Here is a 72,089-nt window from a genome sequence, read left to right on the forward strand (position 1 = left end):
GCCCAGGGACTGAGGGAACAGAGTGACGGCCGGGGAGTTTAGAAATTGGATGGCAAACGCAAGATTAAAAGGCTATGGAGTCAGAAGGGTTGGTACAGCCTAGCTGGTAAGAGCATGAACTCTGGGCCCAGGCAACCCTTGGTTTAAATGTCTGCTCTGACACCTGCTTGCTGAGCCTCTGTTTCTTCATCTGCAAAATGGGGACCATAATCCTACCTACCTCGTGGGGCATTTGTGAGGATTAAATGAACCCCTGGCTGTAAAGTGCTTGGCACAGCGGCTAGGACATAAGAAGTGCTTCATTTTGTGCCTTCCTATTATTTGTCTTAGGGATCAAGCATGGCTTCAAAAAGCAGGTGAGATCTGAGCTGACTTCGGAAGAGGAGGAGCCAGACCTATCTTCATAAGAGCGTGACCTGTGCTGTCACACCAGGCCCTGTGCTCAGAAGACCCCTGTACTTCGTTTAATGTTCTCCTTTGCCATCTTGGAGTTCTGAATTTTTGAACAAAGGACCCCATATTTCCATCGTCCACTGGGCCCGACAAATTATGCAACAGTGCTGTGAATAGGAGACCATCAGGCAGAGAAGAGGGGGTATCTTTGAAGCAAAAGGGCTCTGAGTGTGCAAAGGTATGCTGAAACTTGAGGCTTAGCTCATCCTGGAAACACTGCCAGGCACGCTGTTTCTAGTCGGAGAGCTGTGCATCCCGGGAAAGAGGGAGAAGCTCAAAGTGGAAAACAGTGAAAGGCTTCAAACGCAAAGTTAGGAGGTTTGGATGTTGTATGAGGTGTCCGTGGGGAGCCTTCCAAACTGTGAATTGGGAACGTGATAGCTCACGGATGGCACTGTGGCACTGTGGAGGCGAACGGTGCAGACGGTGTTATGATGTGTAATTTATAGATGGGGAAACTGAGACCCCAAGAGGTGATGTGAGCAGGGCTGCAAGAGAACTTTTGTGGGCTCTAGGCACTTTTTCTTCAGAAATGTGCATATATGTGTACATATACATGTATGTACACATACACATGCACATATGCATGTACATATGTGTATGTATAATTATATTTTACACCTGCATTGGTATAAAGGCAAATACATTAATATTATATACTAAAACACTTTCTTTGACTTAAAGTACGGTGGGCCCGAGGTTCTGTGCCTGCTGCACTTAACAGAATATCACCCCGGACACCGGCTGCTCGGCCCTTCTGTCTCTTCAGGAGCTGCCCTCAGGACTCCTGGATCTTCCTGGAATGGGTGGGCGGCCCTCTTCTCCCCAGGGGTAGCACTTGCCAGTCCCTAAGCCCCTTTCAGATGGAACCTGCTTTGCCTCCAAGGACTTTCCATCCCAGTTTCCTAAGGAGGGTGCCGATGACTGTTTGGATTTGTATCCGGATGGTGGGGCTGAGTGACAGGTAAAGAAGAGAGAGTTGCATGTACCAAAATGTTCATTGCAGCTCTATTTACAATAGCCCAGAGATGGAAACAACCTAAGTGTCCATCATCGGATGAATGGATAAAGAAGATGTGGCACATATATACAATGGAATATTACTCAGCCATAAAAAGAAACGAAATTGAGCTATTTGTAGTGAGGTGGATGGACCTAGAGTCTGTCATACAGAGTGAAGTAAGTCAGAAAGAGAAAGACAAATACCGTATGCTAACACATATATATGGAATTTAAGAAAAAAAAATGTCATGAAGAACCTAGGGGTAAGACAGGAATAAAGACACAGACCTACTAGAGAATGGACTTGAGGATATGGGGAGGGGGAAGGGTAAGCTGTGACAAAGCGAGAGAGTGGCATGGACATATATACACTACCAAACGTAAGGTAGATAGCTAGTGGGAAGCAGCCGCATAGCACAGGGAGATCAGCTCGGTGCTTTGTGACCACCTAGAGGGGTGGGATGGGGAGGGTGGGAGGGAGGGAGACGCAAGAGGGAAGAGACATGGGAACATATGTATATGTATAACTGATTCACTTTGTTATAAAGCAGAAACTAACACACCATTGTAAAGCAATTATACTCCAATAAAGATGTTAAAAAAAAAAAAAAAAAGAGAAGAGAGAGTTTCAAATGTCCCTGGGTCTGGGAGAAAATCAAAGGTCTCTGTGTCTGCAGATGTCTGTGACTTTACTCCTGGTGCCACCTACAGCATCACCCCTGGGGACTGGACTGCCCACTTACCCCACCCATATGGAGGGTGGGGAGGCTGTGTCAGCGGTAGCTGCTGAGGTTGCTGTCTGGAGAGGAGAAACATCACTGTCTGTCTGTCTGGGGTTCCAGGAAAACCTGCCTGGAGGTGGGGGAAGCATGAAGGCCTTTGTGGGTCAACTGCTCGGGTAGCCATCATGGAAGGCAGATGGGGGCTCCAGAAGTGTCTTTCCCACTTCATCTTCTTCCTCCAGCTTTCCTCACAGATTCCTCACTGAGCTTCTCGTTCTTTCCTCCATATGCCCAGGATGGTGGCAGGATGGCCTGATTCATGAGCTTCAGTCCAGTCTCCCGCTTCCCACCTTTGGCCACTGGATGTACCTGGGTAGGCGAGGCAGGCAAGAGACGGCACCGAGAGTGCCAATTTGGGAAAGAAAAATAGGTCGGTCCTGGCTGTCCCTTTAGGTCTCAATCTTCCCTCATCTTCAAGTCATGTCTCTCCAAGCCCCAGATCCCTTCTCACTAGTTATTTATAATGGATGGGTGAATAAATGAATGAGTGAACATCCAACCTTTCCCAGTCTTAGAAGTCACCTCTACTTCTGCCCTCCAATTCCTGCAGTCAGGACATAGAACCCAACTGTCTCTTCAATTTCAATGAAATTGAAACTTGCAGATCTGGAGAAAAGTCATTGAGAAAGTACCCACCTGATCACTTCTATTTTCTCTATGAAGGCTGTGGGTCTGGTGAGAAGATAAAGGATGAAGCTTGGAATTGCTGTTGAACAGAAGGGAGACGGACTTGATTGGGGATCTGCAGACACACTGCAAGGTAGTGCCATGGACTCTATGATTTGGGGAGGGGGGTGGATAGGAGTAATAGCTAATATTCCTGGAACAATTATTACAGGCCAGGAACTGGGCCTGGTGCCCTACTTACATGCCTTCCTTTCATCTTCACATTCACCCGGGAGGCAGGTGCCTAAGTAAGGATGACCCAGGTCATGCTGCAGAAATTTAAAAGAAACACAACAACACACAAGAACCATTCTAAGAGGCTGACAGACACAAAACATTTATTTCTTGCTCATGCTACATGTCCATCCATCAATGTTATCAGAAGAATAGACACAGTGAGACTAAGATCTGAAAGTCTGGGAAGGGAAGGAGGGAGGCGTCCAGAGCCTGGAATTCAGGAGGAGGTCAAGAGGCCAGTGTTGGTGAGAGAGCTCTGGAAAGATAAGAGGGAGGGGTCAGAGAGTGGGACCCTGCTGTTTGAGATTTCAGGGGTGGAGCAATAGCCAGCCAAGATAAAAGCCAGGTGTGGCTTTGTGTGTGGGTAGCTGGAGTGGCATAAAGGTGAAGGTCCCCAGAGCGGAGGAGGTCAAGTTTCTGACAGATGGAGCAGTGCTTCCATTCCCTGGGGAGGATGGGAGTCCAGGGAAGGTTATAACAAGCCACTGATTAAGTATATTGCAGCTCCCTGGGCTGTACATTTCACCAGGAGATGAGGTTTGGAAATAATGACTTCTTAATAATCAAACATAGATATATAAATAGAAGACCTCAAAAAAGGTCTGTGTGGAAGCCCACTCCCCTCTCCAGTAGAAAGCTGGAGAAGCACTAGATGTAGAAGAATCACTGAAAAGTTGTAGATGGTGACAACTGGGAGGATTTGAGATGCAAACATCCAACAACCAGGAGTCTATTAAGAGTTCCATTCAATGGCAACGATAATAAAAGTTAACAGTTCACGAGAGCTTATTATATGCCACACACTGTCCTAACCACTTTATATGGATAGCTGCTTCAATTCTCTCATGACACCCTACACAGAGGTATCATTTTTATTCCCAGCACAGGTGGAGCTACATAACTTGGCCAAGGTTATGTACTAATGTGTCAGAAGTGGGATTTGAACTCAGGCAAACTGGCTTTAGAGCCCCTACACTTAACTGCTACATGAGTGGGTCTCCAATATGGGTGAACATCAGAATCTCCCAGGGCTCATTAAACAGAGTGTTGGGACCCTCCCCTAGGGGTCTGGGGTGGGGCCCGAGATTTTTCATTTCTAAGAAGATCCCAGGTGATCCTCAGGCTACGGGTCCCAAGACCGCACTTGCTACTGCCTCACAGACACAGCAACTATTCAGGGCACAGCAAGTACGACATCTCTTTCCAAAGATGGCTACCGAATGCCTGGGAGCAGGTGTAGGTGTGTACGTGTGTGTGTGTGTGTGTGTGTGTGTGACAGAAGGCAGAGGATTATGACTTAAGTAGCACTGGGAGACAAGAAACTTGATCCTGCCTCTTGGCCCCGAGGTATGTGGGATACGGAAAAACAAAGCATCCCCAGAGAGAGAGTGAGTGGCACAGGTTCCACTTAAAGTCCGGAGATGAGGCATACAGAGCGGCCAGGTTTTGAATGGCATGCATTTGGTACATATAGGGCCTCTAGAGGGCAGAGTGGGAAGAGGGGCAGAGAAGGCGACAGCCATAGGCTAGAATGGGAGAGACTGGGGTGTGGGTGTTGGGTTGGTAAGGAAGATAGCAGTTGTCTGAAGATGGCCATGCAGGAGAGAAGCACAGACAGGTCATCAGTGGAGGCCTTCCTGAAGCTGATTGTCTCTCTCCCCCTTCTGGAAATTTCCCAGGGGTCTGTGATGACAAATAAGACAGGAGCTGATGCCTAAATAGGAGTCGAAGGCTCTGAGGCTTCTCCTGGAAAGGAGTGAGCCAAAATCAGGTGTCAGCCTCTGCAGAGCCAGCCATAAATCTTAAATTCAGGGGTCACTGAAATGACCAACTCTTTGCCTCCTGAAGAAAATCGTCTGCCTTCCCCAGTCACTGCCTTTGCGTGAGCATGCGGGACCACCTCCGTTTCCCAGCCGCCATCCCTCCCGCAGATTGGGGTCCAGCTTAATTAAGAGTCCGCCGGTCGACTGGTCTCGATCACCTCTCTAATTGGGCACCAGCTGTGTTTTCTCTCGACAAGCACTCCTTTACGGGAATTCTAAAATGCCTTACATGAAAAAACACAACAGTTTAGGGTTATAGGATCATAAAACCAGCAACACTTGTTTTCTACAGAAATGGAGAGCACATCTCTCTCTATGTTCCAGAAAATACTTTTTGGAAAGTTGGGAGGGAGTGTACTGAACATCAAACTCTCTGTTTGTTTATGTTCTGGGTATGAATGCTGATTGTGGTTTTAAACGGAGTTTTGCATAATCACAGGTGTTGGCGCATAAAGAATTCGGGAAGTTCCCTGGCAGAAATGTGAGACTTGAGAAATCGAACCATGAATGGCTCCATTTATGAACAGCCACCAGTGATTGACAGAATGACTATTAATAGCTAACATTAGCCGAGCCATTCATATGGGCTCAACCTAATGCCAAGCGCTTGGAATGGACTGTCTCGTGTAAACCTGGCAACATCCTTCTGAGATGGCTCTAAATGTTCTCCCCATTTTCACAGGTCAGGAAAGCGAGACCCAGAGAGGTGAAATAATTCATGTTCAAGGTCACATGGCTCACCACTCTGTGGCTGAAATGGAACTGAAACCCACATGTCTCATGCCAAAATTCCTTTCTGCCTCTCTCAAAGTAAACAATACAATTAACTTGCAGAACTCAAGTGCTCCGTTTGCAACAATTACAGTATCAACAACAATGACCCCTAACTTTTGTACAGAGTTTCATAGTTACTAAATTCACTTATGGTTGCTCTCTCATGTGATAGGATAGCCCTGTGAGAGAAACAAAGCAATTTCTGAAAGCTCTTTATCCCAAATTGGGAACCTAGGTATAAGGGGCTAGGTTATTCATTCAGACATGCACCACCAGCAAAGAACCGAGTCAGACGGTTCTAATTTCTACTCCAAACCCAGTGCCCATTCCACTATTTCCCACCCCTCTCCCAATGTGGCACTTACCCTAGAGGAAGCCAGATATATTTATGTTTTTTCCCAGTCATTCATTCATTTATTCATTCATCCGTCCCTTCATTTATTCATTCAGTCATATTACATTTTCGATTCCCCTAGCCTGATTATTTACATTTACCTTGTTGCTGTCTGCCTCCCCTCCTTGGAATATAAGCACCATGAGAGCAGACCCCTGCCCTTCTTGTGGATTATAATGTTTCCAGCCCCCCAAATAGTGCCTAGAACTTAAGTATTTATTGTTCAATGCATTCAAACAAATATTCATTCATTCACTCAGAAAATACTTATTGAGCATGTACTATGTGCCAGGCACAGGTAGGTCCTAGGGATACTGCACAGAATAAGACAGGCATGATTTCCCACGTCCATGGAGCTTATATTCTAATTTTGGGTGTGGGGGGTTACTTACACACAAGTAAATAAAAAAGATAATTGCTGACTGGGATTTGTGCAATGTGGGGACTTCACAGAGTGATGCGATAGAAAATGACAGTTACTCAGTTCTTGTCCCAGAGCTGTTCCCATGCTGGGGTGGGGGGGGGGGGCAGACCATGCAGCCAACAGGCAGTCTCCATCTCGTGGGAATAGTGGGGTTTTTGCAAACTCAGAGGCAGTGCGCTTAGCTCAGAGGGCTTGGACAGGGATGGAGGCAGGGAAGACTTCCTGAGAAGGCAGCACCTGAGTGGTTTTAAAGACAAATAAGAGTCATCTAGGAAAGGGGTGGGTAAGATTCCAGGCCTGTGCAGGGACAGGTGGCAGGAGGCCAGCTGGCACAGGGCATGGGGTGACCGAGCCTGGAGTGTGAGGTAGGGACAGAGGGAAGAAAAGAGGTGAGGACAAAGATGGAGCAGGTCCAAGAGTATCATGTAGTGATGTTTCATTTTCTGTGTTGACTTGGCCAGGCTGTAGTTCCCAGTTATTCAATCAAACACTAATCTGGGTGTCACTGTGAGCGTATTTTGTAGATATGGGTAACATCTACCATCAGTTGACTTTAAGTAAAGATTATCCTTAATAATCTGGGTGGCCCTCATCTAATCCATTGACAGGCCTTAAGAACAAAACTGAGGTTTCCCTGAGAAGGAAGCAATTCTACCTGTGGACTGCAGTATCAGCTCCTACCTGAGAGTTTCCAGCCTTCAGCCTGACCTACACCTCTGGGACTTGCTTAGCCAGGCTCCACAACCGCAGAAGCCAATTCCTTGAAATAAATCTCGAGATGATAGTTAGAGATAGGGAGATAGGTAGATAGACTCCTAGTCTCCCCCTGGCTCTCTTTCTCTGGCAGACCCCTAACTGACTGATACATATCTAGCCAGCTAAGTGGACTTCATCCTTAAGGTGGTGGAAAGGGACCATGGGAGGCTTTCAGCAAAAAGAGGACCGTAACCCGATTTGTGTTTCTAAAACACACTGGCTGCAATGTCAAGTGGATTAGAAGGGCAAGACTCGAGGCTGGTAGACCATGTCAGAAGCAGTTTCCTGAGCTAAGTCATGGCAGTAAGAATGGCTGGAAAGAAGGGGACCAATCCAAGTGATATTACGAAAGCAGAACGGATGAGTCTTGGTATCCAGTTACATATGGATGGTGAAGACGGTTGCAACGAGTCCCAGGTCACTGGACATCTTGGTAGACGGAACATCAATGCCATGAGAGCAGGGTCTTTGTTCTGTTCCCTGCTGTCCTGTTTGCACCCGCAGCAGTGTCTGGCACCCCGAAGCTGCTCCTTGCACGTTTAATGAATGGATGGTGGTGCATTTCCCTGAGATTCGGATCACAGGGTGGATGGCTGGGAGGTGAAGATGAGGAATCTACAAGTGGAGTGTGGGGCAGGTTGAGTTTGAGGTGGCTGTCAGACAGCTGGGAGGCCCAGAAGGAAGCTGGAGAGATGGTCTGGGGGCAGGAGAGGCCTCCAGGATAGAGGCTGAGTGCTGTGTCCTAAATACCAGGATTGGACCTGAAACCAGGGGTGAGGGCACACTGAGGGTGTGTGGAGTGCAGAGAAAAGAGGTTGGGGACTGAATCTTGGAGAAATTGCAACATGTAAGGACTGGAGCAGGGGAAGGACTCTTAGAGGAGAATCAGAAGGAGTGGCCAGAGAGGGAAGAGGCAAATCAAGAGAACAGGGTGAGGGCTTCCCTGGTGGTGCAGTGGTTGGGAGTCCGCCTGCTGATGCGGGGGGCGCGGGTTCGTGCCCCGGTCTGGGAAGATCCCACATGCCGCGGGGCGGCTGGGCCCGTGAGCCATGGCTGCTGAGCCTGTGCGTCCGGAGCCTGTGCTCCGCAACGGGAGAGGCCACAGCGAGAGGCCCGCGTACCGCAAAAAAAAAAAAAAAAAAAAAAAGTCAAGAGAACAGGGTGACAAGGAGCCGGCAAGGACAGAGTGCTCCCCCTGCTGCTGAGAGGTCAAGAGTCATTTGGACTTCCAATAGTGACCTTGACCAATGAGGTAGGGGTGGAGGGGACAGAGGTCAGAGGTCAGATGCAGACATTTGAGAAAGGCATGGACAGTGAGGTAAGGGAGCCCGTGTCTCCAGAGGTCTCTCCCAGATTCCCTTCCCAATAGTTGACCAGACATTACCAGCCCATATTCAAGGGTGTGAAACTGAGGCCCAGAGAGATGAAGGTGGTGAAATGTCATCACAGGCCAAAGGGGACCGTGCTCTAAGACAACAGCTGCTCAGAGCGTACACTGCCTTTTATGACTCGTCAGGATGCGGACTTGGAAAAGAATGGTGGTTGTGCAGGGTGGGGTCCAGGCCCTGTCCCGGCTGATCGCTGGCTGGGACGACGTGCAGGGCAAGAGCCTCCAGGGCATGCAAGAACATTTTCTCAGGGGGAACCACCTTCTCTTGAAACAGCCTGTTCTGCTGAGTTGACAGGAGAGAGGAATGGGGACTTCTCAGTCCTGGGCCGCGTGCCAAAACCTGCTCGAAGGAGGAAGGCGCCGGCAGGCCTGTCGGGCTGTAGCCTCTCTGGGCCCTGCGTGGGCCATACCAGCTCCTCTGCCTTCTCCGGGGACTACAGAGAAGCTGCACGTGCTGGATTTTTTTGTTTTGAACTAACATTGAAGAAGCACTTACAAGGAGCCACGCTCTGTATTCGCTTTTACGTCCTTGAGTTTCTTTAATCCTCACAACGTTCTTTGAGGAATGTATGCTGATTGTTCTCAGTTAAGAATGAAAAAACTAAGGCCCAGACAAGTTATGTCCCCTGCCCAAGGCTTCACAGCTGGTTCTGCAGGTGGGAGGGCAGGGATGCTTAAGTCCTGAATCTGTGGGTTGGAAGACTATTTAGCCCTGGAGTATGGGTTCAAATCCTCAGCGGGGGTGGGGAGGAGGATACAGGCTTCTCTCTCCAGCTCTGGAGTCTTAGGTGAATTTCATCATGGTGCTGAGACTCTGTTTCCTCATCTGTAAAATGGGAGTAATGCTACCCACCTCATAAGGCTATAAGGAGGATCAAGGGAAGTGTCTTTTGTTTGTAAAGTGTCTCACAGAGAGCGCCCAGCCCAGGGAAGATGCTCCATAGATGTCCCCTTTCCCTTTTCTTTTTCTCTTCTTTTCTTTTTTTTGGGGGGGTGGGGGGTGGGGGAGGGGGAGAAGCTTTGTCTTGAGGCTGCAAAAAGGTCCAAGAAAAGGTCAGAAAATTAGGGCAAGAGCACTGGACTCTGAATCAGACCAACAAGGAATCGAATGCTGCTTCTGATACCTATTAGCTATTTGATTTTAAACAAGTCAGTTTTCCTTGCCGGGGCCTCAGTTTCCCCAGCTGTAAAATATAGGAAGATCAGTTTAGCCCAAGATGGCAATCGAGCCTCCACAACCCCTTGCACCGCTATGCAGCTATCACTAGTTGATCACATCTTTGTTTCCACTGAGCCAAGGTAATACAGTTTTATTCTCCAGTGGTATGAACTGCCTATAGTTTGGCTATAATTCTACTAGTAGGCAATTATGCGTGGATTAAGTTACCATGTTTCCAGAGGGCACCTGCTGAAGTGCAAAACCCTCTGATGAAGATAACACAGTAATCTTGGCATATATTTGCATCACTAAGGACAATGTCCTATGGGGCTCTAGAAAGCACAGGTCCCTTTGTTGTTGTAGTTGTATGTTTTGGATTTTGTTCTGTTTTGAGTAGTGTAGAGTACAAACAAGTAAGCCTGGGACAGAGGGTTCATAAAGCTGGAGGAAGGTAGATAATGGAGCAGTTATTGGGAGGGAATCACCATTGCCCGCAATATACAGACGAGAAAACTGTGGAAACACGATCCAGCTCAGCAACTTGCCTGCGGTCACAGCTAGTAAATGGCAGAGCTGGCAACCCTGCCATGAATGCAAAATCCATTTATTTAGTCTGAGAATGATTACTGATTGCCTCCTCTGCACAAGGCACCGCTTTCAGTGTGAGAACTCAGTAGTGAATAAAATTGTCCAAATGCCTTGCCCTCAGGGAGCTCATAGTCCAGGGTCACATTTACTGCACCCGTTATATGCCTTGTATTTCACCAGCACTGGAGGCAAAGAAGCCCAGGTTTGATGGCTCATCTGTACAGGAACATTTGTTTGAATCTTAGCTCCGTGGCTTCTTATTAGGTGAGGGAAGCCATTCCATCACTTTTCTTCTCAGTTTCTGCATCTGAAACATGAAGATAATAAAAGCCATTTCCAAGGGGTTCTATGAGGTTTAAAAGAAAGAATATTTATAAAGCATGCAACACTAAAAATTTTATTTACTCAGTGAATTGTAGTTAATATTATTAATTCTGAATCCTCTAACAACTCTGTGAAGTTGGTACTGTTTTCACCATTTTACGCAGGAGGAAATAAAATCTCGGAGAGTTCAAATCTCAGAGAGATTAGGTTACTTACCCAAGATCACACAGCTAACGAGTGGTAGAACTGAGGTTCAAATCCAGGGCTACTTGACTTCATTACTCAAATATGATGCTGTGGCCACATGTTTCCGAAACTCACAATTGGACTAGCTGCAGTGCAACAGAAAACTGTGTTCCTCTTTGGCATCTTATGCAACAAACCATATGGACCCTCAAGCTCTTACATAACAGGCCCAGTGCTAACGAGAGGAAGTTTAACAACAACACAAAAAACAGATCGCATTCACAACAGACCACCATATGTTCTCCCGTTCCCTGACAGCAGCCGTCCCAACGCCTACGCGGGCGCCCACAGAAATCTTCTCGAGGAAAACAGTTTTATTCTCAAGTGACTCAAATGATGGATGCCTTTACAAAAAGAAGGGAGGGAAAAAAGAATCTGAGCTCCTTCAAAAGAAAGAGACCTTGTTCGCTCCTCGGGAAAGCCCGGAAACCTCAACCTCCTCTCCTTGGCCTGGGAACCTGCCGGCTTCTCCAGGGACAGTCTGACCTCTGTGACCCGGCAGCTGCTTCACTCAGAGTGAGGGCCGCTGTGATGATGTCTGGTTTCTGAGACTCCAAGTTAAATTGTCCGGGTGCTTTGAGTCATCCCCTTCACTTGGTCTTGAACTCCTTCACTATCTTGTTATGCTCTGGTTCATTTCTAAAGTCTCAAGTTTGCTGCAGGTTTCTGGAAGTGGCCCCCCTAGAAATGAACCCAATTCTAGAAAGGTGCTTTCACCCGTGGACACTGAGGAGCCGCAGCTGGCTCCAGGCCAGATGCCATCTTCCTACTCTTTACCTTTTGCCTGGTCTCCTGCCTCTTTGCCTCCCTCCCATCCATTTCCCTATCCTACAGCCAAAGCGATCCTGACAATATGTAAATCTGATCCTGCCACTGTAAATTCCTTACAGCCCCAGTGGCGTCACATGCTTCTCACCCCACTTTGCGGTGCTCAGCCCGTTCATCCCCCTTTCACTCCTTCCTCATCTTCCAAATCTCAGCTGCACGTGGCTATTGGACCCTTGAAATGTGGTTATTGAAACTGAGGAATTCAACTTTTAATTTTATTAGTTTTAATGAATTTAAAGTAATGTTAGATTAATTCTCCGGTTGCAAAGAAATTCTCTTTCCCATATTTTCTTCCTATATTTATGGAGTCACTTATATTAGAATACATTTGGTATTTATCTTAATATGAGCTACAGATACACAGAAGTTGCCTATCCAAACGTCTACCTGTGACACTTTATATTTTCCAAAGAATGCCATATGGATATAGATCCCACTTCACATTCTCTTCTTACAATGTGACGTTGACAGTCCTTCATAGCAAAGTGGAACTGGGTGGATTTTTGTAACTGACCAAGAGAATATGATGCTCACGACAGCATGTGCCTTCTGAGACTAGGTCATAAGAGTTAGCATTGCATCTTGCACCCTGGAATCCTCTAATTCCTCACTCTGAGGGAAATAAGCCACCGTGCTATGAGGACCCTTACGTGAAGAGGAACTAAAGGTATCAGAAAATATCCAACACCAATTTGCCAGTCATGTGAGCCAGCCACCTCAGAAGCGGATTCTCCAGCCCTGGTCAAGCCTTCAGATAACGACAGCCCCAGCTAATATCTGATTACAATTTCATAAGATATCCCACGTCAGACCTCCCCAGCTGAGCCTTTTCAGACATCCTGACCCTCAGAATCTGTGAACACTATAAACGTCATAGTTTTAGGTCACTAAGTTTTGGGGCAGTTTGTTATGCAGTCATAATAACTCTAGTCATTTTTTTCCAACATCATTTATTGAATAGTTTATCTTTTCCCTACAGATACGAGACATCACTTTCATCGTGAATTAAATCCTCATAGAGTACAGGCCTACTGTTAGTCTTATTTTGTTCTATTGGACCATATCAATTAAAAAAAGGATACCAAGTTGTTTAAGTCATTGATGTTTTATTATATGTGTTACTATATAGTAAAGGTAGCCACCCTCCAATACTGATATTCTGTTTCCTAGTTTGCCTGGATATTATCTTTTTTTTTTTTTTTTTTTTTTGGTGGTACGTGGGCCTCTCACTGCTGTGGCCTCTCCTGCTGCGGAGCACAGGCTCCGGACGTGCAAGCTCAGCAGCCATGGCTCACGGGCCTAGTCGCTTCGCGGCATGTGGGATCTTCCCAGACCGGGACACGAACCCGTGTCCCCTGCGTCGGGGACCACTGCGCCACCAGGGAAGCCCTGGATATTATCATTTATTTGTTCACAGGAGTTTTAGAATCGGCTTGTCTAGTTTATTAAAAAAAAAAGGACATGCTGCATTTTTATTGAGCTTGTGATGAACTTACAAGGAAAATTGATATATTTATGATAGTGCAGCTTCTTGTATAAAAATACAATGTACTTTCTCATTTAAGTTTTGTTTTGTGATGTTCAGGAATGTTTTAAAGTTGTCTTCATATTTAGTTGCATATTTCTTATAAAGTCTACACTTTTATATTTTGGTTAATGATATAAATGGATTTTTTTCTGTTATGCTTACTATTCTAATTGTGATTTGCATATGTGAAGACTATTGATTTCTGTACATTAATTTTGTATGCCACTTCCTTACTGAATGATCTATTTATTTATGGTGGCTTTTAGTTGATTCTCTGTATTACCAGGTATACGACTATATTGTATGCAAACTGAGACAGTTTAATCTTCTCTTCTAATATTTATGCCTCCAGTTATGTATTAATATTTCTGCCTCTAGTATAATGTAGTGGTAATAGTGGGCATTCTTAGGAGACCACTTCTAGAGAGTATATCTAGCCATGTGGGGCTCTAGGACTCTTGACATGTGCTTATTGAGACTGAGGAATTTTATTAGTCTTAATTAATTTAAATTTAAATAGCTACCTGTGGGTAGTAATTACCATATTGGACAACACAGGATGAGAATTTCTTCATTTAGTATAATGCTAGCTTTTGGATTGAGACACACATGTGGAATATTCAAAAGTCCTTATTTCACTGGTTTTTTAAAAATTAAAAAAACAGCTGTTGAATGTTGTGAAATGCTTCTTCAGTATCTATGGAGATGATTATGTTGTTTTTCTTCTTATATCTACTAATGTCATGAATCATATTGAACCGTCCTTGCATTGGATTAAGCCCAACTTCGTTATGATGTATTATTCTTTTAATTGATTGCTTCATCCTCTTTGTTAATATTTCATTTAGGATTTTTGAATCGATGCTAGCCATCTCTTGTGTAATCTTTGTTAGATTTTGATAGTAGTGAATTCTCACTTCTTTAAAAAAAAAAAGAAAGAAAACTTGAAAGTTTTTATTTTATGACCTGACATAGTTTAAATACAACTGTCATTATTTGCTTTAAGGGTTTTGTAGGGTTTTCTGGTGACATTCTTTAGGCGTGAGATTTGGGAAAGGGAGCGCATCATTGGCTAGTTTCTCTGTTTCTTCCCTACAGATCAATCTGTTTAGATTTTCTGTATCTTTTAGGCTCAGTTTTGTTATATTGCATTTTCCTCAAAAATTGTTTCATCCAGATTTTTAGAAAAAGATGTTTGCAAAGGAGAATCATATATTTAATTTATTGTTTCTTGATGGTACTCTCATGTTTCTATAATTTTTAGTAATTGCCCTTTCTCCACACCCCTCTTCCCCACAGCTTTTTCAGTGATTAGGTGACCTAGTATTTCATCTATTGTGTTGTATTAGCTTTTTGAAAGGAATCAGTCTATTTATTTAGTTATTCATTCATTCATTCACTCATTCTGATCTGTTTTCTAACATTAAATTTTTTTATTTATTAATTTATTCCTTCTGCTTTCCAACAATTGGGCTGTTCTTTTTTCTAACTTTTTGACATACATTTGGTCCATCGGTTCCTGTACTTTTTTTAAAACAAAAGATTTATTTATTATTTATTTCTTTTATTTATTTTTGGCTGCATCGTGTCTTAGTTGAGGCACGTAGGATTTTTGTTGAGGCAAGCAAGATCTTTCTTTGAGGCGCACGGGCTTCTCTCTAGTTGTGGCGTGCGGGTTTTCTCTTCTCTAGTTGTGGCGTGCAGGCTCCAGAGCACATGGGCTCTATAGTTTGTGGCACATGGGCTCTCTCTTTGAGGCATGCAGGCTCAGTAGTTGTGGCACACTGGCTTAGTTGGCCCGCAGCATATAGGATCTTAGTTCCCCGACCAGGGATCAAACCCACTTCCCCTGCATTGTAAGGTGGATTCTTTACCACTGGACCGCCAGGAAAGTCCCTCCTGTACTTTCTTTTTCTTTTATTATTATTTTTGGCTGTGTTGGGTCTTCGCTGCTGCGTGCCAGCTTTCTCTAGTTGTGGCGAGCAGGGGCTACTCTTGGTTGCAGTGCACGGGCTTCTCACTGTGGTGGCTTCTCTTGTTGCAGAGCACGGACTCTAGGCGCACAGGCTTCAGTAGTTGTGGCACGCGGGCTCCATGGCTATGGCTCACAGGCTCTAGAGCACAGGCTCAGTAGTTGTGGCGCATGGGCTTAGTTGCTCCACGGCATGTGGGATCTTCCCAGACCAGGGCTTGAACCCGTGTCCCCTGCATTGGCAGGCAGATTTTTTTTTTTGAATTTTATTTTATTTATTTTTTTATATAGCAGGTTCTTATTAGTCATCCATTTTATACACATCAGTGTATACATGTCAATCCCAATCTCCCAATTCATCACACCACCACCCCCACCCCCTCCACTTTCCCCCCTTGGTGTCCATATGTTTGTTCTCTACATCTGTGTCTCTATTTCTGTCGGCAGGCAGATTCTTAACCACTGCACCACCAGGGAAGCCCACCTCCTGTACTTTTCAATTGATACAAATATTGAGGTATAAATTTACCTCTGAAACTGCCTTTGCAGTATCCCATGGTTTTTTAACTGAAATACATAAATCTCTAAATTTATTTTTAAATTTTATTTTAATTTCGATTTTTCTTGCTTTGTAAGAAGAGAATATTGCCATAAGCGTTTCTGCATTTTACAATTTTTTAGTTTGGGCACCTATTATATGACAAATTCTGTGAGTATAAAATGGGATTTGTAAAACCATAAGATGTAGTCTCCATTCTCAGATTACACAGTTTGAAATACATTGGCCCTCCATATCCACAGGTGCCACATCCACAGATACAACCAACCGGAGATCAAAAATACGCAGGGGAAAGAAAAAGAAACAAGAAAGTTCCTAAAAGCAAAATTTGAATTTTCTGCACTCCAACAACTATTTAACACAACATTTACCTTGTATTAGGTATTGTAAGTAACCTAGAGATAATTTAAAGTGTAAGGGAAAATGTGCATATATTATATGCACGCACTACACCATTTTATATAAGGAACTTGAGCATCTGCAGATTTTGGTGTCCGCAAGGGTCCTGGAATCAATTCCCTGTAGATACTAAGTGACAACTATATATCAATTAGATTTGCTTTATATTTGTTGTTTAGATATTTATTATATTTATTTATTTATTTATCCATCTGCTTGATCTATCAGAGTCTAAGAGGATAAATTACCTCTTTTTTTTTTTAAATATTTTTCCCCTACTGCCACAGATTATGTGGTCAAGTTTCCCACATTTGGGGAAATCACGGGGGTCAGCACACCGTTGTGCAATGGATAAGCCATGCCCTGGGAAAACCACCTTCGTGATCGTGATATCTCCCCTGCCAGGTAAGTATGTAAATTACCTTTTAATACCATGATTTTATTGTTGTTAATGTCTTCTTGCATCTCTTATAATTTCTGTTGCATGAATATTGCTGCTGTGTAATTTGGTTCACTGATTTTCAAAATTCTTATAGCCTCATTGTGAATTGCACCCTTTACCATTATACAATATCTTCCTTGTTTGGCTTAGCATTTTTTTAAACCTGAATTCAATGTTTTCTCATATGAATGGGCAACCTCTGCTTTCTTTCAATTTGCATTTGCCTGTTACACATTTCCACCTTTTGAACCTTTCTGGGTTAATTTGAATTTTGCTTTGTGATTCAGTCTGATAGTGTTTTCGTGAGTAATACCCATTTATGCTTATTGATATAAGAGATATGTTTGGCTCTTATTTCTGTCATCTAGTTGTATGCTATATTCTCAACTTTACATACATTTTACTTTTAAAGTAAGTAATGGGTTTTTTGTACCAACTTTATTGAAGTATAATTTTCATATGATAAAGTGAATATCTTCAAAATGTACACTTTGATAACTTTTGACATATATATGGGTATATATGAATACGTATATATGTATACAACCATCACCACAATCTAGATAGTGTACATGTTCATCATGCCCCAAAGTTTTCGCAAGCTTTTTGCAGTCTCTCCCTCCCATCCTAGTCCACTTCCCACTCACACCCCCAGCAAACACAGATCTGCATTCTACCACTATGGATTTGTTTGCATTTTTTAAGATTCTTCTATCAATGGAATCATACAATATATATTCTTTTTTTGTCTGACTTGTATTCACACAGCATAATTTTAAGATTCATCCTTATTGCTGGATGTATAATACTTCATTCCTTTTTATTGCTGAGTAGTATTGTATTGCATAAATATACCACAATTTGTTGACCCATTCTCCTGTTGATGAACATTTGTGTTATTCCCAGTTCTTAGCTATTACGTATAAACCTGTGATAAACATTCATATACATACTCATATTAATATTGTTTTAAAAATTCTCTGTCTAAATTAAAAGTTATTCTCTTAGATAATACCTAGAAGTGGAATGACAAGATAGGTGCATGTTTAACATCATAAGAAACTTCCAAACTATTTTTCAAAGTAGTTGTACCATTTTATAGTCCTACTATCAGTGCATGAGCATTCTGGTTGTTTCACACCCTAGCCTACACTAGAAATGGTCAGTCTTTCTAACTGTACTTATTCTAATACACATGTAGTGGTATTTAATTATGGTCTGAATTTGCACTTCCCTAATGATATTGAGCTTTTTTGCATGCTAATTTGTCATCCATATTTCCTTTGGTGAAATGTCTGTTTAAGTCTTTTGGGTTGCTTTCTCATTACTGAGTTTTGAGAGTTATTTATATACAGTTAATCTTTGATCAACATCAGTTTGAACTGTGTGGGTCCACTTATATGTGGATTTTTTTCCCAATAAACATGTACTAAATGATCTGTGGTTGGTTGAATCCACAAATGTGGAACTGGATGTGGAGGGTCGCTGAAAGTTATACCTGGATTTTCAACCATGTGGAGGGTTGAAAATCCACAAGGTTGTTCAAGGGTCAACTATGTGTACAAGCACTTTACAGATATAAGCTTTACACACATTATCTCCCAGTCGATGGCTTGTCTTTTCATTCTCTTAATAGTATCTTTCAAGAAAAATTAGGTTCTTAATTTTTGATGAAGTCCAATTTATCAATTTGCTCTTTTATGGATCATGGTTTTGATGTTGTATCTAAGAAAACTTTCTAACTCAAGGTCAAAAATTTTCTTCTATGCTTTTTTTTAAGAAGTTTTATAGTTTGGGGTTTCACATTTATGTCTATGATCCATTCTGAGTTAATGTTTGCATGATGCAAGGTATAAATCAAAGTTCAATATTTTTGCAATTGGATATAGATTATCCAGTTGTCCTAGTACCATTTGTTGAAAAGACTATCCTTTCCCACTAAATTGCCTTTACACCTCTGTCAAAAATCAATTGTTCGTATATGTATGGCTCTACTTACTGATTCTCTATTCTGTTCCATTGAATTATTTGTTTGCCTTTTCACCAATACCACACTGTTCTGATACCTGCAGCTTTATAATATATTTTGAAATCAGGTAGCATTAAGTCTCTAATTTTATTATTTTTCAAAGTTGTTTTGATTATTCAAGGTTCTTTATATTTCCATATTGATTTTAGAAATAGCTTGTCAATTGATACAAAAATGTCCACTGAGGCTGTGATTGAGATTGTGTTGAATCTATAGATTAACTTGGGTAGAACTAACATCTTAACAATATTAGGTCTCTTGTCTCATGAAGGAGATGCATCTCTCCATTTACTTAAGTCTTCTGTTACTTCTCTCAGCAATGTTTTATAGTTTTTAATATACAGATCTTGCACATCTTTTGTCAGATTTATCCCTAAGTATTTCACATTTTTAATGCTATTGTAAATATTATTTTCCACAACTTAAATTTCCAATTTTTCATTACTACTAAATAGAAATACAATTGATTTTTAATATTAATCTTGTATCTTGTGACCTTGCTGAACTCATTAGTTCTAGTTGCTTTGTTCTGGATTCCATCAGATTTTCTGTAGACTATAATGTTGTCTAAGAATAAAGAGAATTTTATTTCTTCTTTTCTAATCTGGATTCCTTTATTTCTTCTTGCCTTATTGCACTGGATAGAAACTCCATTGCAATGTTGATAAAATGTGATGAGAGTTGATATCATTGTTTTGTTCCAGCGTTAGGGGGAAGCATTCATTCTTTTACTATTAAGTAGGATGTTAGCTGTAGGTTTTTCATAGATACCATTTAACAGGTTGAAAAAGTTCCTTTCTATTCCTAGCTTGCTAAGAGTTTTTATCAGAAATGGATATTTCATCTATTGAGATAAACATAATGTGTGTTTTTTACTTTGCTAATATGATAAATGTCACTGGCTAATTTTTTAATATTAAACCAACTTTTCATTCCTTGGATAAACTCCATTTGCTCATAAGTATTACTATTTTTATATATGTTCAATTCAATTTGCTAAAATTTTGTTTAAATTTTTGCCTCTATGTTCATGAGGAATATTGGCTGGTTTTTTGTTTTTGTTTTTTTTTTTTTTCTTTGTCCAGTTTTGGTATCAGTGTAATTCTGATACCACAGAATTAGTTCTTTTTAATTTTCTGGGAGAGTTTGTGTAGATTGTGTAAAATCTTCCTTAAATGTTTGGTAAGATTCATCCAATGAAGCCAGTTGGGCCTAGAATTAGTTTCCAACTACAAATTCACTTTCTCTGACAGAGGGCAATTCAGGTTTTCTATTTCTTAAGTGAGCTTTAGTAGTTTGTATTCTTCAAGGAATTTGTCCATTTCATTTAAGTTTTCAAATTTATTGGCATAGCAATGTTCATAATATTCCCTAGTAATCCTATTAATATCTGAAGTGATGTTGCCTTTCTTATTCTTGATATTGAAAATGTCTCTTATTTTTTTTCCTGATTAGCCCAACTAAAGTTTTATTGATTTATTGACTTCCTTAAAGAACAAGCTTCCATTGTCATTGATTTTCTCCATTGCTTTTCTGTTTTCTAGTCCATATTTTCTACTCTGACCTTTACCATTTCCTTTCTGCTGCTCATTTTGGGTTTGATTTGCTCTTTTGTTTCTAGTTTCTTAAGGTAGAAGCTGAAGTCATTGATTTGAGATCTTTCTTTTTTACTAATATAAACATTTAGTGCTATAAATTTTCCTATAGGTACTGCTTTAGCAGCATTCTACAAGTTTTAATATGAAGTATTTTTATTTTCATTAAGTTCCAAATACTTTATAATTTCCCTTGATTTCGTCTTTGACCCACGAGTTACTGACAAATGCAAGAGTGCTAATCCTTTTGGAGGGCTCTTTCCCTGGTCTTGGATAACTTCCTCATGTGTGTGCTGACCAAAACCCTGAGCAGCTCTTCAAAGTCCTCTGTCTATGAGTCTTTCCTCTCAGTACTCTGTCCTGTGAATTCTATCTGCCTTTGTCTCTCTGAACTCTTAGCTTCATCTCAACTCAGGGAGTCTTCTAGGCTTTGCCTGGATTCCTTCCTTATGCCAAAAACTGAAAACTCTCTCAAGATAGTAAACTGGGGCAGTTGTAGGGCTCACCTTATTTGTTTCCTGTCTTTCAGAGATAACTGTTCATTTCCAGATATCAAGAGTCTTGAAAAACATTGTTTAATATATTTTGTCTGGTCTTTTTGGTTGTTTCTGGGTGGGAGAGTAAATTCAGTCCGTCTTATCCATCTTGGCTGGAATCAGAAGGTAGTTAGCCTTTATTTACAATTATTTATGACATTCACTATATAAATGGTTTTGATTTGTTATTTTTACGTATAGTTTTTCTGCTATTTAGGATGGTTTGTATTTCTGTTCTAGTGGTTACCATGTTAATTATATCTTTATGTAACACCTTTAGTTCTCTCTATTTTTTGGACAGTATCTATTAGTTCGTTACTCTAAGCAATGACACAATTAGTGTGCTTGTCTTCCTCTTCTTCTTAACAAACCAATTTCAGTCAACAACATTATCTTTCTTAGTGTGCATGTTTGCATAGATATTTATGTAATTAAGCTTATATTTCAATTACTTGAATCTTCAGCTTTTTTCCCCTGTTCTTATTGTGTCTTTAGTATAATTTCTTAGTAGGATAGTGGGGAAAATGTTGACTTAAGACATATTTACCATGGAAGTCCCAAATGCCTCAGTTTAGGATAGAGAGACATGCATCTGAGCCCTGGCTCTCTTAATTACCAGCTCTATTGTGACCTGGGAGTAGATGCTTAACCTATTAAAGCCTCAATTTCCTAGTCTTTAGGATGGGATAATAAGATCTCTCTTTTAAAACTGTGATGAGACTTAAAAAAATATAATACATGTGAAATGCTTAGAAAGCACCTAGAAAACTTTAGACACTGTTATTATTAATACAAGTAAAAATCAACAAGCAAACATCAATATAGTACATACCACACACCAGGTTCTGGGATCGCTGCCTTACATTCCTTATTTCACTTAATCTTTACAATGAATCTGTGGCAAATTTATCACCTTCATATTAGAGATGAGGGAGGGAGGCTACAGGAGGTTAAGAATATAACCAAAGTCATCCAGTACAGAAGTGACAATGGTGGGAATTAAAACCCAAATATTCTGATGCCAAGTTCAGAGCTCTCACCGCTACCCCACAGTTGCCTTTATTATCCTGAACTCCACCCTGCTAATGAAAGCGCGCACACATGCACGCACACACACACACACATACACACACACACGTGCATGTACTCACTTTATTCTGAGAACAAACTTGGCCTTACAGCTCAGTATGTAGACAGGATACACCTGGGAGAATATAATTTGCCTGTTTTTCCAAACACTAGGTTCCGAGTCTGGCTTGCGAACAAGGTACAGATGGAAATCTTCCTGGACTCAGACCAAGAAGAGGAGAAAGGGTGGGAAAGGCTTGCCCCATGGCCTGCAGTAGCACTGAGTAAACCCAACTTAGACTGATACTTGGAGATTAGCTGGAGGAATCATGCCTTTGACTCCCACTGGCTGATCCAGCACTTCACAGAGTTCTTCAGCATCTACGCCCTCTTGCACTTTTCACTGCAGTATCATAGCTGGGGAAATGGAGGCTCAGAAATGTTAATGGCTTGCCCAAGGCCACAGAGCTAACTGGCGATGGGGCCCAGATGTCCTAACCACCTGTCCAGTGCTTTTCTCATGATATATTTCTGGCTTTGTGGAAGGCATTTAACCTCTCATACCCCACAGATGTGTAAGTCAATATTTAACTGGACATGTCCATGTCCTCAGCACTATACTATGAGCTGCAAGAGATAAAAAGACATAAAAGTTGTCCTTGTTCTCAATACTCATTCATTCGTTTATTCACTCATTCATTCATTCTAAGAATTCATTAGATGTCAGGCCCTGTGAGGAGAGCCCAATACTCCTCAAAGGGCCCATTGTGTAATGGAGGAGACAGATTCAGAAGCCGACGGCTCCGATTCAGGGGGAGAAGCTAAAATAAGAACATCTGGGGTGTGATGAGCATGCTGTTGACAGTACTCTACTTTGCCTGTGGGATCCAGGAAGGCGTCCTTGAAAGGAGCTGAGCCCTGAAGGGTCCATAGGGATCTGACACCTGACACCCACAGAGGCAGAAGTGAGCCCGTGCACTCAGAGGACCACAAGTGCTTTGGCGTGGCTCAGGCGGGGGGAGGTGGGAGCAAAGCTGAGAGCGAGGCAGAGGTCGTGTGGAGTAGTCTCGACTCTCCCCTATAGATGAGGGAAAGACATTCTAAAATGAAAGCAGAAAAGCGGTGAGATGGTCAGATTTTTTTTAAATTGAGGTATAGTTGATTTACAATACATCTGTTTCAGGTGTACAACATAGTGATTCACAATTTCTAAAGATTATACTCCATTTATAGTTATTATCAAATATTGGTTATATTCCCCCTGCTGTACAATATATCCTTGTATTTTATTTATTTTGTACATAGCAGTTGGTACCTCTTAATCCCCTACTCCTAACTTGCCCCTCCCCTCTCCCCACTGATAAACACTAGTTTATTCTCTATATCTCTGAGTCTGATTGGATTTGATTAGAAAACTCACTGGCGCAGGTCAGAAGAACAGACTGATGGAGTGGGAACAATGAAGAGATTGGTCAAGGACAGGGCCCACGCTAGGCGGTGGCAGTGCGAATGGGGAGGATTTCTCTGGCTAAGTAACCCCTACTCAGATCTTAAGGCTCAGCACAGACAGCAGCTCAATGGACCTTCAGTCTCATTGGAAGCTCCTCCTCTGGTGCCCTGAAACCCTTCTCCCGGGTCCATAAGCAGAGGCAGAGTCCGGTGGTGGTTAACAGCAGTGGCTTTGTAGCTGGCTTTGAAGCTTTTTAAACCACTGCATCCTGCCTCAGTGGCTGCCTAGCTGTGTGACCTCGGGCAAGTTGCTTATTTACTCTGTTATCTAGGTTTCCTTATCTATAAAATAAAGATAATAATAGTAACTATTTCTTTGGGTTATTGTGACGATTAAATGATTAAATACATTTAAAGCACTTAGGACAGCGTCTTGCAGTGCTAAGGGTGCAATAAAAGTGGGCTTTTATGACCATCACACACATTCACTGTAGGGGAATTGTGTGTCTATGGGTGTATCTGACCAGTCTGGAAGCTCCTTGGGGAAAGGTATCCTCATGCCCAGCAGAGAGCCTGGGACAGAGCAGGCTGTCAGGGAATATCTGTTGAATGGAATGGTGATGATGGTGAAGGCACATTCAAGAGCTAGTTAGGAGTTAAATCCCGCTTCCCTGAGGGACTGATTAGACATGAGGAAGAGGGTTAGCAAGGAGAATAAAATCATTCCCAGGTTCTAAACAGGGACCAGTGGAGGATGATGGTGCCATGACTGAGACAGGGAGTTTGAGAGAAGGAGTTGGTTCAGAGGGTCAGTGGCTAATCTGTCCAAGATCAAATCTATAGTAACTAGTAAAGCTGAGGTTGGAACCCAGGTCTGTTCATATTCCATAGACAGTTTATGTAACCTGCATGTCTACACCTGGCATAGGACCTAATGCAGCGGGTATTTAGCAATACATAGCAGATGAGCTGGTTAGTGCTTGAATGAATGGATTTGTTTGGTAGATGCCAGGGTATCAGGGTTACTTTTATTTTCATGGTAAACATATGTCTGTAGAGGTAGGGGGAAAGAAAGAAAAAAAGAAAGAGGGAGAGAGAGAGAGAGAGAGGGAGGGAGGGAGGAAGAAAGGAGGGAGGGAGGAAGGAAAGAAAGAAAGGAAAGAAAAGAAAAGAAAAAAGAGAAAGAAAAGAAAGTCACCATGAAAGATTAAAGAAGAAAGAACTAGTCAGCAATATTTCAAGTGAATAAACATGAGGCGCCGTCTTCCTTCTTTTTCCCTTTTTCTGACATATCAGGACATTTTTTATGATCTCCAGCTTCTTAACCTACTCTTGCAAACTGCTAGGAAGGATGACTAAATCTACCCACCAGGAAGTTTTGCAAAGCCCAAGCCAAAAATCAAAAAAACAGACAAACAAACAAAAAGTGCTATCAAGGACTCTAGGAACATAGGAAAACACCTGATGGCAAAGGAACCAGTCACACAGGCTTCTCTACGTACAATTCCTATGTCAGTCACCACCTCCTCAGAAACAGGTTTCTCAGGTTAAGCTGTTTTTGGGACTGGCATATAGGTGTTAGGAAAGAATTGTAGGCTGTGTCCCTATTTGCAATTGATAAGCTCTCCTTCAGGGCAAGTTTGGTGAGTAGGGTAGTAATAATTACAATAACTCTGATATAAAATTATATAATAGTTAACTTATAATATTAATATATTAATATTATATAATTATATTAATGCCTATAATTTTTGAATGTTTACTACTTTCAGAAACTGGTGAGTGCTTTCCATACGCTATTTCATTTAAACCTCACCAAATCCTACAAGACACTTACTGTTCTCCCCATTTGAGAGGGGGAAACTAAGCCTCAGAGAGATTAAGTAACCTAAGGCTCAGAGAGGTTAAGTAACTTGACCAAAGTCACTCAGCAAGTAAGTGGGGAATCAGGATCTGAACCCCAGCTTGCCTGATTCCAAAGCTCATGATGCAAACCCTAAACCATGCACCGTTTTTCTCCTCGACTCTGAATTAGGGGCTGTGCATGGTTTAACTGTATCCATGTAACAAACCTCGTTGAGGCAGGGAGCTCACATCTAACTCCAGGTATGACAAGATAAGAGTGTCCCTGCTCAAAGGCTCTTTGTCAGTCCAAAAGAATTAGAGGGGTGTTGTGCAGGGATCAAGAGACATGGATTCAGAGAACTAGGTCCAGATATTGACTTTGCCACTTACTGGCCGTGAGCTTCTGTTGCATCGGTTAAATACTCTGGGCCTCTGTCAGTGTCTTAGTTTTCATGCGCCTTCTCCCCTCCCCCCAACACACAGACTCTTTGGAATAAAAGGGTTTATCTAAATGATCTTTCAAAGCTTTTAGAAAACTGATTTTGTTTTATTTCAACATTTGTACCTTTGCTAATAAAAACTTTTCTAGCTAAAATGTAATACATACTTACTAAAGAAAAAACATACCTGCTCAAGGAAAAGTACAAGAAAAAGTGATACACACTTGTTTAAGAAGGATATAGAAAAGTAGAAAGAAGTCTGATTCTTTTTAGTGCAAATGCGGTCACTATTGAAATTATGAATTTAAAGGACTCACAAAGAGGCTTGATACGTTTTAACATTTAACAACAACAATGAAAAATCATGTGCGGTACTTCTTGTCATTTTCCTAAATATTTCTTGACTTTCCTTTTGAAGACTTCTGCATTTCATATCTACCTTTCAGTGTTTAGGTATAAAGGCAAGTTCTTATGAAATCTTTTTTATTCCTTTGATGACTGCAAATAAAGTAAACCCAAACAAAAACTTCTTGGGGAATATTTTTTTTTTCCAAAATAATTCACTCCACAACCTCTTGCTAAGAGCCCACTGTGTCTGGGACTTACACAAGGAGACACACAGAATACAGCCTGGTGCTTGGTGAGGAGGCCCAAAGCCTAGTGGGAGAAAGAGTGAGTGAAGGTAAGTGCCCTGAGAGTGTGTAGGCAGAGCTAGTAATCTGTCACAGAGGAAGGGACAAAGGCTGCGTCTGGAAGAGTGGACTGACATCCAACAGATGGCAGAGCCTTAGAAAAGCAACCACCTAGACAAGCTCTTGTTTGGTTATCTAGTGCTAGCGGGACATACAATTTTTCTTCCACACTAGGGTACTTGATAATAAAAGGAGAACTACTGATAATTATTTCAGGACCTTGGGTGAAAACCAGAACTTCCTGGGCAAACAGGATCAGATGACCACCTGACTTCATGCTAACATCTTGTTATTGTGAAGAACAGGGCTCTGAATCTCCTTCTTTACACATTGGAACCTGTGATGAAAATGACACGTTCAAAATGCTCCAGGGAAGCCTTCCCCACCCTGGCTAACTTCCTGAACAAGTTACAGAGGTTCCCCTAACAATGCTTTTCAGTCCTGTTGTTGGACTTGAGCATAACACAGTGAATTGTTCCAATTTAGGAGCACATTCTTGAAACATCCTTAAATTAGCTTCGTAGTACTGTAACGCAAGATTTTCCAAACCACATTGATATGCAGCCTTATGAGTTTGGGTTTTACTACAATGCTTTTGGTTAGGGCACTCAACGCCCTAACTCTAAATGTTTCCATTTGATGTTCCTTGATTTGTTTATTTATGTGTTTAGTTGCAATTCTAAAAAGGCAGCCAAGATTCTCTCTTTGCAGGGACTATTTGGAAAAGTCTTGGGAATTGAAGAGGAAATACAACATGTTTTAAAATGGGATTGGTGTCAGCTAGATGTGACATCTGTTGGCATGGCATGGGCAAAAAGAATAGCATATACAAAGGCATGGAGGAGGGAACAAACATGGAGTATTTAGGGAACCATATGAGATTCTCTGGCTGGAAATAGGATTGGGTATACGATGGGGGAAGAGGTGAAAAGGGTGAGTTGGGACTAGATAGTGAAGGGCCTTGAGTGCCACCCCATGGACTTTGGACTTCATCTTGTTGGCAATGATGAGTCTCTATAGCTATTCAAGCAGGATATTTATTTTTGGTAAAAGGACAAACCGAACAAAGCCAGGCAAAGTCGGTAATCCTGGAGCCAATTTCTCCTTTAAGGGCTTCCCTGGTGGCACAGTGGATAAGAATCTGCCTGCCAAGGCAGGGGACACGGGTTAGATCCCTGGTCTGGGAAGATCCCACATGCCGCAGAGCAACAAAGCCCGTGCGCCACAACTACTGAGCCTGAGCTCTAGAGCTGCGAGCCACAACTACTGAGCCCACGTGCCTAGAGCCCGTGCTCCGCAACAAGAGAAGCCACCGAAATGAGAAGCCCGTGCACCACAATGAAGGGTAGCAACCGCTCACCACAACTAGAGAAAGTTCACATGCAGCGCAGCAATGAAGACCTAACGCAGCCCAAAAAATTAAAAATAAAAAAATAAAATAAAATAAAATAGCCCTGCCTCCCCAGGGAACCATAAAAAAAAAAAATTTTCTCCTTTCAGTTTTGCAGTCCTCACTTGCTCCAAACTTTCCGTTTACATGTTCCCTGAAATACCACCCCCAAGGGAATGTATATCAACTGACTGGTGATTACAGACACAAATTTCTTATTCTTTGCATTCAGCCAATCCCAGTCTAGGCTGTACTGAAATACATCCCTCAGCTCTATCCCCAGGTCAGACTCTGTGGATGAGAGGACTGGGCCAGGCCCAGAAAGGTGAGAACAGGGGCTTCTGTCTTCTGACCACTCTGTAGTAAACTGCTCCTGAAGACTTCCGGTGGGGGGGGATTTATAATCTCCCTTCCCTTAGCCCTGTACCTAAGCCATGACTGCCTTGAGTCTAAGTCCAAAGTCATGAAGCAAATGTAAAAATGGCAGCTTTACCCTTCTCAGCTATTCAGGATGCCTAATAATGGACTGGCTTGAAAGATAATAGTTTCCTTGTCCTCACAGGTATTTGAACAGGCTCTAGGGAGGATTCTTGCAGGCAGTAGGGAATTGGAATCTGGCAAACAGGACTCTACTCCCTGTCCAACTACTTCCAACCTCTGAGCCTCTGTTTTCTCAGCTGTAACACAGGATCACAGTAATACCTCTTTATAGGGTTATTGAGAAAAATAAACAGGATAATGATGGCACACAGCCCAAGGCCCAGCGCTAATATGTGCTCAGTAAAAGCTGGCCATAACCATGGTTAACACAATCACCTACCAGTGGTTGAGGTTTGTGCTTCCAATGGTGAGCCAGTCATTTATTTCTGGGTATGACCTCTAACGTGGAACATTACCCCAGTAAAAGCCCTACAGGCAAAGAATTAATACCACTGAATATTACTTTGCAAAGACCATCCAGCTGTGGGAGCCAAACTTCTCTTTCAGTTGGAGAGAGTGAGGAAGACACAGGCAGGCCCAAGTCCACACATTAAGTTACAGACAGATTCAGGACCAGGTCTTAGGTCCCTCGACACTCACCCCATGCTCAGTGACATTCATTTTATGGTTCACTTTCTGTTAACAAGCAAAATTCAGGACCTCAGTAATCCCGTCTTCATTCAATAGACATCTGTCACTCAAGAGATTCGCAGTGGTATATTTAGATCTACACAGATCTAGATGTTCATTCAATCCTACAGCAAGGCCATGAGGCTGATCTTATCGTTAATTTCCATTTTATGATAAGGGAAGTGAGGCAGAGAGAACTGAAGTTACTTATTCAAGCCCTACAGCCAGCAAGTGGTAAAGCCAAGATTTGAGCCAGGGTTTGAGCCTGGGCAGTTGGGCTTCTAAGCCTGTACTTAATTACAACACCATACTGACCCTCCCAACGTGAAAAAAGTGTACTGTGTCTGCCTCAGAGAAGCACACTCCCTGGAGAAGAGACACAGTCCACAAGGGTGTGCAGTCACATGCTACAGGCACCAGGAGAACAAAAGAGGGAGGGTTTGTTCTACAAGGGGAAGAGGGAGAGAATCAGGAAAGCTGCCTGGAGGAAGTGACCTTTATCCACTTTCCAGAGCTCACTCCTTTTCCTCCAAATTGGTGAGCCTGGGGGAAGAGAAGGCATTCCCTGTAGATGGAGGTACCTCTGCTGAGGCTGGCAGGTGTGGACTAGCTGGGGTTTAAGGGCACCCAGAAGGAGGGAGGCCAGGACACCAGGTACTAATTCAGTGTGTGACGTGGGCAAGTTACTTAACCTCCAGGAGCCTCAACTCTCCCACCTGTCTAACACTTGCTTTGTGAAGCTGTTTGAATATTACGTGAGGTCATGTGTATATACTTTCCAGCCCAGAGTTATTCCTCTTTCTTTATTTACATCTCATAAAACTATTTCCCTCAGTAAAAAACTTTTAATTGAGCCTATGTTTTTACACCTATGCTCACAGTAGCATTAGTGATAATCCTGAGTGTCATTGGTAATAACAATATAATAATAATGTTAATTGACGTTGATTGAGGGCACTAAATACTTAATATGTGTAATCTCTATCTGATCTACTCCTCAGAACATATCTTAGAGATAGCTATAACTATCCCCATTTTATAGATGAGGACAGCAACGCTCAGAGAGATGAAGAAATTTACACAAATGTCACTGGCTAGGAAGTGGCAGAAGTGGTACTCAGACCCAGGTCTGTCTGTCCAGAAGAATGTCTGACAGAGAATGCCCTGGGTTTGAGTTCATGTTGGTCTTGGCAATGTCCCTCAGCCTCTTTCTCAGAAAGAAAACAAACATTCTAAGCATTTTGCTAACACTGTGTAACACCAACGCCCTAGAGAGGGAGGGACAAGCCAGGCTGAAGCAGGAAGATGGTTCCATATTTGGAGGGTGGGCCTGGGGCAGCCACCTAGTCTCCCAGCCTGGCTGTCCTGGCCAGAGCCTGACTGGACCTGGAACCTTGAGCCACCTTCAGGTGGCTCTGGGCAGCCGGGGGTGCCCAGCCTGCCCGCAGGGACTGTCACCCACCAGGGAGGCCGCGCGCGCTGGTAACCCAGCTCGTTCCCACGCAGGTGGCTCCCAGGCAGCAGGGAGTTAATCTGCTATCTGTTGGGAAGGCTTCCAGAACCCTCCTCCCAGCCTCCCAGTTTGCTCAGGGCCGGGCCCTTCAGAAACTGAAACCAGCAGGACGCCAGGCCCCGCCAGCGCGCTCGTGGGATCCTGCCCAGGATTACCTTCTATGGGGAGGCCCGGGAGGGCTGTGGGCGGAGCGGAGTGTGCAGCCTGCGCAGGGCCGGCGACGTGGCGGCCCGGCTCCCTCCCTCCTCCCAAGACTCACCCCCGCCCCTGCTCGGGGGACCTGCTGCGCCCCGGGAAGCACGTGGGTCCACCGGCCCCTCCCTCGGGGTGGCTGGAATCCCGGCCCCTCTCTCACCACCTCTGAGACGCTGAGTACGCCACTAAACCTGTGAGTTTCGGTTTCTTTCGCTGTAAAAGGGGGATAAATAATGCTTAGCCTCTGGAATCAGTTACATCTAGCCAGTGCCTCTGATCCAAAAGAAAAGCTCCATATATGGTGACTGTATTGGCATCTTTGTCGTTAGTATTGCCGTTCTCACGGTGGGTTGGGCAGCCTGCCTTGTGAGGTGGTAAGCTCCCGTCACTCAAAGTGTCAAGCACAAGCTAAATGAGATGGAAAAAGAGAAAAAAATTAGAACAGGAAGGGAGCCATATTGCCATGCCCAGGTGCTGACCTGCTCATCTCAGGATCACCTGGGAAGTGCACACCATCTCAGATGCCCTGAATCAAAACCCCGGATGGCAAGCTTTTTCTGAGTATAGCTTTGCTGCTTCCTTTTGCAAGCCACTGATCCAGGCCAATAATCCCTACATTGTTCCTCTTCAAAAGACCCTTAGGTTATTCCCTCCTACCCCATTGATTGTACAGGGTGCAAGATTTTATTGACCAAACTAGATTTGTTAACTCATAAGTAATTTTACTCTCTACATAAATTATTAACCAAATACCCAGAGTTCATTCAACAAATAGTTGTTCATTCAAATATTTATTGAGTAACTACTGTGTGTCAGACACTGTGCAGGGTACTGGGGGATGGTACAGGAGCTCGGTCCTCAGGGGCTCTCTAATCTGGTGAGGGATGCAGAAGAGAAACAAGGATTTGAATACTGACCCTGAAGCCAAGGGAATGTGGCTGGGTGTAAGATGCCCAGTATTCCTACAGCAAGCAGATAGAGTTCCAGTCAAAAGCAAATAAAGTTGATGTACGATATCTCTCTACAGCCTCATTATATAGAAAGGTGGATGCCCCTCTCCAACACACACACACACACACACACACACACACACACACGACACCATGGCATTATTACTTTTATGGATTACATGAGGCCCAACAACATCTAAGGCCTTGTGAAGAAAGGGAGACCCTTTGGATCTAATTCCTGCTTGTGTGGCCAGTCTGCTTGACTGCCAGGCACCCCTGAAACACTGAGAGCAGAGTGGCTGAGAGTGTGGGCTCTGAAGCTATGCTGCCTTGGGTAGGGTTAATTCCAACTCGATTCCTTACTAGCTGTGAGATCATGGGCAAGTTACTGTGTGATCCTAGGCACATAGGCAAGACCACTGTGTGCCTGGGTTTCCTCTTCTATAAAGTGGTCTGAATAGAACCTGCTTCACAGAGTTGCTGTGGGTTAGGGTTAGGGTTAGGGTTAGGGTTAGGGTTACGGCACTGAAAGCTGGTGTTAGGCACTCACTCTCTGAGCTATTCTGACACTGCATCATGTGTGGCCTTTGATGCTCTCTCTGCCTGGACTACCCCTCCTTTTCTCCACCTGGGGAGCATATAGTTATTGGTGCAATGTCCTTTCCTTTCTAGAACCTTCCTTGCTTTTACTTCACCAAGCAATTCGCTGCTTTTTCCTCTAAGTTCCTGTAGCTCTTTTTAGATACCTCTTACAGCACCTCTCATCCCACGATCCTTTTTCTTATTGTGGTTTGGGTGTTTTCTTTCCTCACTGGAATTTTGAGTTCTTGAAGAGCAGGGGCCATATTTTATACATCTTTTCATCTCCAGGGACCAGGCAGTCCCTGGGACACAATAAGCACTTGCCATTAATTCTGTTGAATTAATGAACAGATGGGTGATGGATGGATGGACAGGTGAAGTGACTTACTTGCCCAGGACCACAGAATTCAAATGGATCTGCATTTAGTTTATGTTGGGAAAATTACCTTTCTGAGCTTCTAGTTTCTCATCTGGAAAACAGGTCTGATAATAATGGTCGATAATAATGTCCTGGGGTTGGGAGGGTTAAACAAGGAATGTATAGGACAGTGGTCAATAGTATAAGCTCTAGAATCAAATTGTTTGCGTTCTAGTCCCAGCTCCACCGTTCATGAGCTGTATGAACACACTAATGGGCCGTTCAGAGAATTAAAAGAGCTATGCTTTATAGGTGCCTGGCACAGGGTAGGTATTCAGTAAATAAATACTTGTTCCCTTACCTGACCTTCTCCAAACCTGTAGGCCCTGGACTCTGAATGCTCAAAACAGCTGTTCAGATGCCACATTTTGCTCCCGGTGACTAATGTCCCTTAAGCCAAGGTTAGAAAGCTGACTCCAGAACCAAGCTTACATTTGAGAGCTGAATTAGAAGCAGGGGATATGGCTGACTCGTTTAATTAATAAGGAAACTTTTGAAAAGGATCAGTTTAAAATCAGCAGACATGCCAAGGAAATTGAAAAGCAAGCACTGACCCACAATTTTGTATGTGGGTTTCACATGTCACTGGAAGAGTCCCTTATGAATGAATAATGGATCGTACAAAACGAAGTTAATGTTTTACAAACTGTAAGAGCAGTGATTATTTTTGGAGCAAATTAGCCAACTAGTCAGTGCATGACATTGTAACAATTCTTGAATTTCCTGCTGCTTTTTGACAATATATTCTAATACACTCATTATTCAAAATTCTCCAGCATGTCTATTACTAAGCCAAAGGGTATTGAAGAGAAGAAAAGGTATTTCATTTTGGACCTAGAATCCCATCACACGCCCACATGAATCCCCCAAACCTCCTCCTTTTTGTGGGATTTGGAAAGGGCTGAAATGAGGGTGCCCAGGGCCCTGGGCACTGGGGTTGGCAGTGGTTCACCCAGCAAGCATTTGGCAGTTCAGCTGAGAGAGGAAATTGGAGAGGGCAGGGGCCCAGCCAGACCTAAAGGGATGAGCTGCACAGAGGAGGAGGGAGAAAGGCAGGAATCTTATTAGCAAAACCAGCTGCCTGCCAAGTAGGGCGTGTGTCTCAATTTCTGAAGGAAAGAGAAAATTGCAGCTGTTAGTTTTAACCTCAGGCCTTCAAAGATCGGGAAGAAAGTGGGCAGTGGGGAGGGAAGAGTCCGCTACTCTCTATTCCCCAAACAAACTCCCTGTATCTTCTACCTTCATCTTCCTTAACCTCACACCTCCCCATCCATACCTAGAGCCGCATCAGACACCTGTTCCAAGAACTCTTTCCTGATCTCTCCAACTCGGGAAAGATTCTCTCTCTTCTCCCCCATGTGCCCAGGGAACTCTCTGTCCCCATTTAAGACTTCTCACAGAGTTCTGTAATTATATGCCTGCCGACCTCCTTCTTTCTTTTTCCCCTTATCTTTCTCTTTTTTTAATAGCTTTATTGGAGGTATCACTGAGTGCAATAAGCTGCTTGAATTTAAGAGCACAATTCGCTGTGTACAGACCTGGGAAACGATCACCACCACCGAGGCAGTGTACATACCCATCACTTCAAAATGTCCTCGTGTCCCCTTGCATTCTTTCCTTCTGTCTCCCTTCTCCAAACAACTACTCATCTGCTTTCTATCCCTGTAGATCAGCCTGCATTTTCTAGAGTTCTATATACATGGAATGATACAGCATGACTGTTTTTTAACTGGCTTTATTCACTGAATTATGTTGAGATTCACCCATTCAAACCTTCACTCCTCCCTGGAATGTGGGTTCTGGTATGGGGTGGGGGGAATGGGGTACAGATCCTGGGCACAAAGGAAGACCCTTAATCAAGGACACTGGTGTGATGGGCAGACCTCTGGATTTGGCACCAGAATGGACGTGGATCTCAGCCCAGACTCGACCACCACCAGCTGTGTAGCCAGGAGGGAGTCATTCGCGATCCAAGCCTCAGTTTCCTCATTTATAAATTGGGGTGGATGATAAACTCCCTTCTCTCCGGAGAGCTCTGTGAGACTCCCCTGAGCCAGGAGATAAAGTGCTCTGTAAACTGTGAAAGGTCAGTCCTGGGCAAGGGATTAGGCCTGGATCAAGGCAGCAGCACACTGGGAATGCCCCAGCTCCCAGGGCTATTTAAAGGCTGCCTTGAATCCAGGGGAGCTGCCTGGATTGGCGATTCTTCCCAGAAACGGCCAATAAGAGCTATGCCTGGTGGCCTTTAATCCTGATCCAGTTACGAAAATGTCAAGGATTCTTTTCCATCGACCCTCCCCCCTTCCTCCGCTGGGGCTGTGTTTACTTACAAGGTCTCCCTCCCTCCAGGGAGCCGCGTGTGACCTGAGGATTCCTCCTCTGGCTTGGAGCCGGTGATAAGGGCAGCCCATCTGCTGGGGGCTCCAAGAACCACAGGTACAGGAACCGGGAGCAGAAGGGGAGGGATGGGGAGGCCGCCAGGCCTGGCTGCCGCTTCCTTTGGCCGGGATTGGCACAGAGGGGACAAGGCAGGAGGGACAGAAAGAAATAGTTGTCTCCCGTTTAAAACTGACTTGACCTATAAAATCATACCAGGTTTGAGGAAACTTCCTATCTCTTTTCATGAACTGGGTTTCTTATTTGCTGTTGATCGGTAAAGAGAGGTGAGGTGAACCAGAAGGACCCAGAGAAGGAGGTTCAAGTTCTGGCAGTGTCATTTCTTCTGTGAACTTGGCAAAGCCACTTCCCTTTCCGGGCTTCAGTTAATTAGTTACCATTTGCTGAACACCTACTATGCATCAGGCGTGACACTGCATTTTCTATGTTTTTTCAGTGTAATCCGCAAAGCTATACTGAGAGGTGAATATTCTTCCCCTCATTTTACAATTGATGAAGGTGAAATAACATATCCAAGGTCACTTAGGATTTGAGCCAGAATTTGTACTCAGTGCTATCTGACAACAGAATCCATGTTCTTTGGCGAACTGGAGGACAGCAATGCTCAAGGAATGAACTTAACATAAAGTTCACTTAATAAGGGGAATGCTGCCTACAGTGTCCACGGTGTACATTTAATCTAGAAGGTTCTGAGAAGTCCTGGAATAGAGGCACTTAACTTTTTTTTCAACCAAGAATTTTCCATATTAAATTGATTATCACTCTTTTTTCCTGTAACATCTATTTATAGTCTAAGGAACAACTGCCCCTCAGAGACTCACAGTTGGGAACCACACTGAAGCAGAATTAAAGGGATTGCAGAGTTTATCCAACTAACTATAAGAATTCCATGAACAACAGCTTTTTTAAACATCTCCGGGGATGAGAGACTCATCACCTGGTCAGACAGCCTGCTCCCTTGTTGTACAAACGCAGTGGTTAGAATAGGACTGCCCAACAGAAAGATACTGCAAGCCACAGGTGTGGCTCGAAATTTTCTAGAGGCCGCAGGAAAAAACCTAAAACGGAACAGGCAAAATTCATTTTAATAATATATATTATTGAACCCAATGGATCTAAAAATATCATTTCAATATGGAACTAATAAAAAATGATTAATGAGATATTTTACACTTGTTTTTTCTTTTTTAATTGTCTTTAAAATCCAGACTAGCCACATTTCAAGTGCTCAATGGCTACGTTTAGCTAGTGTCTCCCAAACTGGAGAACGCAGGGTTAGAAGATTCTTCTTTAGGCTCAACTAAGCTCTTCCTGCCTGTGCCTCTGCCCCGTGGTCCTTGGGTTCAAGGTTACCGTCTACAGATGCATAATTCAGCCACCAGCCCTGAGGATGAGTTCTGTTTGGCCATGTCCTTGCCCATCAAGCACCCACCATGATGGAGCTCACCCTCAAGCAGTGATCTGCTGAGGTCCGTCTCCCCCTTGGAAAGGACTTTCCAACACTAAAATGCTGTATAAATGCAAGGCCTCATTCTCCTAACCCCTACTGGGGCAGACTTCCAGTCACCCAGGGTTTTCAGTGGTCTCATCACACGGTTATTTTACATTAAACCTGCAGGCAGCTGTTAATACAATGCCAGGCCTGGGGCGACTCCTTCTTTCTGCTCCCTGGGCCTCAGTTTCCCCATCTATCAAATAATATTAATAAATTTGAGTTTTCTATGATTCAGACCCTTCCCTCTTCTTTTTATCCAATACCACTCTCTTGGCCTTCTGATTAAATTTCCCTTTAAACTGCGTCTTAGTTAGAATTCAGGCATAGTTATAGCTTCCCATATATCATAATAATAAGCATTTTCTGGGAGTCTGTCACACATGTCAGGCACTGTGTGCTAAGAGCCTTATGTATAGCATCTCATTTAATCCTCTCCCTACCCGAGTGAAGTAAGCACTATTATTATTCCCTTTTACAACTGTGGCATCAAGTGGTGGAGTCACAGGTCGCACACTTAATAAGGGGAACGGCTGGAGCTTCCCACCCAGGCCCTTCTCCGGCTCCCTGTTCCCAGGCTGTGAATGCACGTCTAGGCCTGGGACCTGAAGTGGGCTCAGGCCTCTGATCACTAACAAGGGAATGGGCAAAGCCGCTTCTCGCCTTATGCCTTATGTCGTGGTTGTTGTCGTTCTTGCTAAAACCCACGGAGCGTCCTCCTTCTGTTTTGCAGAGGAAGAAAATACCCTTATACCTTCCTCACTAAGGAAACCCTCCTCTTTACGAGTCAACTTTCCTCCCATCCCCTTGACATTGCAGGGAAGGGGCTGAGGCCCCTGAAGGCTCTGGAGGAGACCCGAGGAGCTCAGGGCAGGGGTATTTTTAGAGTTGGCTGCACTGTTTGCAAAGAAGCTGGTCCCTCAAGCCTACGGGGGCCGGGGGGCGGGGAATCCTGGCTCCCGGGCCCACCTGCAGCCCAGCTCCGGCGCTTCCTCCCTCCCTCCTGGCTGCTCCTCTCCTGTGCTCTCTGTCACGCGTGGGCTCTCTCAGCACGTGGGTGCGCTGTCATTACTGCCCTGGGAGGACAACAGAGAAGAGCCGCAGCCCATGGCACTGAACACCTCCTGACACTGGAGAAACCAAGAAGCTGCCATCCGTTGGGGAAATGGGGCTGGCAGCTGGCGATGAACCGGAAATCTTGCAAATGGACATTTCTCCCCTGAAATAGTTTCAGAGCCTTGCCGTCCTGGGCCTTCACTGCCAAGAGGTTGGGTGTGGTGGGTGAGGACACCACAGAGCATGCCTCCAGCTCTTACCCTGTGTGTCAGGGGCTCTGAACTGCGACAAGTCCCTTCCCCGCCCCAGCCCCCCTTTCTGCAGCTACAGAGCGAGGATGGCTTGGATAGTGGGGCTCCCCAGACACTGGCTGAATGTCTGAGTCTCCTCCATGACAAGGTGAGGATTCCTAGGACCCCTCCGGGGTCGGCGGTGGTATTAAATCACCAGTGGAGTGAACACAGTGGGCGTGCACTACGTAGGGCCATTCATAATAATTCCATATCGCCAGCACTTTACACAGTACCTGGCGCAAAGTCAGGTCTCCACGAGAGATGCTTTCCTTTATTCTTATAGCTCAGGCTTCACCTCAAAGCCTACATAAACCTCCCCTCCAACTATGCCCTTTTTAAAATTGAGTGTTTACTCCTTCTCACCCAGCCCTGCACCCCTGTTCCCCAGTGGTTCAGGAGTCTTACAGCAGACACTGGAAGTCCCTTCTCTGAGTCACGGTGCTGACGCTTCCCAGGCGGGCTACACATTTGTACCCCATCCCCAGTGGCTCTTGAGACAGGGCATCCCGACCCAGGGTGGCTGGACCCGACCCAGGTAAGCAAGTCTTCCAAGGATCTGACCACAGGCTGGCAGGCCTGATGGGAAGCTGGACCCAGGCAGCCTAGCCCTCACCCAAGCTTCCCTGGGATGCGGCTGTGAAGATGACGGGGCCTCCAGGCTCCTCAGAGGAAGTGCTAACTTCCTCTGTTCTTTGGGCAGGCTGGACTTCTCCTCCAGTGGCCAAAAGACGTTCAGGGATTGTTGCTAGAAGTGGCTAAACTCCCACCATGTTTCTTCCATCTCCCTCCTCCATCCCACCCTCCCCCTTCTGCTTCCCCCTTCCCCTCCCCAGTCCTTTTCCTTCATCCCCCCTGCCCCCCCCACCTCCTCTTCTCCACAGTTGTGCTTTTGACCCAAGTGATGGGGTCTTCCTAAGGGGGAGGTCAGGTCTAGGAAGACAGTCTACTGTCTTCCTAAGGGGGAAGTCCCAGCAGAGGGGAGAGGAATTGACTTCCCTCTGTGGCCTCATGCCTCCCCGTTCTCGAGACCTTCCACAAAGACGTCCTGATGGCCTCTGATGCTCCAGGCACTGGGCCAAACACTCAAAGGGGTGGCCAGGTGAGAACACCACGGGCTAGTTAGCCTGGTGGGCTTGGGCCAGGGTGGCCCTCCTGGCTGGCTGGGAAAGTTGCATGTTAAAAAGGTGCCGCCTTTGACCACCTTCTCTACTGTCTCGAGGTCCTCCATTCACACTTTCTCTCGTGTCATTTTGCTGTCAGACAGGTGCCACTTTGGAGAATGTGGTTACAGCAGGACATGCCCTGCCCATCTCCCCCTCCCCTGACCACCAGGCAGAAGAAACAGCTTGTTTACCAGGACAGAAGCCTGAAACAGTAATCGTGCCAGCCGGCTAAGTGTGACAGGTGTGGCTGGAGTGGAGGGCGCTGGCAAGGGTGAAGGTCAGGAGAGTAGGCTGGGAACCGGGGTTGGGACCTTCACGCCAGGAGCCACAGCTGGAAGCCTGCATCAGGGGCCGCCTTGAGGGGATGTCAGGCTGGGCTGCAGGAGGGAGAGAGTACCAGCAGGGAGACCTCACAGGACACAGTGACAGTTCTCCTTGTCACCTTGAACCTGCTCAATCCCTAATCCTTCCTTCTGAGCTCCCCGCAGACTGTGCAGACCTGAAGATTTCCCAGGGGTGCACTCATTCTCAACACTCTTCCTCACCCACCTTCTGCTTCCTAGTAGCTGGTGACCTTGGACAAGTCCTTTAGCTTCTGTGGCTTGATTTCTTTCACCTGTAAATCAGAGAAAGGGTGTGCATGTGTGAGTGTACATGGAGGTACACACACACACACACACAGACATACACACACACACACACACACACACACACCCCAGGGCTGTTATGAAGCTAAAGTAAATAAGACACTGTGGAAGGAAGCCCTCTGGAAAGCACAGGCCGTTCCTGGTCCCTCTTCGTCCGCCCTCAGCTGCTCTTCCCATTCCAGAGGGGAAATCCTCGCCCGGAAAGCCCTGCTCACACTGGCATGGGGCCCAGGGCAGGCGCAGAGGCTGGGTCTCTCCCTTCCCATTTCCCTTGTTGATTCCAGTGTGACTGTTGTTGGCTTGCAGATGGACAGGCAGGTTTCCGGGCTCGCCCTGCTGCCAGACTGAGGTCCCACCTTGGCTGCTCGGGCTCTGAGACTGGTATCAAGGACCCACAGGGGCTCAAGGGGGCTCTTCCTGGACGGGGATCTCAGGTGTCTCAGCAGAGCTGGACAAGGGCTTCTTCTGTTTAGGCTGCAGCTCAGAGATGACCTGTCGCTGCTACAGAGGCCTTCTGGCAAGATGAAGAGGTGAAGTTGGGAAGGTGATCTGAGCCAGGAAAGAGGGGCGACATGAAAGGAGCAGGAATCCCAGGAAGGAGACGGAGCTTCCGCAAAGGCAGAGAGGTGTGGGCAAGCAGAAGGGCTGGCACCCGGCAGCTCCTCCCGCGCACGCAGCTGCCTACCTGCTGATGAGCTGCCCTTTGGCTGTGACCCCTCCCTTTCCCCCACTACCCCCACCCCTATTGACTCCCAAGTTCCGCAAGTGTTCAGGTGTTAGATGTCTCTGGTACCCCTCTTCTCTTCTCTAGCCAGTGCCTGGGACTCATAGCCCTTTCCGGCCTGGACTAACTAAAACAGCTTCCTTTGTGACCACCTAGAGGGGTGGGATAGGGAGGGTGAGAGGGAGGGAGATGCAAGAGGGAAGAGAACTAACACACAGTTAACTAACACACAGTTAACTAACACAGTTCCTGTTATACAGCAGGAACTAACACACCATTGTAAAGCAGTTATACTCTAATAAAGATGTTAAAATAAAATAAAATAAAAAATAAAACAGCTTCCTGACTGTTCTTCCCTCCAGCTCCCCCCCTCCTTCTAATCCATCCATCTCACAGTGGCCAAAATGATCTTTCTAGTATGCAGATCTGATTGTGACATGTCTCTCTTCTGCTTAAATCCATCAAGGGCTCCTCACCACCTTCCAGATCGATTCTGCAGCTTAGAACCCAGGACCCTCCATGGTCTGACCCCATCATCTACCTCTCCTGCCTCCTTTCCCACCAAAACCTGCATAAACCCTGAGTTCCTGCCACACTAAACTTCAGTTCCCCCAATGAGGCATATTTCATGCTGTCAGGTGTTCTTTCCTGGAGCCCCACCACCCCTATTTCCCTGGCTACCCCTAACCCTCCCTCAGAACACAGCTAACAAGTCACCCCGTCTAGAAAGTTTCTCCTGAGCCCTCCTTTGTACTCTTGGAAGCCACCATGTGTATACCTCTAGCACAGAGTTTCTTTTTTTTTTTGAATTTTTTTCACTCTTTTTTATTTTTATTTATTTATTTATTTAACATCTTTATTGGATTATAATTGCTTTACAACGGTGTGTTAGTTTCTGCTGTATAACAAAGTGAATCAGCTATACATATACATATATCCCCATATTCCCTCCCTCTTGTGTCTCCCTCCCACCTTCCCTATCCCACCCCTCTAGGTGGTCACAAAGCACCGAGCTGATCTCCCTGTGCTGTAAGGCTGCTTCCCACTAGCTATCTATTTCACCTTTGGTAGTGTATATGTGTCAATGCTACTCTCACTTCATCCCAGTTTACCCTTCCCCCTCCCCGTGTCCTCAAGTCCATTCTCTACATCTGCATCTTTATTCCTGTCCTGCCCCTAGGTTCTTCAGAACCTTTTTTTTTTAGATTCCATATATATGTGTTAACATACAGTATTTGTTTTTCTCTTTCTGACTTACTTCACTCTGTATGACAGACTCTAGGTTTGAATTTTATTTTTTTATACAGCAGGTTCTTATTAGTTACCTATTTTATACATATTAGTATCTATATGTCAATCCCAATCTCCCAATTCATCCCACCACCACCACTCCACCCTACCTGGTTTCCCCCCTTGGTGTCCATACGTTTGTTCTCTACATCTGTGTTTCTATTTCTGCCTTGCAAACCGGTTCATCTGTACCATTTTTCTAGGTTCCACATATATGAGTTAATATACGATATTTGTTTTTCTCCTTCTGACTTACTTCACTCTTTATGACAGACTCTAGGTCCATCCACATCTCTACAAATGACCCAATTTCATTCCTTTTTATGGCTGAGTAATATTCCATTGTATCTATGTACCACATCTTCTTTATCCATTCGTCTGTTGATGGGCATTTAGGTTGCTTCCATGACCTGGCTGTTGTAAATAGTAGCACAGATTAACCTAAGGTCAGAATCAGAAACTTTGTGAACTTGCATGGGGGAAAATAATTGCATTATTCTATTCACTAACCTCTACCAAAATTTAACATTTCTTTTGGTTACAAATATAGACTCAGATCACAGTGATATCCTTTGTACCAGTGATTTATCACCAAAGAAGTCAAATAAATTTTCATATCACTCTAGAGTTCTGAAAGATTTTCTCACAAATGGTCTATGCTCATCAATATTATGAAATTTCAAAGTTAATAAACCTATAGATGTGATTATTTAATGTGTAAATAAAGACACTCATAAATTATACCAATTTGGTTTTTCCTGTATATTGGGTTGGCCAAAAAAGTTCATTTGGATTTTTCCATAAGATGTTACGGAAAAAACCCAAAAGAACTTTTTTGGCCAATCCAATATTTTGTTAATTCTTTTAAAAAATAATTGACTGCCTTTGCAATCATTTACATTTTACATTATGCATTTTAAAATGTTACTCTGAGAAGAGGTCCATGGGCTTCACCAGGCTGCCTGTGGGCTTCCTGCCATGAAATACTCTTTCTTCAGCAGAAACCTATAACCCCCTCCACTGGGACTATTGGTTTATCTTGTCCATCTCTGTCAACTTAAAAGCAAGAGACCGTCTCCTTACCTGCAAGTCTTAATACAGTGCATGGCCACTGGCATGTGCCTAAAAATATTTTTTGGAATGAAGAAATAAATAAAGTCAAAAAGGAAGGAAGGAAAGGGAGGGAGGGAGTAAATTCAATCTTCAAAGAGCATCCGCTTCTCCCTCTATCTGGCACTTTCTCCCAGATGGCTGTAAGGCTTGCTGCCATCCACCTTTGTGTCTTTGCTCTAATGTCACCTTCTCAGTGAGACCCTTCATAACACCACATTTGAAGTTACTAGAACCACCGCCCTAGGTGTGCTCTGTCCTTCCCTGCTTTGTCCTTGTCACACTTATCACCATCTGACACACCACTTTTTTCTGATTTTTAATTCACTTATTTTCTGTTTCCCCTTACTAGAATCTAAGCTCTATGAAGGCAGGAACTTTTATCCTATTCATTCATTTCTGTGTCTCTGGCACCTGAAACAGCACCCCACAGATAATGAGCGTTCAGTAAATATTTGTTGGATGGGTGGACGGAAGCAAGCAAGTGGTGAAGGCCAGTCAGTTAAATCAGTCCCCATTCAGCAGATGAGGAAGCCAAACCTGGGAGAGTTTAGGGCCCTGAGTCACACAGGGGGTCGATGGCAGAGCTGAATTGATGTGAGTGGGTAGTGGGAAGAATCATGGGTTGCTTGGATTGGGCTCAGAAAGAAGGACCTGGAACCCCAGGCCAGGAAGTTTTGTTCTAAGGCATAGGGCATGTTTTCAGTGGGGAAAGGACAGAGCCCCAGGAAGACTGGTGTGACTTGTAAGCAGAACCGAGGGGCGTTACGGAGGCTCATCGGGGACATGTCTTATCTTTAGGCTGTTGCTGTTTGATCAACAGCCTGGATTTGTAAAAATCCTGACCTTCCATCCTCCTCTGGGAAAAGCCAAAGCCTGTTCACCCTGAGGGGGCTGACAGCTCGAAGGATCTCTGAAGGATTCAGGACCGGAATAAGTGGGTCCCCCTGGATGCCTAACAACTCTTCTGCAAACCTCCGCCACAGTGCTTCCCCAGCTGGGCTGGAATGTGCTCCTTTTCCGTGAGGTCTCTGATAACAGGACTACAGCACAGAATTCTCTCTTTGGCAGTGAAAGGCCAGAGCACGACACACAGTAAGACTTTAAGGACTATTTATTGAAGAAAAAATTGTGATTAGAAAATTGTGGATGCTATAGTGATCATTAGATTCGATCATGGGGGAGAGTAATGAACTTTGATTGAGCTATGACAGTATAGTAGGTACTGTGCTGGGTACCTGAGCTACAGAGCTGAGTGAATTGGGGTTCTTGATTTCTAGGAGCTCACAACGGAGGAGGAGACCAACACATGAACGGGCAAAGATGGAGGGGCTGCAACCCCCAAGTCCTCCGGCACTTACCAACCTGAAGTTATATTGTCATTCCATTACTTGGACTCTGAATGTCTTCCTACAAGAATGTAAGATCCAAGAAGGCAAGGGTTTTGTCTTGTTCCAAGCTCTGCTCCCAGCACAGAGCAGGTGCTCACTTAGGAAGTGTCTGTGAATGAGTCAGTGCCTCAAGGAAACACAGAGGGTTGTGGGTGTCTAACCCACTTCAGCAGTGGGGGTCAAAGAAGACTTCAGGGACAATAGAGGCCTTGGCCAGGAGAATGGTGTTCCAGAACTTATACCTCCTTCAGCATCCCCTATTTCATGACTTCCATACAACTCAGTGGTGTCAGAACTACTTTATAAATAAAGAAACAAATCTCGGAGAAGGGGAATCAGCTTGGTCAAGGTCACCCAGCTGGCAGAGCAAAGACTTGAGCCCAGATCTCCTAAGTCAAAAGCCTGTGCCTTCTCCACACAGGCCTGGAAAACCATTCAAGAGGGTACTAAGTCCAAAGGACAGATCATCTTCACCAGCATCAACATCAAACATCATCATCATCACCATCACCATCATCATCATTTCATCACCTTTATGGCAGCTATATTCTTCTGATTTAAATCTCCCCTTTTTCCTTAAGCAAGTTTAAGTTGGGATTTTGTTCCTTGTAACCAATGGAGGTTTTTTTTTTTTTTTTTTCCAATAGAGTTTTGATCAATAAAGGCAAGAAGTTCGTAAGTTCAGATTTGGAGAGGAGGGGATAGGCGTGAAAGACAAGTCAGAGGCAGAATTAAAAGAATGTGGTAACCAATTTTGATGAGTCATGTAAAAGAAGGGGTATCCAAGGGGAAGTCCCAGGTTTTTAGCTTGAGTGGTTGGAGGGGGATGGTTGTGTCTTCAGCAGAAGTAGGCAGTCCGGAAGATAAACTATGGCGGGGGGAAGAGGGGGGGCGGCGGATGGCAGGAGGAAGGGAAAATGCATTCCTTCATTCATTCATCCATCCCTCCATCCATTCATTCATTGAACAATTATTTGCCAAGCCCTTTCTGGGCAATGGGGACTTAATAGTGGATAAGGTGAGTTGAGGTTTGGATAGTATCATTGACTTATTTATTTAACTAACAATAATCACCAACTATGGGCCATGTTCTGTCCAGAGAACTGAGCATAAACCCAAGTAGTGACGCCTAGCAGGCGGCAGGAAAGAGGGTTGAGTTGGCATTTCTGTTATAAGCATCATCCCCACGGGGATAAGTGTGGCAGCCATGGGAGACAGTGCTTGGAGAAGAGAAGTCTAGTTCCGCAAGCCTTGCCCATCATGCCTGGGCTTCAGCTGTGAGGTGAGAATACAGTGTTTCTTTGGCCCGTGTGTCTGAGAGGCAGACACAGAAAAAGCATGGGTTTAGGAGTCCAGTCTGGTGCCAGTCTGGGTTCGCACACTGGCCCTACCAGGTAACCTTGGGAATGACCCCAAATGAGTTGGCTTGCCTCTGAGGGTCTTGGTTTCCTCAGCTACAAAATGAGGATGTGAACGCTTATCCCAGTGTTGAGAGTAAAAAAAAAATGTCCAAGTGCATTCACTCAACTGCAAACATGGAGCAAATACCTATACGTCCCAGGTTCTAGAGTACAGGACTTCAGTGGAAGCCAGTCTTAGGGGGTTCACCTGGGAGGAACAGGTGAATCTTTGGGGCTACCATGGCTTGGTTCTGATTCACCTAAAACAGCCAATCTCTCTCTGCCCACCACGAATCAACACCAATCTGCCCTTTCCCCACCGCGCACAGAAGGCAATATTCTATGCAATTAGAGGGAAAAATGAACGTTCTGCTGTCCTCTGCAGAGCTGTTTTCCGGAGCCGCAGAGAAAGGGCCCACGTGAGCCATGCTGTGCTTGGCGGCCCCTGCTCCAGTCCTCACACAGAGGCTTAAATCTTTATTTGTGGTTTAAGTTACGAGCAAGGGTGAAAACCCCAGAAAAAGGTGGAGGGGGTGGGAGAAAACATTTTAAAAGTTGAGAAAATTGCCTTGTGTTCTCAAGCGCGGGCAATTTGTCCAAACACCTGAGCTCTGTAGAATCCCAGCGGTCTATGGTTTATATTCTGGGGCTCTGGGCCCAGTGTCGGGATTGGGGGATGCTGTTTTCATACATTAAGAAAATCACAAAATTGCTTTTTACAAGATATTAATGAGTAGCTTTACCACTTCAATGGCGACATTGTTGAAGGTTTTGAAAAAAATCCAGGTCCAGGTTTGGGGGGGGGTTTGTTTGGAAGGTTGCTACATAAAGCATCTCACAGACGTTACCCGGGGAGTCTGGGTGTTGCCCACCTGTAGGATCCAGAGCAGAGGACATTAAACATTTTAGGGACAGAAGTGCCTGTGAAGGTCTTCAAGTCCAACCGTCTCCTTACACTGATGACAAAAACAAGGCCCAGAGAAAGTAGGCAACACGCCCAAGGCAGGACAGCATGTTTGGGATAGAAGCAGGTCTAGATTCCTGGCTCCTAAACTTCGAAGATCTTTCTGGCAGACTTTGAGGCAGCCCAGAGGTGATATTCCACTTGAGAAACCATGACTGGCCTCCCCTCATGTTGACATTTCTGCGGCAGCGACTTTGAAACTGCTTTTTATGGCCCTGGCTCTGGAAGGGCAAACACTGTTATCAGTAGAACAACACAGGTGGCTTCTGGAGTTGGGTCCAGGTGGAGCCGGGCAGGAAGGGAGGGCCCTCTGCACAGGCAGACATGACCCAATCACCTGTCTGGGTTCAGAAGGGTGCACAGACCCTCCCTGGGGAGTGGGACAAGAAGCTGGTGTAGTGGTGAAAGAAGGGCTTGGCTTTGGGGAAGACAAGACGGTCCAGGTCCTGGCAATGCTACTTGCCAACAAGCTCCCTGACCGAGCTTTTTATAAAACGAGGGTGATGATGGTTCACCCACAAGTACTCAAGAGCCCAGCTTGCTAGTAGCTCTTGTATTGGATAGCACAGGTATAGGATTGGACATTGCTGGTGAGGGTACTGGGCTCTTGACATTGGTGGCTTAGTTCTTGCCCATCTTGGCCACCTGAAAACAGAGGGTGGCCCAGGTGAGGTCTCCAGCTCTAAGGGCTCAGGCTCCAGGCAAAAACATCTGGGGCTCCAGGCTCATCCCACCTTCTTGGTCCTCTCTAATACTACAGGGGGGCTTCCCTGGTGGCGCACTGATTAAGAGTCTGCCTGCCAAGGCAGGGGACACGGGTTCGAGCCCTGGTCTGGGAAGATCTCACATGCTGCGGAGCAACTAAGCCCGTGCGCCACAACTACTGAGCCTGTGCTCTAGAGCCCGCAAGCCACAACTACCGAGCCTGCGTGCTACAACTACAGAAGTCCGCGTGCCTAAAGCCCGTGCTCCGCAACAAGGGAAGCCACTGCAATGAGAAGCCCGCGCGCCGCAACGAGGAGTAGCCTCCACTCACCATGACTAGAGAAAGTCCACGGCACGGCAATGAAGACCCGACGCAGCCAAAAATAAATAAATTAAAAAATAATAATAATACTACAGGGATTTGGTTTCAAGGTTTGGAGCCTGGCTGAGTGACGTTCTCATGCTTCCTGGAGCAGAACTCCAGGCCGAGAATACGTGTGGGGCTAGGAGCCAGAGGCTGTTTAATGCTCGATGCAAATGCTGCCGTTTAGAGTCAGAAAGCCTAGCATTCAAGTCCTGCCTCACCTACTCAGGTTTTAACGGCCCTGGGTAAGTCAGAGAATCTCTCTGAGCCTCAGTTTCCTCATCAGTGTTCTTCCTGCCTGCCAAGTCACATACTGGTAAGGGAATGAAGTCAAGGAGATAGAAGACACTGTAATCTGTAAAGTACACTCATAAGAATGGGAAACTTCTAAAAGTAGGGGGTGGCTTTCTTTTTGCTCTGCCTCTTCACTAAAATGGTATTCAGATGGAGGTAGGTAGCTGCCTTTGAATCTATGTAAATAGATGTTGTACTATTTGGAAACATTCTCCAGAAGTCTAGAGATTAGAAGTTATCTGGTATCCCAGAGACACCCTGAAAGAGTTGCCTTGAGGGGAGGGGGAGGAGAAAAAAGAAGCGGCTATTATGTCCTAGATAGTGTGACAGTCACTTTCATATATAAAGAGTCAGGGTAAGGATGATGATGGCTAACTTTATTGACAGGTACAGTTCTGAGAGCCTTACACATATTAATCCCATTTTGCAGATAAGGAAACTGAGGCACTGAGAAGTTAAAATCAGTCAACAAGGTAACACTAAGCTGAGGTTTAAATCCCAGCATTCCAAGTCCCAGAGCCATGTGTGCAACCATTGCACTGCACTGCTCCCATAGACCGCGTGCTGTTGGATTCTCATGTACACCACCTGCATCTTTCAGACAGGAAACTGAAGCTCAGGAAAGTTGGGTAACTTGTGCAGGTCACACAAAAGAAAGGAGGTTCGCTGAGGTTTTTCTTTCTTCAAAACTGGTTCCTTCTTTGGCTCTCTGTTTAACTGGTAGAAAGGCACTCATTCAGCATGAGTCCAAATCTAGCTTCCTGTTATATCCTCACTTGAGTCCTATCCTCAACTTTGAATTAGGCAGAAGAAATCTATAGCCTCAGTCGTAGGGAAACCTCTGGGAAAAAGCATGTAGCCCAAGCTTGGCACTTAGTAATTGGGGGCTGGTGGGCCCACTCTCCCAACTTCCTCACCTCTTCTCTTCCTCAGGAAAAGAAATGCAGGCCCCTCAGCCTTTACAAGGATGACAGCATCATTCCCTTGCATGTTCTGGTTCTGCGCTTTTGGACAACTTCCGCTTTGACTCTGATAACCTGAAAATGTGGAACCAGACCTTAACCCTGCCTTCCAGCTCCAGCTTGACCAAGGAGGAAGTGCAATGTCACCTTGTTATTTGACACTATGCTCCTAGTGATACAACCGAAGTTTACGTTTTCTTTTGGCAGCTAACGCACACTGCTGACTCACGACTCTCTCACGTCCTGACTTCCTGTCTATTGCCTTCTCCTCTACTTGGCCTGATTCCTTAAGTCCTCTCTCATTGGCATTATGCTGGGATTCCTGAGGGATTCCTTCTGTGGGTGGTGGGGGGTGGTCTCAGGTTAGGGGCTAATCCACACGCTCAAACGTAGGCCTTCAAAGTCCCAAAGATCGCTGGATCCGGTGGGTGACTGGACATAGTTGTCTGACCCTGATGGGGAAGCAGCAGACAGAGGGCTATTTCATAGAGTCAGATCAGTGAGTGACGGGAAAACATCCCTGGTCAGGGAGTGAATGCTGCTGTGGCCTTGTGTGCGGCTCCCTTCTAGAAGTGTTTGGCAGCCACAGTTCATTGATGCATGTATTCACGTTAAAGTAGTGCTTGGCAGTTCAGGCTTTGGAACCTGACAGGCCTGGATGCAAAGCCACTTACCACCTTTCTGACTTTAGGCCAAGTCCCAACATTTTAAAGCCTCAATTTCTCGCTGTAAACCTGGAGCCATAATGGTGCTTACTTCACTGTGATGTGGAGAGGATGAAAAAAGGAAGCATAAATAAGCATTTTACCCCAGTGTCTTCACAAAAGGAGAGTTCAGCATGTGTGGTGATTTCTACCACGCCTTTGCTCTCCCATTCATGCATTTATTCAGCAAGTATTCACCGAGGGTCTCTGGGGGGAGTGCAGCAAAAGGCACACAGAGGCTAGTAAAAGCCTGAGGGCAGGACCGGGCTCTGGCAGATAAAGACACTTCCGGGGACCAGCCAAATGCCTTACAGAAACTTTGCTCTGGTTCTGGGTTTGGACTGCTGGACACCCGAGCCGCATCACACCTCCCCAACACACACACCATCTCCCGTGTCATCTCTCAGTTTGACATCTCTGAGATAACTCTCAATGTCACCTTGGGCAAATCCCACAACTCATCTCAGCCCCTGGCACATTTCCTATAAAACAGATATGTTAATACCCACAGTGCCAAGGTTTCATTGTAGATTAACCAATAACAAAGGTAAGGTGAGAAGCTAAGCCCACACTTGGCTGATACCCCATAACTTTTAGCTGCGTTCCCCCTGCCACTCCCTTTTTCTGCCAGCCCTCTATTACTATGTGCCAAGCTTGGGCTAGATGTTAATGGTCAACAGACTCATGAGAAGCTAGCCCTGCCCATAGAGAGTTTAAAGTTTGGGGAGGTGGGGGAAATAACCGTTTGAACCTCCAACCCTAACAGAGAGGGCTAAGGACTGTGATGGAATTATGTCCAATGGAACATAGGAATGCCAGGAAGGGCAAATCACTTTGCCTGGTTGGTCTTCAGTGTTTTCATCTGGCAAATGGGTGTAATTTGTTTTTACCTCCCATGAGATGACTTAAGTGAGTTAGTAAATGTGAAACTATATGTTGGAAAGTTTAGTTCTGTGCTAGTGGTTCTATTTACTTATCTATTTTCCCATTAGAAGTCAATCTTCTTGAGGGAGAGCCTATGTCTTCCTCATTCCCCCGTCCCCAGCACATTGACACAGAGCAGGCGCCAGTCCACATTGGTTGAATGACCTGATGGAAGAATTTATGATCTAATTTGATTACCCCACCCTCAGAGAGGTACACCCATTTTATAGATGGAGAGAAGACCGTGTACAAGGGTTCAACAAGTTGCCCGGCAACCAGTGTCCGAACCAGGCATCGTCAGACCTCTTCTGATGACCTTTCTACTAGATTCCACAACACAGGACACTGGTTCAGGTAGGATGACACCACTCTGCTTTCTCTGTGGGTCACTGAGCCAATCCATCAGCCTCTCACACTGAGTCATGGGTGGAGGTGAACCTGGGACTTGAGGAGAAAGCAGAGCTGCCCTGCTGGACCGGTGTGCCCAGGGATCCCTCAGGCCAGCCAAGCACATCGCCCAGGAAATCCCTCATGGGGGGTGATGATGGGGTGGGTACAGAGATATCACACTGGGTCCACTCCCCTCTCTCGCAAGAGTGTCTGAAGGGCAACACCTAGCCAGTCACTGTGCCCAGTGGCCTGTAACTCAGAAGCCTCCCTTCTTCTCCATTCCCAGGGCAAACGCCTTGACTTATCCTCTCATCATCTCTCTTGTCTTGAGTGCGCTCCCAACCCCCAATTTACTGATCTTCCTCTAAGAAATTAAATAACCTGCCATAGTCACACATCATGACTATGTCGTGCTGATGTTCAAAAAATCTTTAAAATCTCCCTAGTATGTAGAGAATGAAGTCAAAATCCCTGGCTTGGCATTCAAGGCTCTCTTGATGGCATTTCAGCCTACCTTTCCAGGCTCCTTCCTGTCTATACTCCCCTGAAGCCCTCACTTTAGCCCAGTATACGTGTTGCTATTCCTCAGAGTTGCCTTTGACACTTTGTTGTCCTCACCCTGGCTAATACACTTTCTTTCCCTTGGAAGGCCCTTCCCTTGTTTTACTCATCCTTCACACCTGAGCTTAAGAGCCACAGCCTTTAGGAAGTGTTCCCTAATCTCCTTGGCCCAAAATGATAATACTAGTTATGTTTAGTGATCACTTATTTTGGCCAAGTCATAGTGATTCGTTCTTTAACATGCTTCCTTTAATTTGATACTTCCCACAATCTTACACAGTCATGAATAGCATTATTCCCCTTTTATAGCTGTGGAAACTGAGATTCAGAAAGGAGAGCTAGTCTGCCCATCCACACACACCTCATGAGATTTCAAAATCAGTCTACCTGCCTCCAAAGTCACTCTGTGATTTTGGTTCTTATTCAGCAAGTTCTTTTTACCTCTTTGGGACACTCCTCTTGCTGGTTGTTGTGTTTTCCTACAGAGTTTATCTACTCAATTCTACTGTGACTTTCCTGAAGTTGGGGGACTATTCCTTGTGCACCTTCAGGTCTCTGTGAAGCGTCTGACACATATTGGTCCGTGAGACAGAAATAAAAAGTTACTGAGCGCTTACGGTGCACAGCCCTGTGCTATTTGCTATACCTACACATACACACACGTACACACACACATTCATTTAAGTATTGTTAGTCCCATTACACAGTGGAAGAAACAGAGGTGCAGAGAGGTTAAATAACTTTTCATCATCTAAAATTTGTGTTTGAATTTTTTTTTTTTTTTTTTTGCGGTACGCGGGCCTCTCACTGCTGTGGCCTCTCCCGTTGCGGAGCACAGGCTCTGGATGCGCAGGCTCAGCGGCCATGGCTCACAGGCCTAGCCACTCTGCGGCATGTGGGATCTTCCCGGACCGGGGCATGAACCTGTGTCCCCTGCATCGGCAGGCAGACTCTCAACCACTGCATCACCAGGGAAGCCCTTGAATTATTTTTTAATCATTTTCATGTGTTTTTTTCTCAAAAATAAAGTAGTTGATTTGAAATATGGACCTATACAGATGTTTGAAGATCACACATCCTGAGAAGAATTCAGACTTGGGTGTTTATGACTCCAGGGATCATTCCACTATAACCATCTCATTTCTGACATATCTGGAGAAAATTTTGTTATGTGGTGTTAGGATTATGGTCAGCTGCACATGACAAAAAATTCATGGTCATCGTGAGGTTTAATTCTTTCACACAGAAAAGAAGCCCAGAGGGAGGTGATGCACTCCATGGTGGCAGAAGCCCAGGCTCCTTCTATCTTGTTGCTCTGCCATCCTCCACACAGGGTTTCCACCTTCTGGCCCAGCGTGGCTACTCTCTCCAGCAAGACGGAGAAAGAGCAGGATGGAGGGCATGTCTCCTGCAATTAAGAACACTTCCCAGAAGTCTCATATGCCACTTCTGCTTACACCCCATGGACCAGAACTTAGTTACCCGGCAACAACTGGCCATAACGAAGGTCAGACAATACTGACTTCATTTCCAGCAGCCACACCCCCAGCTGAAAACCAGGGGCTCTGTTGTTAAGGAGGACACAGGTATGAGTGTTTTGCTCTCAGAATGTGTCTGTCCTGCTCTCTAAAATTGATTCATGATTGGAAATGTCTCATCCTTCTGACATACTCTTGAGCCCTCTGTAGAGGAGATTAATACACACTGAGGGAAGACAACCAAATGCTCATCAAAGACCCAATTTCTAAACCAAGTAATCAATGGTCTTTCTCTGAGGCAAGGTCTGGTTGTGTGTTCTTGGGCAAATCAATTACCTTCCCTAAGTCATATGACCTTGGGCAAGTCATTTGACCACTGTAAGCCCACTCTCTATCAGTTAAATGGAGATAAGAATAAAATAATATCTGCCTCACAGGGTTGCTGGGCAGCAACATCATGAGAAACATGAGAAATTCATTTTCATAGTAGATTTTATTTGACCCAATATATCCAAGCTATTAACATTTTAACATGTAATAATTTAAATTGCTAACAGGATATTTTGTGCTCTGCTTTTCATACTTAGACTTTGTCTTTTTTCTTCTTTATTTTTACTGAAGTATAGTTGACTTACACTGTTTCAGGTATATAGCAAAGTGATTCAGTTATACATATACATATGAATATACATATATTCTTTTTCAGATTCTTTTCCCTTATAGGTTATTACAAGATATTGAATACATTTCCCTGTGCTATACGGTAGGACATTGTTGTTTACCTATTTTATATACTGTAGTGTGTATCTGTTAATCCCAAATTCCCAATTTATCCCTCCCCTGCTCCTTTCCCCTTTGGTAACCATAAGCTTGTTTTCTATGTCTATGAGATTCTATTTCTGCTTTGTAAATGAGTTCCTTTGTATCATTCTTTTAGATTCCATATATAAGTGATATCATATGGTATTTGGCTTTCTCCGTCTGACTTACTTCACTTACTCATACTTAGACTTTGAAATCCAGTGTGTGTTTTACATTTACAGAACATCTCAATTCAGACCAGGCACATTTAAAGTGGCTGCTGGCTACTGAGGTAGATAGTACACGTCGAGGTTAATTTACGTGCCCTTTCTGGGTGCTCCCCTAGCACCCTATCCTTACAAGGGAAGAAGTAATCCTTCCCATGGCAAGTATCTGTTTACTTGTCTTATCCGCAAGCAACTCCCTTGAGGACAGGGAAAGTGTGGTCTCCCCAGGACCTAACATAGTACCTAGCACAGAGCAGACACTCAGTCAGTACTTGTTAAACAAATACTATTCATTTCTCTATGCCTAATAGCCAAGCCCAGTGCTTGACCCTCAGTAGACATTTAATAAAGATGTATTAAATTAATGAAGTAATGACCCGGAATGGTAAGTGGATTTGTGACTTGTCAGCAGGTGAAAATCAGGCAGTTTATTGCAGAGGAGACAATGGTACCTTTCTAGCCCTCAAAGTAACACCTGCTGTTAAGTCATGTTTCCTTCACCACCTCCTTCCCCCTAAACAGAACTGGAGCCAGCTGGTAGGCCATGGGCCCGCACATTCCAGTAAGATCACACAACGCCTGGCCTGCAATGATAAGGAGGCAGATCAGGTTCCCATGAACAAATAAAATGAACTCCCAGCTAAGGCTTAATCTCTCTAGTTCACAGTATTCTTTTTCTTTCAAGATTGACTTAACACAGTGCAGAGGTTCTGAAAAGTTGCTAGCCTTTGTGCAACAGAAATCTAGGGAACCTGACAAAAATACCAATAAAATTCATAATGATGGGACATGTCAGCCTCAGCAGCACCACTAGCTAGCATGATGCCCCGAAGCAACTTGTGGCCCTTCCTTGATCATGAACTTCCTCATCGGTAAGCTGGGAGTGACTACACAGCCTGCCCTGGCCCTGCAGTTGCAAAGACCCTGTGAGACCAGAGCTTCCTGCACATGCCCAGTGAGGGCGAATTTGCCTTGTTCCTGCAAGGCTCTCCTGAAGGGCCTTTGCAAAGTGAGAGCATCATTTTTGTCTTGCCAATCAGCCACAGGCTGGATGATTTCCTTAGAGTTATGTAGAGCTTTTTTCCCCCTCCTTGTGGACAACTGAAACACAAACACTATTTAGAAAGATCTGGGCCGAGTCATCTCTTTGGAGCCTGGTGGCAGGCCAGGAGGCTGGTCACAAAGGCTGCATTCAGCTGCACACAGCAGCCTGATGGGCAGAGGCCTTGTCCCAAACATTCTTTACTAGGCTTGGTGGGGGAGTGGGGGTGGGGAGGTGTCACCGGCCTCCCAATATTTGTTGCTGTGTCTCCACGGCAACTGCGTTGGCCATAGTGAAACCTTGAAACTGCACATCAAATCTTGGGAGGTGCTGCAAAGACAGGCCTGACTGGGAGAAGGTTTTCTCCTGCACCTTTCCCTTGCTCTCTAATGGGAGAGTTTTCCGGGCTCCTTTCAAAAGGCATTAAAGAGAAGCTATTATGTTGGCTGCACATCGCCTATACTGCCTGCTCTAATGAAAGCTGTGTGTGCAAAGACTGTACCAATTGCCCAGGACAGCTTTTAAGAGACACCAAATCGAGCAGCCTGTTGTTGTCTGCAGAGCTTAGCAGCATGTTGTACTGACTCTGGTTCTGGTGTTGGACAGTAATACCACTTACCTGAGCAACCTTGGGCAAGTCACTTCCAGTCACTGAGCCCCTTCCTCAGCAAAAAAAATTTAATTTAAATTAAACCCAATTCCCAATCCAGTAAACTCTTATTGATGCCTACTCTGAACTAGATGCTGGAATTGCAAAATTAAAAACTCATGGCTATTCAAGACATGGCAACAACCTAAGTGTCTATCACTGCATGAGTCAATGATGAATGGATAAAGAAAATGTGGTATACACTTACAATAAAATATTATTCAGCCATTAAAAAAAGGAGGAAATCCTGCCATTTGCAACATAGATGGACCTTGAGGGCATTATGCAAAGACAAATGCTGTATCATACATGAAATCTAAACCAAACAAACTTAGAGACACAGAGAGCAGAGTGGTGGTTGCCAGAGACAGCAGCTGGGATGTGGGTGAAATGGGTGAAGGGGGTCAAGAGATACAAACTTCCAGTTTTAAGATAAATAAATCCTGGGTAGGTACCACACAGCAATTACAGTTAATAATATTGTATTAATATACAATATTTATTGTATATTTGAAAGTTGCTAAGAGAGTAGGACTTAAAAGTTTCCAACATGAGAAAAAAATGTCACTATATTCTGTCATGAAATAAACAAATAAATAAAGAACAAAGCATGAAGGGCTGAAAACAAACAAAAAACACACGGCTATTGAGGGGAAGGGATAATTTGGGATTAACAGATACATACTAGTATACATAAAATAGATAAACAACAAGAACCTACTATATAGCACAGGGAACTGTATTCAATATCTTGTAATCATCTGTAGTGGAATCTGAAAAAGAATAGATATATTTATATGTATAACTGAATCACTTTGCTATACACCTGAAACACCATAAATCAATTATACTTCAATTACACACACACACACACACACACACACACACACACACACACACACACGCACGCACATTGCCCTCAGGGAGCTCATGTAAATTACCAGGCAGAGCTGTATTAAATAGTAGGTTGGATCACACCCCGTGCCCCCTGCCTGGTTCCCAGTGGAGACCAGTCACCCTATAAAAGTTTCTTTCCCTCCATTCTTCATCCTGGGCTACTCCAAACCAAGCCCCCCGAGATGAACAAGATCCCATGTACTTTCATAACATTATTCTCGTATCTGAGATATATTTACCAATTTGGACAAAATGGGGAGGAACTGATCTTTCATTGATTTTATACATTACAACATGCTTTCACAATCCATGCCTCTTTGGATTTTCTTAACTGTCAGCTGAACTTGGAAGGCCATGACATTGTTTCCACTCTAGACGGAAGGTGCTGAGGCACGAAGAGAAGTGATTTGCCCAGGTCACAGAGGGAATTAGAGGCAGAATTGGGATTCAAACATTCATTTCCCAACTTCTTCTTTCCAAAAATATTTATTGAGCAGCTACAACATGCCAATATTGTTCTAGATACTGGGGTTAAAGCAGTGAACAAAGCAAACTTCTGTTAAAGAGCTTAAGTTCCAGAGGAAAAAGCAGACTGTTAACAATCACATAAATGCTTACTCTGTCAGAGAGTGAGAAGCACTACTGAGAAAAAACAAGCAGAGGGAAGAAAAGAGTGATGCTGAGTACCAGTTTCTATAGAGTCATCTGGGCAGTCCTTTCCGAGGAGACCTGAGAAAAGCGAGGAGCCAGCCACGAGGGTACCATAGTGGAAGAGTATCCAGCTAGAAGGGAGAAGCAGGCTTGAGGTCCTGAGGTGGGAACACGCTGGCATGTTTGTGGAATAGGCAGACGACCAGTGTGGCTAGAACAAAGAGAAGGGGGGAGGAGACGGACAGGAGTAGAAGCCAGAGAAGAAGTGGGCGGGGCTTCCCTGGTGGCGCAGTGGTTGAGAGTCCGCCTGCCGATGCAGAGCACACGGGTTCGTGCCCCGGTCCGGGAAGATCCCACATGCCTCGGAGTGGCTGGGCCCGTGAGCCACGGCCGCTGAGCCTGCGCGTCCAGAGCCTGCGCTCCGCAACGGGAGAGGTCACAACAGTGAGAGGCCCGCGTACCGCAAAATAAATAAATAAATTAATTAATTTTAAAAATTTATAAGAAAAGAAAGAAGATGAGAATTGGACCTTCCTGCCCTACTAGACCTCTTACCTTTCATATGAGGCAGGAGCTTCATATTATTTTGTAAATATACCTTCCTGATAGTATAGTGAGTAAAGAATTTTTTCCTTTTGTTTTTAATTTGTGAAAGATAAAGGAGCAAGGAGGAAAGGAATAAAGATTTATTGAGTGCCCACAGTGTTCTAGGCACAGTTGCATGAACTAGCTCTTTTATAGATGACCCACGTGATTAGGAAAAAGTTGCATGTTGTACATAGAGTCATCAACACTGCCATTGAGTTAAACAGTTACGTAATGGAATGGGATGCTTCATACAGTTGTGAGCTTCCCATCGGTGGAGGTATGTAAGCGGAGTGTGGACAATGTCTATGGAGAACCCCAACATTATCAGGTTTCATCACCTATGGTCTAATCCAATCCTGGGAGTTGATGGCTCCAAGTTATATCATTCTATAACTGTATAACTGATAACATACCTCAAGGTTTCTCCTCATCAAAATATAAGCGCATAGAATGTGTCGTATCAGGAGACACCCTAGCACAGTACTTAAATATGCAGATTCTGAAGTCAGACTGCCAGGGACAAAATCTGGCCCTGCTAGTTATGAATCATACTCCGTGCCTCAGTTTATTCATCTGCGAAATTAGAATAATAACAGGATGTACCTCACTCTAAAATTCATCTAACGTGCTTAGAACCGCATCCAGCACACAGTAAGCGCTCAATAAATGTTAGCTATTATTTATTCATTTCAACCATTGCGTACAGACTTCGCTGACAGAGTCCTGGGCCTTTGGGTATTTGTCATGGCCCATGTTTATACCTTAAACCTATGCCAACTTCAGTTAGAAAGATTGGGCTCAGCAGACAGAAGCCCTTGGGGACTGAGGTGCTTTGATGGGGGTACCTGTGGCCCCAGCCAAGCTGGCCCTGCTCCTGCTCTATGAATGCACCCATCCGCCCAGGCTGGGCAATGTGCAGAATTGTTTATGGTGACCTTATTTGTTTTCTTTTCTGTGACTGCTGCCTCCCAAAGGCCAGGAACTGCTGAAATTAAACCAAGGCAGGGGCCAGGGGAGCAGCCAGGGCCTGGGCCCAGGCCAGGAGTAATGAAGTGGAAAATGTTCACACCACAGGCAGCATTACAATGCACCTGTACAAACAGAATGAGACCTGCCCCCCTCCCTCACAGGGGCCCAACTACCTTAAGACTTCTCTTTATGGCTTTGTTCTCTCTCCCCTGCCTGATCAACAAGTTTAGGACTACAATGGAGATAAGAAACAAAGACAGTCAGAGTAGAGAGGTTAGGGGAGGGACAGAATGAGAGGGAGGTGAAAACAGAGACACCCTTAGCCCAAACATTTCCTGTAAGTTCTGGTGAGTTCTCTGAAAGCCAGTTTGCCTAAAACAGGGGAAAAATGCACAGTTAACGAGTGGCAACTAGGTGCCGGGATTTTGGCAGGACACTTTCATACATCTTTGTGAATGTCACCCACCCAATATGATTTCACCCTATTTCACAGACAAGGAAACTGAAGTTCAAGGAAACAAAGCCAGCAGGTGACAGGATCAAGATTTGAATCTGGGTATCACCATTCCCATTTTACAATGAAGCGACTCTGAGCCAGAATGTGAGTGACTTTCTTAAAGCCATACAGCTGTTGAGCAGAAACTCAGAGGTGCTGAGCTCCCACTGTGGTGCCCACCACTGCACCCTGAACAGGTGGGGCAGTAATGACAAAGGGCCTGGCTTTCCCCAGAGAGAGGAGTTGGAGTGGGGGGTGTCAAAAATCTCCATCAGGATAGAAGATGGAGGACAAAAGAAAGACCAACCTTCGATCAGCATCGCATCGCTCTTGAAGCAAAGTGACTCTGGGTAAGTCTCCCAATCTCAGGGAGGTTCATTGTCTTCATCTCTGAGATGGGAATTCTGTGAGCACGAAGGGAGATTGCGTTTCTGAAAGCCCAAGGATCTGTTGCTCTTCACCTCTCTCAGGCTCCTTCTGCAGTCACTCCCAACTCCTACTGTTGGTGCAACCAGAAGCTTCCTCAGCTCCGTGGGAAAAAGGAAAGGTCAAAAGTAAAGGTCTTTGCCCCTACATATGCCCTGGGAGCTCACCTTTCATCACCATCTTCTCTTACATAAGTTGTTAGGATCCTTATAAGAGCAAATAGATATAGAAATGCATTCACGTAGCATAGACCATCAATAAATGCTAGCACCCTTGACAAACTATGAGTTCTTTGCAGACCAAAGCGTATGCTGCTTTTAACCCTCTAATACATAGCATTATGTAGCTCATGGTAAATGCTCAATAAATGTCTATCAAAACTGTCAACGCACTTCCAGAGCTTGTGTCACTGTGCCCCTGATTGCAACACTCATGGTTTGGTCGACATCCAGCAGTTTGGTCCTCTCCAGATGCCAGGTACTTGATACAGGAATACAGGGACCAATTTGATACAATTCTCCAAGGAGATGCTTAGTTGCTTCAAAAGGTTCACCTAATTCAATATTGGTAATGAGCTACTTTTGTTGCTCTTTGTCATTGTCGACGTTTTTCTTGTTGTTATTGACTTTTTTTTATTTTTTGCGGTACATGGACCTCTCACTGTTGTGGCCTCTCCCGCTGCGGAGCACAGGCTCCGGACGCACAGGCTCAGTGGCCATGGCTCACGGGCCCAGCTGCTCCGCGGCATGTGGGGTCTTCCCGGACCGGGGCATGAACCTGTGTCCCCTGCATCGACAGGCGGACTTTCAACCACTGCGCCACCAGGGAAGCCCGTTGCTATTGACCTTTGTGATTATTGTCATTGTTTGTGTCAAGGAGGAAGTCTACACTTTGTAATGGATAAAAATCAGGGTTGGCATGTGTTGGTAAAATGCTTTGCACTTACTGACTCTTCCCTATTCGATACACTTGCCCTGGTCTTCACTAGGTGCCAGGCAGAACAAGGCACTCACTGCTGGAGAAGTGGACGCTGGAATAAATACCTTTCCTACAGAGTGACTCCTGGAGCCTTAGAAGCATGTACAGGTGGGAGAGATGAACTCAGCGCAGGAGTGCTGTCCTGAAAGTGCTCATCTGAGTTGGTCTGGGATTCCACCATGGGATGGTCCCTCAATAGACCATATGGCCTTGGCTAGATCTTCTGAACAGTTGAGTGACCTGCATTTGTCAGGGCAAAAAATGTCCAACCACACATGGTCTGTTTCCCTCCATTTAGTACTTAATGTTACCACTAGAATGGGCACCTAATCAGACACTAGTTAGTGTTCTCAGTTACCAGTTTTTCACACGAAGATTGTGCATAACAGGAACTCCATAAAATTTTGTTGACCCATCTGAACTCAACGACGGAGTCTAGTCCTGCCGCTAGAAGATGGCAAGCTTCTTAAGACTAGAGACAAACCTTACTATTTGTAATCTCTGTATCTGCACTTTGATTTCTCTGTCTCCACAGCAGCTGGCTCCTGCTAGCCCATCAAACTCAGATGGTCTGCTCCTCCCCAGGAGTCTTGCCTGACCCCGAGGCCACCCCCTCCCCTGCGTTCCCGTTGCACCCCAGGCCTCTGCCACCACAGCACCCACCTGCTCGTTTGCTTGCTTCCCCTCCTAGGCTGATCTTCTTGACAGCAGAGAGGGCATCTCCATCATCTATACTTTCTTCTATGCCAGGAACACAGGAGGTCTTCAGCAGACACACACTGAGTGAACGAACAACGAGTATACAGTTTCCTGTAATAGGGTTGAACTTCCCTGAATGGATTTTAAGTTCCCTGTGGACAGGACCATGTTACCCATTGAGAGTTGGAGTAAGTCAGGCTCCGGGAGAAGGATGTTGATACCAGAAGAGCAAGATGGTGCCAAAGAGTGAAGGAAAAGGACTCCTATTTTTTTTTTCCAGTTTTCCCTCACTTTGGGGATTCTTCCTGAAACCTGGGAGTAATTTGTTAAGGAAAACTTTGTGTGTGATTTCCAGTGGGCTCAGGTAGGCCAGGTGTTTCTTGCTATGGGACTGGTCCCAGTCACTTCTCCCAGCTGAGTGGAGTTGCTATGGCTGGGAAAATGTTCTGGGCTTGCATCACTGTGCAGGACAGGGGGCAACTCAATCTCTATGGAGAAGGGAGGCTTTGAACCCTCAAACACAAATGCCAGTTTGCTGTGCCCCCAGCATTACTACCAAAGGTCGATATTTCTGGATTATAAACCTTTTTAAGATTAGGTTATAAAACCAAACGGTGAAAACTCAAAGATTTCCTGTTCTCAGTGGGGAACCCACTTAATTCAGCTAATACTCAGTGTGCTCCATTTAAGAAAAATAGACCTCAAAAACACCACAGAAAAATCATGGAGTGCTTACCTGAAATACAGAAGAGTTGCCTATTTGCAAATGGACTCACCACAGCCTTCCTTTAAAAGGCAAGCAACCCCACCACTTGGAAACATTTAGATTTCAAAATGTGATACTCTTAGCAAACACCAGGCACACTTTGGGGGACAAGAGTGTCTAAACCATCCCACAGTTGTACAATACAATGTCAAGTAAACAGAGACAAATATCTACTGTTCCTTATTCCTGTTGAATGTACAGAAGCTTAAATCGTTCTTACCTTCAAGACTTCAACATGCCTGGATGGTTTGACTTTTCTTTGTTCACATACAAACTACATGAACTGAACAGTTTTCTACCTTTCTTAAAAACAGTTTTCTACCTTTCTACCTTTCTTAAAAACGAAATGTTACAAAAGTAACATCAGAAGTCAAGGAAAACGCGACGGTTTTCTCTGTCAGTGAATGTGTGGAGCAGTGTTGAGAAGGAGTCTGAGGCCATGTTTGGATTCAGCCGGAGGGCATGCAGCGATCAGTTAAGGACATCTGTCCTGGATGTGTGGATGCAGAATAACAACACACCGGGCACATATTTGTCATCCTTGATCCTGTCTGTAAATCTCAAATTATGGATGATGAAACTGGTGTCCTGAGAGATGAATTGTCTAAGGTCACAAAGTGAATTTCTTTTAAAGGGGCTTGGAATTGTGTGTACATAATCATTAGGCCATTTTTATGAGCTAAAAAATGACTTGTATTCAATCTGTAGGGCTTAGAAAAGTCATCTAGCCTTGGTATGAAGGATCTCAGGCAGCTGTGATTTCACACCTCACTTGGGTCAAGCCCCATCCAGGATCTGAGAAAATATACCCCCATTCAATAGCACCATGCTACCCACTGGATGGCCCTTTTCAACTGTATTTGAGGTTTAATGAATAGAAATCACCAACACCTTACGTCACCATCTGCCTGAGGCCCCTGGGACCCATCACACCCCAAATTCTTGAAACCCCTCCGTGAATATCAGTCTGGGACACTAATGTTCATCAGAGAGGCGGTGATGCTAACTCTAACATTAAGCCCATGTGCCCTCTGGTCCACGTACAGCTAGGAGTGTCCTCACAAACCATGCACAGATAGAGGACCTCCCTTTCCGTGCTTGAGTGGTGGCTCTGGTGTCCTAACACTTTCCTAGTCATTCAGGCTTTCTATAAGACTGACCCCTCTTGCCTCAGCTAGGTGACGCCCCTTTTCCACGCTTCCTTAGTCCCCTGTAAGTCCCACAATTATAGCACCCATCACACTTTCTTATGACCACCCACTGGAGACAGAGATCTTCACAAGGGCCGGGAGTATGCCTTATTCAACATCATAGCTGTAGTAGGTGCACACAATGTCTGACCCAGAGTAGGTGCTTCCGAAGTATCTGTTGTAAGAATGAATGACTAGGTGGATGAATAACGGCTTCTTCAAGTTTATCAGCACATTGTGGTTTTATCTTTCCCAGAATGATTATAACCCAGTTGTTCCTAAGACAGACTTTCCCAAATTATATTCTGTGAAATCTTGTAATCCATGAGATAATTGTTGTCCTGAAAAATTAATAAATAAGAAGTTTAAAAAACTCTTGGGATTTTTTTTCCTAAAATGTAATTTAATACATATACGTAAGAATTGTATGCATGTGTGTGTGTCTGTGTATTCTTTAATACAGCATATGATGCATGATGCTCTGGTCAGAAGAAATGGAGAAATGGCATACCCTACGTTAGAATGCCTGGTGGGCTCATGAGAAATTCCTGATTCACAAACCTGGAACATTCCATGACAGCGTGATGCGTAGGCAGCTGGAATCAACTCATGTATGTTGCTTTCTGGATTGTTGGTCTCTGTTACATACATTTCTTATAAGAGCACCATATATTTCTGATATTATTCAATGTTTATTGTACATTAAGCATATGGATCAAAATATGATCATTTCTTACAACTAATAATTCATCCATAAAACTTTTTATTCCTGTCTATTTTCATTCGAATGCACATGGTATTTGTAAGGTCCTCAGGTATCCCATCAATATACTATTTTTTTAAAGTTTCTTAGATACATGAGTCTGAGAAGTACTACACTTATCATTGAATTGCTTATATATCCAATTTGCTGGTTTCCTTGGGGAAATTGGCAGAGATTTGGAAATGGAGGGAAGAGTGGATGGGGTGTTTGGGGGTAATAAAATGAGATTTCACAAAAGTTGAAATTTAAAAAGACATGAAACTCTTACAAACCCACTATTAACCAAGATGGTGAGGGAGCTGTAAAGCATACATGAATAAACAGAAATAAGCTTGTAAAGATAAAAACTCTCAGGTTAGATTTTAAAACAAAAACTAGAGATATTTTTATATAAAAGTCTGGTACATGAACTGTTATGGAAAGTTTAAAATAATAATTATGCAATAGCGTAAGTCAGATAAACAAAGAGAAAGCAGGAAAAATTAAAAATTAGACAAAGCAATTTTAAAATGGCAAAAGGTAACAAAAATCATTTCTTATTGATAAAATTAACAAGCCCAGTGAGGACAAGCCCAGTAATAAGCTCATTAAAACTTAAAAACAGCAGTTTTGAAAAATAACCAAAAGAAGTGGAAGATTTTAGAAGATTTTAGATATTAGAATACTGAAGTTCTACTTAGATAACTTACTATTTTTAAATAAGAAAATGGAATTAATAAACATTTTCACCAAAACATACTTAATGAATCCTCCATGCTAGAGAAAGAATGATGGGAAATAGAAAAGAAACTATGAAGACTAGAATTAATTAATTTGAAAGCAAAAATAAAGTATATAGTGATTTGCATATAAATTTATGTCATATATATGTGTGTGTGTGCGTATATATATATATATATATATATATATATATATATATATATCAATAACCGAGGAACAAATTAAGAAAATTATCATTCGGATCACCCTCTCCCTTGGCCTCACAGTCTGTCTCAGAACCTCCAGGCTTTATATGGTGAATTCTTTTATACTTTTAGGTAAGAGATTGTCATGCTACCGGAAGTTCCCAGAACATAGGAAAATATGAAAAGTTATCTCATTTATATTATAAAGCTATCATAAATCCTTATATTAAAATGCAAAAGATATCAAAATGAGTAATTATAGTTCAATCTCACATATTAATATGTCTGTGAAAATTCTAAATAAGATGGTAGTGGGTTGAATTTAGTGTGTATTATAAAGAATAATCTGCCATGACTAAACAGGGTCTATCCCAGGAATGCAATGATTCTAAAGTTCCTCTTGATGAATAAACAGGGGACAAATACAAAGATGATTTGGACTATAATAATAATAGTTGAAGAACTACTCTTGATAAATTCTAAACCATATCACAAGACTATAATTAATAAAATAGTGTAATACCAGTACAAAAAAACGTAGGCAGACAAATGGAATACAATAAACGTGAGAAATAGGCCCATTTTACATTCAAATAGAATGTATAATAATAAGGATCATATAATGAGTATAATAATGGGGAGGGAAAAGAGAAGAGAGGGTATGGGTCAGGAGGGGAGGAGAACCACAGCTGTCTTAAAATAACTTAGGACCATGGGCTGCGAGAGGAGTCCTTCTCCTAGTTTAGGCTTCAAAGATCAAATTAGAGCAAGGGGAAAGCAGGGAGGAGGATTTCTGCTCAATATAGAAAAAGCATCACAGCTATCAGCCTAGTCCAAATGGGGATGCAGCTGCCTCCAGAAAGAATGTGCAGATTCGCTACTTAATTTGTGGGAACCAGTGCCACATGAAAATGTGGGACTCCTTGTTCAAAATTACAAAGACTTTAAGATGGCAGCAGCATTGCGTTAAAGCGGACGAGGTCGTGGGAACGCACAGGCTGCAGCGGCCCTGGGTGTGTTTCCCATCTCCGGGAGACAGGGACTGGAGGAAAGCTTGGTGTCAACATTGTCGAGTGACTTCAAGTACAAGACTGAAAGCCTAAGTGTTTCATTCTAAATTAATCTGTGATAACCATTGTCCTCACATTCACATTTTCGTCAAAACTAAGAGGCGGGACGTAGACACACCCTCAGGCTGCCATTTTGAGTCCTATCTCTTTCTCCATTGAACTGCCGAGAACTATATCAGTTACGTAGCGCTTGCTCGTTATAGGCTGCTGAAATAGGAAACATTACTTTGCATTATATAATCTTACTGTCCCACAGCATTTCCACACACATCACCTCTTTTGACCATAATAGAAGCATTACTTTGTCCATTTTACCTGAAAGGACAGGCAGACCCAAGTAAGTTCTGCTGTGCCCAAGTCATATAGCTGGTGACCTCATCTAGGCTCTTCTGATGCTAAGTCATTCCGTTATTTATTTATCTGAACTTCTGCTCATCTGAACACATGCTCTGTACCAGGCCCCCTGGTAGGCTCTGGGGACTTCACAGTTCCTGGGCTTAAGAGCTCCTGGTTTACTGGGGAAGACTGCCAAGTAAACAAGTTCCACCACACCGTGAGATGAATAAAATGGAAACAATGCAAGTGCGTACAAAGAGCAGAAGTAGCACAGAATGCTGAACTCTAAAGGGACCAAGGGAGGCTTCCCAGAGAAAGCAGTCTCCTAGCGGGCTTTGAAGGGTGAAATTGAGTGTTTCCCATTGCACAGCTGAATTGAACAGACACAAAAAAAGGCATAACCTCCCCTGGTTTCTCAAGGGAATTTTTCTGGCTCAGAAGCTTCTCATCAGTTGATCTGACCCACCAATGGGAACTTTGTGTCACAAGAACCATTTGTAGAAACGAATTTCCGTTGCAAGTGAGCCTGGGTTAGGCGGGGACCACAGTGGAGCCCAGTGATGTCCACACCCGAGAAGTGCTTTCTAAGCATTGGACAACTGCAGTGCATAGCCTTTGGACTTCACACAGTCCCCCAGCTAGGTCAGTGGGGCAGGAGCCTTCTCATGGTTCATTGATAGCAACTGCACTGAGCATGTCCAGGACTTGTTCTGGGCCGTCCATCAGCAGGTATGAGAACCTACGTGGTTGACCTCCTACTTCAGAGCTCTTTCCACTCTCTTCATCTTTGTAATTCATTTACCTTCAGGGCAAATATGACTGATAGTGTCTGCTGCCTGCCTGTTAATCATAACAACCTACCTGAGATATCACCTGAGGAACGTTAGCTCCACAACTTATTTCCTTCAAATACTTGGCCAACAGGGAGTACATTGCTATAATGAGTCTAAATCAGGTAGAGCACTGTTATAAAAATAACAATAGCCACAGTAGCATTTATTGTATTGTTAAAAGCAGTGTGGATATGGAGATGAATGATTGCTTTCTAACTTTGGCTCTGCCACTCACTGGCTCTAAGTGGGTGCCTTGGATGACTCTTGGCCTCAGTTTTCCTTTATGGATATAAGGCTACCTACCCTGTAAGGTCATTATGAGAATGAAACAACATATAATAGATGGGAAGTAGTTTTTAATTTATAAAATGCTACAGAAATGTTGACTTTTATTACTGTTAGTGATATTATTCCATTATACTCAGAGAAAATATGTATATCACTATAATTACAGCCTCCAATCCTCATAATTTGTGGGATGACCCCATTACTTCTAGGAAACAAACAATCACATTGAGGCAGGTGAATTTAACATTGTAATTCAACTACACTTCAATAAAAAATAAATTAAAAAAAAAAGTAAATCACTCTATGATGCAGCCAGGAGCCAAGAAATGCTGGCTGCCTCTAGAACCTGGAAGATGCAAGGAACGGATCATCCCCTGGGGCCTCCAAAAGGAACCAGCCCTCCTTTCCCCTTGATTTTAACCCCTTAAGACTTATTTTGGACTTTTGACCTTCACAACTATCAGAGAATAAGTTGTGTTACTCTAAAGCTTAAAAAAAAAAAAGGAAATCATTCCAGAACGTGTAGACTGATAAGATCTCATTTGGGACTAGAATCCCATCTTACTATCACAGACAAGCCACGTAGACAGAGCCATGTCTTAAATTACGTTTACAAAGGAAATGTAACATTTAAAATAAAATAAAATCTGAGGGGAGGTGCCAACGTCTCCTAGCAGAGGCTGGTCTCTTAGTTGCCTCCCAAGGAACTGGTATCTAATGGTGGGAACCAAGACATGGTAAAACACCATAATGTAAGGCATAAAGCATTAAGGCCATTAGCTTGACACAGGAAGAGCGTCAGGGAGGTGTAGAGGAGATAAAGGTCACCATTATCTGGGGAAGGGAATCAAAGAAGTCTTCCTGAAAGAGTAACTTTTGAATTGGGCTTTGCAAGGCACACAGATGACCAGCTTGGCACAGTGGAAAGGGAATGGACTCTCAGTTCAGCAAATGACCCACTGTTGGCCCTGCTCAAACCACAGCTTCCCCCTCTGAGCCTCAGTTTCCTCATCCATAAAGTAGGGCTAAAGCTACCTGTTGCGAAAGGATTGCTGTTAGGGTTAAATTAGTAAACAAATGTTTATTTCAACTGTAGATACCAAAAAACCTGTTAGTTTCCACCTAATATTCCTGCCCTAGGGTGAGTCTAGATTATTTTTCTAAAAACTGAAGGTAATAAACCAACCAGGGGATATCTAGGGAACACTCTATATGTGTCCAACAAGGTTCTGAGAGTGATTTCATTACCACGGAAGTACAGCATTTCTTAAATTCTAAGATGCAATTGATTTTAAGAAACATTGTTGATTTGATAACTTTTAGGTTGAAGAGAGGAAAAAAGAAAGATTACATCATATGCATATATCAACTGTAAGATCCATACTGATTTCAGAAAAAATAAATTTGAAAAAAAAGTATGTCTTTGAATTTGAGAAAATGTGGTCTCTACTCTCCAAAAGTAAACAGCCCCATTGGCAAGATAAGACTACTGCGATGAAAAAGAAAAAACTACAGCCCAAGCAAGCACATGGTTAAATACTGGGGGTCTCGGTCAGCCTCTCCCTTTCCGCAAAACACTTGGAGATCTGCAAAAGGGAGGCCTACCTTATATTGCTTACAACACACAACTGCAGGCCACGTGTTCAGGGTTTCTTGACCAGGTTTAAGGAGTCCTGAAGATAGCCCCGCATTTGGTAGCCTGCAGAATTGCAAATGTACATTCAAGTTAAACCTAAATTCAACATTTCCTGAGCATCTATTCTGTGCCCACATTTGAGATGAGTGCTGGGTATGGGAAGACCCAATGCCTTGCTCATCCCTGCATTCCCCACAGACCCTAGCAGACCACACAGCACACAATAGGTGTGACTGGTGTTGTGCCAAATTGAGCTAAACTGATTCTACCATCCACGTGAATTTCAAATTCTCATACAAAGGAAATAGAACCAGTTCATTGGGCAAACTGTCTGCATCGCTGCTCCTCAGAGTGTCTATGGTGAAGGACCACGTTTTTATTCTCAATCTTTTGTAAAAAACAAAATCACATGATTGGATGCCATGGTGATGTCAAATTGCTGTAATATTTCTCAGCTTACTCTCAGTTTCTGTACTGATCTCGTCAAGGACCCATAACAGTTTGCAGACTGACACCAGACTGACACCAGTACACACACCATACTTTGAGTAACCCTAGTCTATGTGATTACAAAACCCTCATTATATGGAAATCCCAGAATGACTTGGAATATTAATCAATTGACAAGTTTTGGAAAGCATTTAATAATGATGACAATGGTCTCATTTTTCAAGTGCCTCTTACGTGGAAGTCACTGCCGTTGATTCGGAACTAGCCTCATTACATCTTCTCATTGAGGAGACTGTTGTTCAGTGGGGGAGACTGACCAGTGCACACCTCCATTCTTTTTTTCCATCTCTTGACTGGAGCAAGAGAAGGTATCACTGGCAGTAGAAAACACAAGGGCTCTGGATGCCAGATGGCTCTGGGTATAATCCCTGCACTGCTATTTCCCATCTACATGAGGCAGGGCAAGTGGGCACTTCACAGAACCTCAATTATCTTATCTGGACATAGAAGCCCCACCACCACCACCAATAACATGGAGCTATTGTTTTAGATGTACAGTGTCTTGCTATGGTGTCGATATCCTAAAGAGAAGCAACTGAGTGGTTTGGCACAGTTTTGAATGAGGACCAGTGGCAGACAGAAACATTCTGATGAGACCCTCAGAGTAATAAAAGGTCTCAAAGACTCTATGATGAAGAACCTCTGAAGGATGAGAAATACTCGGCTTAGAGGAGAAAGAATTCAGAGGACAACAGAGTTGCCTTCATTTCAGAAGAGCTTGTACCTTGGAATGAGCATAGATATCTCCTGGGTGGCCCCAAAGCCTAGAACCACAGTATGAAAAACTTATAGACAGATAGATTTTGCTCAAAGGAAGAAGTTTCTGGCAGCCAGTCTTCCAAAGATGGAAGGGGCTGGCTGCACTGGAGTGAGCAGCCATTCATGTCTGAAACTTGTGTCCACTTGTCAGGGGAGCCTTTAGTGTGTGACCCTAGCATCTGACCAAAGACTGGTCCAGCACTTAGACTGCTTGTGAAGGTCAGATGAGGCAAGGCACTTGAAAATGCTTTGAGCAGCTGGAATGATTTCCTTCCTTCCTTCCTCCTACCTTCTCTTCCTCTTTACTTTCTTTTCTTCTTTAAATGTTTACTGAACAGATTTAATGTTCCAAGAGCTATGATAATCAGCTGGGATGCCGGGACACATGAAACACACAATCTTTGCCTTCAAGGAGCTGCCAGTCTGGCTGGGGGACACAGACAGGTTCAAGAACAATTCACAAAGTGTATCAATAGTGCAAAAATAAAAATGGATATAATGAAGATTGCTCAGAGGTAGGTGTGATTAACTCAGGTAGGGGACAGTTAGTGAGATCTTCCTGGAGGAGGTGGCATCTGAACTAGGTTTGGAAGACTTGCAGTTTACCAGGCAGATAGTGTTGGGAAGGTTTGGGTGGGAAGAAGAGAGTATTCCAGGGAAAGAAAGGAACATTTACTAACGCATGGAGATGTGGAACAACATGGTGTATTCAGGGGTCTGGAAGTAATGCAGTAGAGTTGGGGTATTGAGTAAAAACCAGGAGTGGTGAGAGACAGGACTATGGAGGTGAGAAGAGGTCAAAGGAAGATTCAATGACAATTTAAGGAGCTTTGGGGAGTTTTGAAAGTGGTTCAGTTCCTGGTCGGGGTGGGGAGTGGGTGAGGGGAGAATAAGAGGGTTTGAAGAACAGGATGGTTTCATGCATGGTGCAGCATGAGATTAGCGGTCTCAGATCAGAGACCACCAAGAGTGACATGTTACATGAATTAGAGAGGTGGCTCCCAGTCACCAGTGTGATGCTGAATGCTCTCTGTGTGGACCTAACTGGAAATAAGAGACTCTCTCTAGAAAAAAATAAAAAGTGGTTCAATTCAAAGAGAGGTATCATCAGGGTTTTAGAACTAGCACATGGGTATCAGAGTGTAGAACAGATAAGAAGGGAGAGACTATCCATGCTTGGTCCTCCTCTTCCATGTTCCCAGATCTATTCTCAGCCTTTCTCTGCCAGCTCTGTGTCCCAGGAGGCGGACCCCTGCTGACTGTGCCTTCTGGGCACCCTGGAACAAGAAATCTGGGTGCAACCAATGGGGATCTCCAGCAAGGAGAAAGGAGGTGGGTAGAGGAAGCATCCACCATGTGATATCTTCCCCACTCCTCCCCTGCTTCCACATAGCCTTTCTGGTATTTCCCACTGGGCAGCCCTCCCTCCATGGTTCTAGTTCTCACTGATCTTCAACATCTTTATTTCTTCCCCTGTCCATTCAGTCCTAGAGGTGGTAACAGCTCCCAGCCGTTGCTACTCTCTGGGTGCCTTGACATCCCCTGTTCATGACGTTAACCTGCCCCCGCCTCTCTGTCCCTTCTTTAATGACTCTTCATTTGAACCATGTGAGATGAGTTCTGCTTCCTGCCATGAGCCTAACTGATTCAGGGGTCAAGGCTAGCTACAGACCTGGAGAGAGGCAGGGCCATGGCAGCAATCTGAGAGAGGGATGCAGTGGTAGTGGGGGTGAAGAAAAGGGA

The sequence above is a fragment of the Leucopleurus acutus genome (assembly GCF_964270905.1).
Source record: "Leucopleurus acutus genome assembly, chromosome: 2".
Lineage (NCBI taxonomy): Eukaryota > Metazoa > Chordata > Mammalia > Artiodactyla > Delphinidae > Leucopleurus > Leucopleurus acutus.